Source organism: Xyrauchen texanus, chromosome 6 (genome assembly GCF_025860055.1).
Source record: "Xyrauchen texanus isolate HMW12.3.18 chromosome 6, RBS_HiC_50CHRs, whole genome shotgun sequence".
Classification (NCBI taxonomy): domain Eukaryota; kingdom Metazoa; phylum Chordata; class Actinopteri; order Cypriniformes; family Catostomidae; genus Xyrauchen; species Xyrauchen texanus.
The window spans coordinates 40,602,583-40,674,671 of record NC_068281.1 but is presented as its reverse complement, the minus strand read 5'-3'; the positions used below and the strand labels follow the sequence as shown (position 1 = coordinate 40,674,671).

Here is a 72,089-nt window from a genome sequence, read left to right as displayed (position 1 = left end):
TCTGTCAGTTGAGAAAATTATCCTTAAAACAAATTCTTAACATTCTCTTTAAATGCCTGTTCTCTTTCACCAATCGTTTCCCTGGGCACACAATGTGCTTGCTAAATATTATTCATGAAGTATAAGAAAATATATCATGGCATTGGTATGTCTAACGAGCCATTGAGCAATTCTGTTGGGTGGAAGAGCTCAGGTTTTGACAGTTTGACACATGCAATAATTTGTCTTCGACTAATTGGAGATTGATTTGCAACATGGCATATTCTCTCACAAAATATGGCCTTAAAGTAAAGCCACTTAAAGCCGATGAAGTCAAACAAGAAATCAAGAAATACAGAATTAGTCAACTGGGTTGGGAATAGTATTTCATGATTAATTTAAAGGTGAATTGCGTTATTACACTAGAGGCTCCAAATGGAATTGAAAATGTACTTATTTTATCCAAAGAGGTCTCCTGAATACTGAATACAACTGCCCACTTTGCCCCACCCATTATGTTCAACTAGGCGAGCCAGATGTTGCACCACTCAAACAAACAGAGCAAAACAGCATTGTCAGCATGTCAAGACGTAACGTCTAGGTTACTGTTGTAACCTCCGTTCCCTGATGGAGGGAACGAGACGGTGTGTTGATTGAAGTGACACTACAGGACTTTCTTGTAGGCCTCGGTTACCTCTGAACTTGAGAATTTGGCAGACAGAATTTGCATGTCCCTCCTTATATAGGTTTTGCACTGAGAGCCGAGAATAAGGTTCGGCCAATGCAGTGGCTCAGTTCAGCGTCATGGCCACGGGGACACAACGTCTCGTACCCTCCATCAGGGAGTGTTCTTTTCTCCTATTTTCTTCAACTGCTATTCTTTCAGGGGGAAAAGAACCCGTGGAGACCACCACCTGCCCAGGCTGGGGGGAGGTAAAGAGTGGCAAAATACGTCACATGGGTTTTCAGTCTGCATGTAGAAATGGCGTGGTAATAGATCTGCTGAGAGGGAGGAGTGCTAAATTATGTAAAACCTTCAACAGGAATGCATACTTTATTAACTCTACCCCTTAACCCAAACCCCAACATTAAACCTAACTGTCAGTGGAGTAAAAATATATTTTTAGAGCGAAACTGCAACTTCTGAATCACACTTATCATTGTTCATGTGAATGCTATTACTTTATGGTTCCCATGGGACTAGAACCCATGTCTTAGATATTGCTTGCACAAGACACTATCAATAGTGCTAGTATTCACTCTTGAATTGTTGAGAAAAATGTCTGATCAGTGGGCAGCACTTGTCAGTAATTCAGCTGAATGGGATTGATTTCAAAGTATGTTAACTTTCGGAAGCAACATGTCGATTTCCTGTGTGATCACATGTACGTTTTGATGAGAGATTACGAAGACAACAATTTTACTTTGAATGAATTGTTCAAAATAAGACCAGGAATATTTAATAAAAATAAATAGTTTATTTTTATTTTGATTTCATGTTGACTGTAATTGTGTGTTTTGAAACCACTACATTATATTAATAAAGAGTGCATCAGACAGAATGAGTGCTAAACACCAGAACAAGTGTCTGCAGTCATATGAGGTGCAAGACATGAGACAGTTCTGATCCAAGGATGCACTGTCAGCCTCCAAATCCCAAGCCACTAATGATTGCTAAGCATCTTAAAGATACCACAGTTCCCAAAGAAGGTGTGCAGGGGAGCCCAGATGTGAAATTAATGGATGGGATGTGCATGTTGTTCACAAAGAGTTTGTTGTTTAGTCACCATATAAGAACTACATTATAAGACAAAAACCCAGTGCCCATCCCAACTCTTATGTCATTTATTAAAGCTGGTATACACAAAGATAAGTAAAAGATGGCAGAAAGGTAACAGTTATCTAGTCTGCTTCAGCTGTTATGGAGAGAATGGGTGGCAATTGGGTTTGAGCTCAGATTGAGTGAATCCACATGGGGTGTGGAAAGAGACTCTTATGCCATATGATCTATATACTGTATAAGGAATGGTGATATTGACATTATAGTTTATGTTGGATGATATCCAAAATATTCACCAGAGTTTCCCTTGTCAGGTTCAATTAAATCAAAGCTTAAATCTGTGGAACTAAAGATGCTAGTTTGACACAACTTTTCATTCCTATAATAAATGTAATAGTGGTGCTTACCAAACATCACTATAAAGGCCTTTTCACACCAAGACTGGATTTTCGGTGTGAATCTTCACTATGAAAGAGCTTTTAAACAGGAACAATGGATTCATATGCTGCTATTCACACCAGCTTCGACAAATCGACCACGGACAACCCAACCAATATTTATTTTATTTTTTTAAAGAAGGGCAATCCATTTTTTTTTCTCTTCGGAATGCAAAAAAAATTAACAACCAATGAGATAAGTGCTTTTAGTCATGTGGCCCAAGCTGATGCAGCTACAAAATCCAAAAAAGGCATTAAATGCAAAGAAGAACAACTAGTAGCCAGTGTTGAAGATGGATGTGGAAATGCTTTTGTTTTTGGTATCCAAGCACAAGTTATTACAGTATTTGATAAATGCAACAATGGCAACAGGAAGAAGTGAGTATTAATTAAATGTATTTTATAAAGCTTTACATGTACTTGATAGCAGGCTTTATACTTACATTAACGTTTCATTTTGTTGTGCTGTGTAGAGTATGAAATTAGAGAAAATTTGACTGAACTGGAATAAAATAGCTTTTCATTAAGCCACTGGCCTTGGTGTGAATAGACCTTTCGTCACCAGTTTGTCTCGCAAATTCATCTCAGATTTGCTGTGAATAGGCTTTGTTTCCATGCATAGCGTTAGGGATTTAAACAAACCCCTAACCCTAAGTGTTAAACTTTGATGTGTGACACTATTTGTGCTTCAGACAGTTGTGTCACTATTTTTATATGATATTGGACAAGCTATTTTCACCTGATGGGCAATAATATTAACACAATATTTCTTAGACTTACATTTTACTGAGCAAGTAAGTTGCTATACACCTAGCAACACCCTAGCAACCCCCACAAAATACAGTGCAACAAATTGCAACACAACATCTTAGCACACAAAGCAGCTGTGGTGGACATGCGTCGAACACATTTGTATTTTCTTGCGGTCAGAAGAGTATACTTTGAAAACAATGCACTCAAGTGGGTTGTAACCTTCTTTGACATGCTAAAGACCTATTAAATAACTTTATTAACCGGTAACCCATTGGAAAGGAGGCAGTGGAATGTTGGAACCAGAACAAAAAAATGCTTTGTCTTTTCAGAACGAACCAAACAATTTAGTCTGTATAATCTGAGCACAAAGACATAAACCCCTTTTAAAGTGACAACACAAAATGAAAATGCACTTTTGCATTTTAAGTTGACCACTCCTGTGCACAAGCCCAAAACTGCCACCTTTCTGATCATCTACAGATGAATGTTTGGGCATGTCTTAGATAACCTACAATGTCAAAATCCATAGACATGGATGCACTGTGTATGTGGGATTGAGTTTATCCTACACACCCAACTATAAAAGCCTATAAGATAACAGGTGTGATAATTCACCAACCATGACATGGCTTTACACATCAGTGCAAATGGTCAAATATCTTCCCCAGATTTCAAAGTTCTGTAAATCTCCACCCAATTCTTTATTATATATACTGTACATGCATGCATAATCTGCCAGATTCCAGCCTTGTTGAAGCAACCCTTGAAAATCACACATGAAATCTGTGATTGAAAATGAGTGTTGTTAATCCAAACATTAGTATTGTGTTGTTTAAAAATGAATATGAACTTGTTTTCTTTGCATTATTCGAAGTCTGAAAACACTGCATCTTTTTTTGTTATTTTGACCAGTTGTAAATTACAATATTTTTATTTGGAATATGGGAGAAATGTTGTCAGTACTTTATAGCATAAAACAAAAATGTTTACATTTACATACCTATAAATAGTAAATCCCGAGAAACTGATACTTTTGCAGTGTTGTCTTAATTTTTTTCCAGAGCTGTATGTTTTATCACTTGTAGAGGCATGTTTGATGACTTGTTTAATTTAAATAAAGGTCGTTCAGAAAAATTCTGAAAAAATAATTTAAATGTAGACCCGATTACCTAACAGCCATTGTAAACCATTACAAAATAAACAGTGAGATTTTATACACTAAAACACAGAAATACAATCACATCATTTTGGATTTGTACGTTACTAAGCATTTGATAATTGAATAAATGTCGGAATAGCCTAGCCTATATTTCACCCAGAGGGGCACCTCAGCCCATGTGGGCAAAGGGCAGTTGCTCGGGCCAATGTAGCCACCCCACTGTCTGTATCGAAAACTTAGGCAGCAGACTTGCTTCAACACCTGATGATAATGATAGACTTTCTGATGGATTGAGTGCTTAAATCACATATTGTTGTTGAGTCTCTTAACAGACCTCAAATTAATATTGCACATATTAATAGTGGCAATACTGTAGCTGGCTAAACAAAAACTGAAATACAGTTTACATACTTTTGGCATGTGGAAATAAAGTTTGTATCATTTTGTCTGTAATCGCACACCTATATGATGATTATATTGACTGTGTACTGAAAACAATTATTATATTTACCGTGTATTTTACCATGTATTGAAAGCATTACAGGTTAAGTTTGAAGCTGCATACTACCATACCACTTTTTGCCATAGATTGATAAGGTAGAAGCAGTAAGTAGTATGTATGGTATGCCATTGTGAAGACATCCGCAGGCAATACAAACTTGAGGTACCACGCCCCCAAAGCGGAAGCGTTGTAGCATTGTGAGCGACCGTTAATTCTTCCATGCCAGTGGACACATTCACTTGGAGCGTTCGATTGGGCCATGAGCTGCATGGAGCGAGTTACGCTTCACTCACATGCTCTGGAATGGGGGCCAATTGTTTTTTTTACATTCAAATACTCACTTTTTCAAAAGTATAGCCACAAGACATAAACAATATGCATGTAAACATGATTTTAGTGTGATAAAATCAATTACTGGTACTAACCTAACCTGTAAAGTTATAACCAATTTTACTACATCGTTGCCATGACGATGTAATGTCAACAAACCCTAAAACCCTAAAATAACTGTCAAATTAACAATTTAAACAACTTTGCAGCTCAAATAATTCATGTGTTTTAACTGAAGAATTAATGTTAGTGCTTTTGTAAAATTATAAGCTTCAGATTTCTGCCTTTAAACCCTCCAAAAACTGGCCACATTCACTTTCATTGTAAGTGCCTCACTGTAACCTTGATTTTTGCTTATATTAAAGAAAAAGGAAGGATGGAATCAACATTACGCCATAAAGCTGTCGATTGAACTTAACTTGTATTCAACCCGTAATATTCCTTAAATAAAGAGTTCTTGAATCTGGTAATAATGTAGACATAAACAGTGTAATGGTGAAGTTAAAAAAATGGCTAAAAAATAAAATAAAAGTATTAATAAATAAAAAAGGATATTGAATGCTTGCCATTGCAAAAGTTGACTACACATTTCAAGTGGTCTCTTGATGTCTCAAAAAGCAGACAATGTTAGAATAATAAGTACAGAATAAGGTTGATGTAACAAACTGTAGATGTAAGACTGATCTCACAACTAAGACCATACCTACGTTCTGTAATGGTGATGCCATGCTGATATTCCCTGTGAAATCCCACATACTGGAAAAATCTAGAAAAATAAAAACACAGACAGTTACTATCATTACCTTCTTTCATTTATAATTTGCGACTGGCCATGCCAACAGTTTGCTCGTACAAACATACAAAACACAGTGACAAATGCGTTATTTGACTTACACGCACTTCAACTGTGAAATCCACATTTGGCGCTGAACTTCACAATGGCTAGCTGAGGTGAAATGCCTTGCACCCAATTGTAATTCCACCTGTGTTCCAGCTGTGAGAGATTTGAGAATTTTTCTGAAAAGACCTTGCAGCTTAATTTAACAATTGTACCTTTTACAGCCAAGCATTTACTTTGGTTTGAAAATACAGACATATGGATTCAGCGCTCAAGTATTTATATAATGGATCATTGTTGCTGTTTATTGTTGCAGTACCACAACAGCCTGTATGGATCTTGTTCTTCAAAGTTTCATGATAACATGGCTTAACCTGTGATTTTCCATTCTTCAAACTACGTCATTGCAAATTGTTCTACCTATGTTATCAGAATAACATTTCCAGCTTCTCAAACTTGCTCACTGGCAGGATACTGTAACTATTCCAGCATAGGTTACAGCTTTATGCCAAGATATCTTGAAACTTATCCAACAAACTAAAAGTAAAACCAAGTAAAAAATAAAACAGTATACAGATTTAATTTTCATATTGTAATGTAATTTTAAAAAGTAAGAGGGATTTGTGACATCAACGGAAAAGGAAAGTGATTACAGAGGTAGCTGCAACACAATCACACAGCAAATGTACTTCTATCGGGAAGACACGGAGGCTTGAGTGAGGTTTAAGATGCCATTTATTTGATGAATGTAAAACAGAAATGTAATGTCTCTCTCTTTGGCGTAGGCCCCGTCCGGCGGTCCGAGGGAGTTGTACTCTGAACTGTCATATCCTGCCGGAGATAGGAGGCAGGGGCGAGGAGCCTACCCCCCGTGCGGGACGGGGCTCAACTGGTGGTGGTGGGGAGGTTGTCGTGTTAGCACACTGAAACAGCAACGTGATAGATTGTGAGCGGACTTATAAAGCAATGGCTTACATGCAATTGGCTGGGAATTACCCAGCTAATGGTGCGATGATGTACAGCTGCTAGTCTTCCCGCTAGAACAATGCTGCACTTCCATTTATTGCTCCTGAAAGTTCATGTACCCTGAAATCAAACCCATTCAGCAGATTTACTTAGTGCCATCCAACATCAGACATTTTTGCATCAATTCGACTGTGATTACATCTCCATCCAGCTCTACTGAGTGCACACTGCACAAGCAGTAAGTAATTGCGATCATGTTAACAATGGTGCGTGCAAGGGTTGGGTTAGGATATAGAGTTAATAAAATACACTCAGTGACCACTTTATTAGGTTCACCTGTATACCTACTTATTTGTGTGATTATTTAAGCAGCCAATCATGTGGCAGCAGTACAATGCATAAAATCAGGCAGATACAGGTCAGGAGCTTCAGTTAATGTTCACATCAACCATCAGAATGGGGAAAAATGTGATCTCTGTGATTTTGAGCATGGCATGATTGTTGGTGACAGACGGGCTGGTTTGAGTATTTCTGCAACTGCTGATCTCCTGGGATTTTCACACACATCAGTTTCTTGAATTTACTCAGAATGATGGCAAAACCAAAAAACATTCAGTGAGCCGCAGTTCTGTGGACGGAAACGCCTTGTTGATGAGGGATTCAACAGAGAATGGCCAAACTAGTTCGAGCTGACAGAAAGGCTACAGTAACTCAGATAACCGCTCTGTACAATTGTAGTGAGCAGAATAGCATCTCAGAATGCACAATATGTCAGACCTTGAGGCAGATGGGCTACAACAGCAGAAGACGATGTCAGACACTTTATTAGGTCCATTGTGTTCCTAATAAAGTACTTGGTGAGTGTCTGCAGTCCTGTTGACTGTATTACATAATTTACAACTCAAACTACAACTCCTTTTGGCACCACTCTGTGGACACTTGTGAAACTGGAGCTCACACATGCCCAAACATATGTTCAAAAACACTACCATCTTCGGACACATTCAAAGATGTGATTCAAATTTCAATAAGCACAGGCCATTTTCAGCAGGAAATCTTTCATTCAACTGTTGCTGAATTCACAGTGTGATCAGTCTACAACATACATCAATGAGACCAGGAATGTGCATTATGTGAATTAATATTGATTTCATGTTGAATTTAAGAGACTCAAACATGAAGGAATCATGTAATCTGTTTTCCTCTGACCAACTACTGCACAGTCCTTCAAATCCAGCTCTTTAATTTGTATGATTGAATACCTCTTCACCTGATGTCAACAAAGCAGACGTCATTACCTCATGGTTGCTCAGGTAGATCCTCACTAATGCCATTTAACTCTGGGCCTTATCCTTTACCAGTGTCATGATCCAGCAGAACAGGCTGCTTAGCAAACAGAAACTTGGCAAGTAGCCCACCTGTTGTTGCTACTGTGATCTTTTCTATGAAATTGTTGCAACGTTCTGGAGGGGATGAATAGACTTCATCCCTGATCCTGGCATGGGATCCTTCCAGGTGTACCCAAGAGTAAGCTGGATTCGGCCCAACATAGATCCCTATCTCACTAACCTTTTGCTGCCAGAACAAAAATGTCTAAGTTGTGGATAACAGTGATTTGAGCTTCATCTGTGATTTCAATGCTAACTTGGGTTTATTTTATTTTTTTAGGGCTGTCGAATAAACATATTAATCTATTTAAATTAATTATATAAAAAAGAGTAAAAAAACAACAACAATGCAATTAATCATGCTACCTATATGAATTCTAAAAAGTTGAAGTTTATAAAAGTTCATATATGAACTTTTATAAATGGATGGATGGATAATAGATGGATATTGAATTAGCTTTTTTAAGGGTCCTATTGATTTGATTATCTTAATTAATAAATCTGTGTAATGTAATTATTTCAATAAAATAATTATCAATATACAGCCCTAGTTTGTATACAGTGTATAGTCACGACATTAATAATGTGAAAAATTACTATTACAATTTGAAAAAAAAAAAACTACTTCAAAGAGTTCTCATCAAAAAATCCTCAATGTGCAGCAATGACAGCTTTGCAGATCTTTGGCATTCTAGCTGTCAGTTTGTCCAGATACTCAGGAGACATTTTACACCACAGCTGATCCCACAAAAGCTCAATGAGTTTAAGATCCATAACACTCTTTTCCAACTATCTGTTGTCCAATGTCTGTTTCTTTGCCCACTCAAACGATTTGTTTTTGTTTTTCGGTTTCAAAAGTGGCTTTTTCTTTGCCATTCTTCCCATAAGGCCTGCACCCCTGAGTCTTCTCTTTACTGTTGTACATGATACTGGTGTTGAGTGGGTAGAATTCAATGAAGCTGTCAGCTGAAGACATGTGAGACATCTATTTCTCAAACTAGAGACTCTGATGTATTTATCCCCTTGTTTAGTTGATCTGGCCTTCCATATATCTTTCTGTCCTTGTTAGAGCCAGTTGTCCTTTCCAATCTTCAGTTATTTGGCAGTTGAAAGCATTTTACAGCCATCATTCCTCAAAACAACAATTGACTGATGAGTTTCTAGAGAAAGCCGTTTCTTTTTTGCAGTTTTTGTTCTAATATTGGCCTTAAGACATGAAAGTCTATTGCATACTATGGCAACACAAACACAAAGACAATGTTAAGCTTCATTTAACCAACCAAATATCTTTCAACTCTGTTTGATATAATGGAAAGTGATTTTCTAGTACCAAATTATCAATTTAGCATGATTACTCAAGGATAAGGTGTTGGGGTGATGGCTGCTGGAAATGCGGTCTGTTTAGATTTGATCAAAAATGACTTGTTTCAAATAGTGATGGTGCTGTTTTTTACATCAGGAATGTCCTGACTATACTTTGTAATCAGAGAAATGCCACTTTGGCAGAATAAAGTACCGACTTCCTTCTGAAACAGCTAAATCTGTACATTATTCCAAACTTTTGGCTGCCAGTGATATATATTATAAGTATATATATATATATATATATATATATATATATATATATATATATATATATATATATATATATATATATATATATACTTTATATGGACATTATCTTAATTACATATCATTATTTGTGCATTGATAGTCTCCTACATTGCAGATCAGATTAGCTCTTGTAGGGGTGTACTGTACACTGTCTTCTTTGCTCATCAATAAAAAAAAATATTCAGGCAGGACTAGACAACCTTTTCTCCTCTGCTCTTGCCAAAACAAATCTGTCATCGTGATTTATAACTTTCAATAAGTCATTATGCTTGCTTATTAAAATGTTTCATCAAGATCTTGCGAAACACATAAAGACAACAAAAATAATGGCCTGTAATTGTTCACTGCAACTGAACTTGTGCCAGTATGTCCTCTCTGAAATGTAAGAAAGAAATACTTATACGGTTTCTCTGCAGACATGAGTCGATCTTTGACTCTACTGGGCAATCGTTAACTAAAAGGAACATGAATAATGGTAAAAATATGCATATGCTTTATGATATCCACAATTTCTTTCTTCAGATAGAGAGATGTTGTCTGAAGTTCAAAAGGCCATAATGAATTCTTGTATTACAGTATATCAGAAAACTGGAATATTTATTACATGACAGAAGGGTCTAATTGGTGTCAAGCATCAGTTCCAGTATTGCTCACACTTACGGTTAGGGATTTTAATTTTGATGCGTGACACATTTGTGCTACAGACATGAATGATACCTCAAATTCTGTGGCTTATTGAGCAGTGGCGTGCTTTTACGTTTCTGAAAGATCAGACTTGTGACCTGATTGATGATAAAATTGCCAAAAAATAAAACAAATATAAAAATTAAAATGGACCTAAATTGAAAAATTGTCTATAGTCTATGAACCAGAATATTATAAAGACTTGGTGATGGGCTTGTTTGACCAGTGAGCAACCACCCAAAACACCTCAATAACCATAGAGTAATGCACTGAAAACCACGCAGAATACCTTAGCAACCACTTAGCAACAGTCTGGCAACCACTCAGGCCAGAGCAAACTAGAATTTTCAGAAAATGTTTATGCACAGCCTAGCACCACTCACACTTCAGAACAATCTAGACATGTTGGATTAAGCAGTGATGCTGGCAAATAGGAACCTGATCCTGGAGTGATACGGCCATTAATGGATTTATGCAGGGGTCTTCAACCTTTTTAGGCCAAAGACCCCCTTGCTGGACAGTCAAATAGAGCAATTGGACCCCATGTTATATATATTATATTTATTTAGCTAATTGAAAAACATGACATTATTGTGGCCGACGAGTAAATCTTTGATTAGACAATACAAACACTGGATTTAGAACTCAATATAAGCCTTTTGGTTGGTTTATTTCCATATCATTGAACATAAGCTTTGCAGTCTGTTTGATGTAGACTTAAGAGATGTTACCAGAAGAAAAGTCTGTACACATGCTTCAGATGGTCACTTTAGCTGCATTCAAACTATGGTTGCGTCGTGTTTCCCTTAGTTTTCTATCCTCTTTAGCAGTAAACGCTGCATTTTTAGAATGCTATGTCAAGATAAATGTAGTATGAAATGTAAAAATAAGCTTCTCAATACCCCTGCTCTTTTCCATCCAGCTGCGTTTGTTCAACTGTTGGTTTGTTATCTGTATAGTTGCGTGTTGTGTGTACAGCTGGATCTGCACTTACTGCCCCCTGCTGCGGAGACTTCCAATTGGTAGGAAAATTCCTTATCACAGTAGCATGAATAATAGCATTATTTTTTTCTATGCATTATTTATAATGTAATAAATAAAAATGAATTAATAAGAGAATTCCACACACTCACTTTTACATACATTTTAATGTGGAAGGGACAATTAAAAATTTATCTGAATTTTTTAATGCTTCATTTTATTTTGGTTGAAGTTAAATCTACATTGAATTTTTGTTAATTGCTAATTTTCATTTTTCAAAAATCATACAATTACTGGCAGACCCAATGCAATATTGTGTTTAAGATCCTTGCTGGACTAATGAGAAGCTATGAACATCCAAGTTCAAATATAATCAAATTAATATGTAAAGAGAATAACGATTTTAGTAAACATTTGATTTAATTTATTAAAGATACCTGATCCTATGCTGGTACTTCACAGAATGAAAATAAAAAAATAAATAAATTAAAACATTGCCAAAGTCCATTATTTTACTTAAAGTTAAAAACAGGATGAAAAATGTTTGGTCAAACCAGCGCATTCTTTATCCTATACATTTAGAATAAGAGTAAAGTCATCAAAACTAAATTAACCCAAATGAAAATATTGAATTAAAGAGTGATGGAAACATTTTAAACAAACCAAAACTATTTTATATTTTAGTAGCCTTTGTTTACCAAGATAGCACCTTAAACTTCATGAAGTGCATATTTTCTTCTTTTTTTAACAGTTGTGAAGTATGCAAGATAATTGTTGCCTGCTTTTTGTTCACTTACAACTCATTCATCAAACATCCATTCATCCAGCCATCCATCTGCCTGTCCATCCATCCATACATTCATCCAGCCATCCATCTGCCTGTCCATCCATCCATCCATACATTCATCCAGCCATCCATCTGCCTGTCCATCCATCCATCCATACATTCATCCAGCCATCCATCTGCCTGTCCATCCATCCATCCATACATTCATCCAGCCATCCATCTGCCTGTCCATCCATCCATTCATCCAGCCATCATCTGCCTGTCCAGCCATCCATCTGCCTGTCATCCATCCATCCATTCATCCAGCCATCCATCTGCCTGTCCATCCATCCATTCATCCATCCATCTGCCTGTCCATCCATCCATCCATTCATCCAGCCATCCATCTGCCTGTCCATCCATCCATTCATCCAGCCATCCATCTGCCTGTCCATCCATCCATACATTCATCCAGCCATCCATCTGCCTGTCCATCCATCCATCCATCCATACATTCATCCAGCCATCCATCTGCCTGTCCATCCATCCATCCATACATTCATCCAGCCATCCATCTGCCTGTCCATCCATCCATCCATACATTCATCCAGCCATCCATCTGCCTGTCCATCCATCCATTCATCCAGCCATCATCTGCCTGTCCAGCCATCCATCTGCCTGTCATCCATCCATCCATTCATCCAGCCATCCATCTGCCTGTCCATCCATCCATTCATCCATTCATCTAGCCATCCATCCATTCATCCAGCCATCCATCTGCCTGTCCATCCATCCATTCATCCAGCCATCCATCTGCCTGTCCATCCATCCATTCATCTATCCATCTGCCTGTCCATCCATCCATCCATACATTCATCCAGCCATACATAAATGTACATTTATGTTTATTCATACAGCAGACACTTTTATCCAAAGCAATTTTACAAATGAGGGACATACTGTACTGTGTAAAAGTCTTAGGCACATTAAATTTGGCACAAAAACATTAAAACGGTGTATCAGTAGAAAATATACATATTGGATTTTACATTCCCTTTGCCAATCGAAATGAATAGAACAACAAGGAGCCTTACAACAGATGGTGTGGCCCCCACAGAGCCCGGATCTCAACATCATTGAGTCAGTCTGGGATTACATAAAGAAACAGAAGCAACTGAGAGCCTAAATATATAGAAGAACTGTGGCAAGAAGCTTGGAACATCCTATCTGCCAACAACCAAGAAAAACTGTGTCCAGGTGTACCTGTGAAATTTTGCTGTTTTAAAGGCAAAGGTGGTCACACAGAGTATTGATTTAGTTTTTTTTTATGTTCACTGGACTTTGTATGATGCTATTTGATAAATGGAAACAATTTCTTGCATTATTTTTGAAGACATCCTCACTATGCAACATTTTTCACAAGTGCCTAAAACTTTTACATAGTACTGTATGCAATTTGTACTGTATGCAAAACACAACAACATCAACAATCTCTACAGTATCACACTGCCAAGTTCCAATATAGCTAGAGTAGTATAGAAGCTAGAGCAGAAGAAACAGACACAGAGATAATTATTTGTTATTATTATAAATTAATTAAATAATTTACACTTAGCCAGTGTAGAACCGGCTCCCCCGGCTGAGCCTGGTTTCTGCGCAAATTTTCTCTCTACTGACTAACACACTTTGAAATCCTTTTTCCCCTTGCCACAGTTGTTTTTCAATTAAACTCTTAACTGGGGACTTTATGACAAGACATACAGTACAATTGTCTGTTAAGCTGCTTTAAAACGATTGGTATTGTGAAAATTGCTTTACAAATAAAAAAGACTTGACTTGATTTATATTTATATATAATAAATGCATGTACTTATACAATTAAATATAAATAAAAATATATGGAATATAAAAATATTTATTTGTAACTTATTTATTCATATTATAATTAAATAATTAAGTAAATACATTTCGCAATGAAATTCATACGTTGGTATTTATAGCCTTATGTCCATTTATACTTTTATCAGTCCAATTACATATGTGTTCAATTCTGTAAATGTTATGGAAATATGGTTACGGATTCTCGTGGGAATTCTTAAATGACAATATATTTCTGTATTTATAATTGTTTGGGTGTCTATTCCAGCAAACGTCAATAATTAAGCCGGACGAGTTTTCAAACTCCAGCTGCTCAGTCAGGTCTCTCTCTCTCTCTCTCTCTCTCTCTCTCTCTCTCTCTCTCTCTCTCTCTCTCTCTCTCTCTCTCTCTCTCTCTCTCTCTCTCTCTCTCTCTCTCTCTCTCTCTCTCTCTCTCTCTCTCTCTCTCTTACTCTCCTCAATGGGAGGGGCGCAGAAATCCTCACAGCGTATAAGAAGTGCCGTTCTCACCAGCAGGAATTTTACACAGCAACTCAGGACGAACGAGATGAGCTGCCCCAGAGCCGCTACAAAATGCTGGATGGACACCTACTCCTGGGATGGTTATCATTCACCATTATAGTGCATCTCATCAGCTTGACTGGACCGAGCGCAGCTTACTTCGGGTAGGTAAAAGAACTATTCTCCTTTTACTTATCTTGCTTTTAAATGTGTTAATGGAGACAGATGTGAAGTGATGGATCAAAGACCATACATTCAAAAGAAAACGCAATCTAGGGGAATAGCGTAGCCTAATATGTTACTAGAACTCACCTGTGAAGTTCTCTCCATAACAGCCTGTAGAGTGATGATCGCATTACAACGAGCTGATGTTTGCATGCAGTATTCAGCGGACTAAGATGCCACCTGCTTTGGTTTACCTGTTCTTATTTACAAATCTACTAAATAATGCATCATCATTTATTAGGCTATATTAAATACGTAATTTAATAATAGGCGTGTTAGGTGCCTTTTAAATTGTAATTAATAATGCATTACTTCTTAATTTAGTAGCGTTTTAAATGGTAGTACAAGCCTATCAGTTTTTCTTTTTTAAGAGATGCTTCTACATGATCAGAAATAGACACGAGCAGCTCTCAGCAGCTGGTAACAATAAAGCCGCGAAGAACCTGGTCTAACCTGGTGGCCGAAACGTCTGTTCATATCGCAGATAATATTTCTTCGTCCAGTATAAACACTCTTGTTGGCTCTCTCACTAGGATTAATAAGCGCAAGTTCAACAATGTGTGTTGAATTTACAGTTTCCCCAGCTCCCCCTATAAACATTCTCCTAGCATAATTTTAATTGAGGTAATTGTGGACACTGGCGATGTGAAACCGCGGGAACGCCTCTGGAATTTATTCCTCTCTGACGCTGACATTTCTGCGCATTTATTTATTTTATTTATTTATTTGATAGTTTTTCGCGTCTTTCAGCGGTCACACCATAACTTCACGTTTTCAGAAACATGTGTTTAACTTTTAATCATTGTCTTTGAGCCACTGACACTTGTTTCAACAAGTTGGAAACCAGATTTGGAGAGAGGCTGGGTAGTGAGGTAGACTTGTCTTGCACTGCATTCAAATTTGAACTATTTCATCTTTGAAACATTAAATATATAGGACAAGTCTCAAAAATGACTTTGTAATAATCAATTTCCCCCCCTGACACAATCCATGAATAAGCAGGTATCTGATATTGTATTCTAACCCAGTCAGGTTGGGTCTGTGTTCTGAAAAAGTGATCTAAGGTACAAGAGTTCAATTACTGCTTCATGGATTTCAATTATTATTTTTCTTGGCTGGTGGTGAGCCTTGATGAAAGATTTTATCTATAAAGGTGTTGTAAGTAGAAGATATTGTTTTGGCAAATCAAGGGCCAAGGTAGGAGTGGCTCCCTAAGGCCCCATTGAACATTATGAAGCAGTAAACCGGTTTGTTGGGCCGTAGTGGTTGTAGATTGGGTCTAAACCTTTCCTTCTACCCCCTATTAGGAAGTCAATAATTTTCAGAAATGCTGGCCTGCTTTAACATGGGTGGGATAGTGCTCTATACGAAGATTTATAGTTGCTGTTATTTGATCTCGAAGATCACTATCAATTGCAATAGCCTCTTAAGAATATTTTTCCTTTAATTTCTGGCACGTCACTTGGAAAACGCTAAACTCCAATGTCTGATAATGAACAAATATGCAGTGTCAAGAGACTGTGTGCAATAAATGTCGCAATATTTTTAGCATTCAATCTGTCATGTTTATGTTAGGGTAATCAGCCATTGTTTAAAGGGATTCAGAGTTTGCCAATTTCAGCACTTTGTCTCTTTGACGGAAATTGCTTGTACTTCCATGTTATCAGGTCATGAAAACAAACTATAGGAAACTCATTAGTGATATTTCACTTTGGCATTATGTTTTTTTCTTTTCTTATCTCTCACAATGAGCGTTCATATTTTAAATGCTGATATATAGCATTTTCTCGAAATAGCACAAACGCTTTCATTGAACTCAGTGAAGGGGGCAACTTTTCAAATGCAGATGGATTGTTCTAGACGGTTTGGTATATCAAGTTGAAAAGCTTTTCCCGTGACCTGGACTTGGCATAGAGGAACAGAGTGAATTACAGTTCATACCTGGTTAGACACAATTATAAATCATGTAATTTTAACCTTGGACTCTCGGTGCCAGAGACGGCATGAAGCCACTGTCAAACTTGCGTCTACTAACATGTGCAAATAAATACCTTCCATGAAGCGCATGCTGCATCCTCTGGGTACTGATTTACTTAAAATAGAGGGTCAATGTTGCATACTCAATTTCCCCAGTGCGGTGGAGCATATGTAACCTAAACACATCTCTGTTTGCCCACGGCCCCGTGTCTCTCAGGGTTGGGTGGGATTCCGTGCCTAGTTGAGCCATTGCTGAAATTGTCATCCTGGCCACAAGAATGCAAGCCTTCAGTTTTTACCACACAGTCCCCTCCAGCCCGTTGCGGCAGGTGCGCCATGTCAATTTCAGCTGGTCTCGTTCAGCAGCAGCAGCAGACCTGGAGAGACCAGGTTTGTTTGGGTGAGTACGAAGTGGTGGTGGAATTATTGACATGTTTCTGGAACTAGGAAAGGAGGCAATGCAGGGGCTGCATGCTTTTTATCTAGGTGTTTAGCTCACCTCAAACAGCCTAAAGGGAGAAGAGGAAGAGGTGACATGCTGAGAAAACATGGGGGAAATAAGCCCTGAATATCCATGGAATGAGGTTCTTTTGTGCCTGGCTCTGACAAGTTCATACAGATCTCCTGTGGAGGCCAGCCTGGGGTCAAACGTGGGGATCTGCTCTGTATTACTGCCCTAAGAGTCAACCTGAGTTAAGAAATGGGGTAAAGATTTATGACTTTTATGAGAGATGTTGGTTAATTCCACTTAAGTTGTTATTCTAAATATAAAGAGAGGTGTAAATCACTTCTGTTGTGTACAAATCTTCTGCAATTTCTAAGTGAAATGAAAAGCCCAAAGCTCCTGCCTTTTTATCTCAGTCATAGTTAAAATTGATCCCATGGCTTCTATTCTTTGAAATCTAAAAGTCTACTTAATTTTTTCCTTCAACACTAGTGTATGCCTACTGTCGATCGCTCTAGGCTTTCAAAGTATACTATATTTGGCTGTGCATAAATACACAGGTGATAATGAGATACTCAACTCTATTTTTTCAGGAGTTTAGAAGCATAAAGATGTCTTTATAGTCTTTCAGGCTATACGAATGCATGTATCTCCCTACCTCCACACAAATGCACTTGACGTACACATTCACTGTTGTTGTTGTTTCCACCATTGTGTCCCATCGTCTTCTTGCTCTACTTTGTGAAAGCAACAGCACAACTGTGAGTGCTGCCACCTTGTAGACCCACTTTTTAGTGTAAATAATTACATTTGCATGTGCAGCCTACTGAGGACGTGCGGTAGTTGAAAAATCAGGCTGTTTTCAACTACTGTTGACAAAAATATATGATGCTTGAGATGAGACCCTAAAGATCAGTTCTGGAGTAGTCTCTGATAGGGGATCACTCAAACTCTAGCTTATGTAGACCATTCTCAATGGGTCTTTTTAGTTGTCTGTTGGGGTCTTCTGATGCTCATTGCATCTATACTAAGACTGTACTGATATCAGGGTTGTGGAACACTCCTCAGAAGTTATCTGTTATTTATTCTGGAGCAGTTCAAGAGTGAATAATGAGTCATGTTCTCCGGTTTTATCAGAATCTGTAGACATATGGAGAAGTACCTGCATCCCCTAAAGCTTCCACCAGAGAGTGCAGTCACTACTGTAAAAACCCTCTGCTCTTCAATCAGCATCAGTTCCTGTATGAAACCTTAGCACAGTGGGAAATGAGTGGCAAAAACAGATATGAGAACAGAACTCCGTATGAAGAGGATACAGGGAGAAGGTAAAAAGAGCAACAGTTCAAAGGTAGTTGTGGTCAAAACAGCGTTTCATCTGTTTGCAGTGGCACTTTGGCAGTTTTTTGGCCGCAGCTCTTAGGAAAACCCCTGTACAGAAGCAGCTTGATGTAGAGGACTTTCAGATTTAATCTCCTGACTAGACTTATGCTTGGGAAAGTTGATGAGAGCTGCTGCTTGAGCTGTGGTGGATCGCATTTCAGTGTTAGAGAATAGCAGTATAGCAGTATCTACGGTCAACTGTACAGAATTTTATTGAATCATACAGACATACTTAATCATAAAACTTTAAATCGCAAAATTACATTTACTGTTAACCTTTCAACAGACGTGGAGTAGTGTGTTGTAAAGGAATAGTCTCAGTTTTACAATGCCCACACTGACGTCTTATGTAGTGCTGTCAAATAATATTCGAAACTCAAATATTTGTCAAATTTGTTAAAAAAAAAAACGCATAAAAAAAGCTAAAACTGTGCATTCTAATTCTAATTCTTGCACAATAAAAGGCTATATACAGTGCAACAAATACAGTTTAACAGAAAGCTGTTGTCTTGAGATGCTTCTTAAAGGTTGAGATTCTTATTAACTTGACACAGCATCTAAAAAACACGTGCTCCTGCACGCGATGCTGAATATACAACAAAACATGCCGTAACAATAGAAAATGCCCGTCTAGCACGTGTTTAAATAGAACAAGAAATGGTAAACTGGATGTTTGCAAAATTGTTTGGCGTGAACAACCGCTTAGGTGGAGATCTTTGGCCATTGCGTCTAGCTCTCTTATCAGCATTATCTCAGATTAAGCAATGTGTTTTGAGATCCTTGCGTTCTGTTTCATTCTGTTGTGCTCCGTCTGTTTGAACAGCCCCTGGGCTGATAGTCTGAGCCACTTCACCACTGTGTTTAGCCAAATAGCATTGCTATCTGGTAATATTACTAAGATGCATTCAACTGTAAGTAATGAAAAACTTAATGCACATTAGTTTATAATGGAATGGAACTTTTAACAGCCAGGAATGTTCTTTGCAATAATTTAACATGGCGCTGTATGGTTTAAATGTATTCAATACTCTTGTGGACTAAGGAAACAACGACAGACTTCAAAATACAAATTTAATTCAAATTTTGGTAATATTTAATTTTTAAATGACAGCCCCACACAGCACTGTAAGATTTTTTTTATCTGGGAGCCAAATCATTTAAGTGAATTGGTTGTTTGTCGCAGTCTGACTACAAAAGACAGTTCGGTCTGCTGAGAGGATTATTGGCCCCCTGCCCCTCTTCAAGAACTATACACTTCCAGAGTGAGGAAAAAGGCTGGAAAAATCACTCTGGACCCCACTCACCCAGCCCACTAACTTTTTGAACTGTTGCCTTCTGGCCGACGCTTCAGAGCACTGAGCACCAGATCCGTCAGGCACAGGAACAGTTTTTTCCCCCAGGCTATCCATCTCATGAACAGTTAAAACTGCCCCATTGAGAATAATGATGTGCAATACACAGTTTAGTCTTATTTATATTTATCCAACACATCTACCTCTTCTGCCATTTCATTCCTCAGAAACAAAAAAAATTGCACTGTAGATAACAGATTTGTGTTTTGCACTGTACATAACAGATAATAGATTTGTATTTGAATTGCACTATTCAATTGTGTATCTATGTATGTATGTATGTGTATTATTATATTTTTATTATTATCTATGTCTTGCTGCTGTTTTTGTATTGTTTTTGTATTGTTGTGCACTGGAAGCTCCTGTCACCAAGACAAATTCCTTGTATTTGTAAGCATACTTGGCAATAAAGCTGATTCTGATATTGTGTAAATGAGCTGGATAAAATAAGTGATTCACTTATATTTATCATCGGGTCTCTAACAGTAATTAATACATCATGACCGTAGTAACCATGTTTTGTTTCGGTGGAAACCATGGTTTTGATACAGTCAACCAAGGTTTTACTACAGTAATGCTTGACTGTAGTTTAGCTAAGTTATGAGCAGCTTATAGTTTGGAAAGCAGTCTCAAAGTAACTTCCCCAACACTGGGTATTTCAGATAAAGAAAACAAACTATGGTTGGTTGCTTTACATATCAGTCAGATGGTCTTTTTCTACCAAAGTGGGTGGTTCTTTTACAGAATAAATCTGCAATGTAGGCCAGACATTATGCCGGAGTGACAAGTCTAGCTATGCGAGACTAGTACAGGAAGAACCCAATGCAAAAACCTACCTACTCTGTTTCCAATGGGTATCAAAGTTTGACAGCTTTACTTTTCCTCTTTAAACACACTTTAGATTATAATTATCTCATTGGCTTTTCATGAGATTTTCAGTAACCGCTTGAAAAACATAAATCCGTGTCTCTACATTTCTACTGGTTTGTTTTTCCTCAATGGACAAGCTGTGAGAATGGCTTCTCCCGCAGGAGTCATCCCAACCCCATCCTGATTATATGGTATTATTGCTCTGGGGAATGTCTTTAAATGTGTTTGGCACACTTGCATCCAAAGGGCTCAATATTCTGGTAGCATGGCTCCAACAACAGTTTGGAGGTCTGCCTGGATTTTTTAAGAGAGGGCGGCTCCGTTCCTACCATACCTCAATCAGATGTGCATTTAGTAGATATGTAGACCATTGTCGGAAATGCAATGATGGGCATTGCAGATGTGAGGACAGGGCTAGGCAAAACCATAAAGCCAATATAGAATCTGAATAGTTTTTGGTGGTCATGGATTGATGAGATGACGTTAATTAGTGGCACTACCATGGTGTGTTTTCCGTCTCCCACCACAGGCTGTTCCTTCACAAAAGGGCTTTGGGTGGACTGTGGTCCTAAATGATCAGTGACTACAGCCAAGATTTGATGACTGCAAAACCATAAGATGACTGTAAAAGAAAACCTGAGCTATGAACCATTCATGTGCATGGACTGGGAGTTGTTCATCTGCTTTTAAGCATAACAAATCTCAAACAGTAGCCTTCGTTACAGACATGACAAGCCTATAATCTACTTTGATTAAGTTCATTCAACTTCATTCCATAAAACGTTTTTTTCTATTTTGTTTGATGCAATTAGGAATTGTTTTGCTATCATTGTTGTAACCCTTGTTACATTATTGTTAGCCTACATTAAAAAACATTAAATTAAATATAAAATATTGGCAAGATATTACAGCAAGATATAACCTACAGCAGTAGTATTTACCACTGGTTAACATTAACCGGCCCAATTGACGTCTGCTAAATGTAAAATTGCTTTCAAAGTGGCGCATGTCATAACATTTTGATGAGAGATTGCGAAGACAAACATTCTATTTTTCCATAGACAATGTGAACTGATTGGTGTGCACAATAAGACTAGGGCTGTATATTAAGAAAGTTAATATGCTAACCCTGACATAACCCATGTCATGTCAACAATGCATGGCTCTTATATGTGCAAAATTCGGCTCTGCATGTAGTAATCTGTGAAGACCCAAACTCATAATGACAAATCTTGCCCTTCTTTGAGAGATGCCAATCATCAGTTAAAAGCAAGAAGGGAGAATGGATTAGACGTTTTGACAAAAACTTGCTTTATTAAAAGTATTGATTAACTGAATGTCTGAATGGATGTTTTGATTAGGGAAGGTTAAATTAATATCAATCACCAGCTCTACAGTCTGAACTGGGCCAATTCTCAATGGTAATTGTTAGCCAATAATATGGCAACCAGACAGTTGAGGTTGGTCCCTATAATAAACATACTATAAACAAACAATGAGGTACATCAAGGGACTGTCTGATAGGTCAGTGTATAATTTTATGTTTCTTTTAGCTGAAACCTAAATGGATATGAATAGTTACTCTATTCTATAGCTACAAGTAATGATTTTTTGAACAAATCTTTTAGGTGAATGTATCGCTCTTGTTCACTTTCATTTACTGACTCATATGCCTCATGAAATGATCGTATCGAATCTATACAGAACCGATTTGTCCCATAAGATGGCCAGATGGCCATGGTGAAATAGTTCCAGATCGTTAATTTAACATTGCTATAAGTTGGACATTTTTCAGTATGGTGGGTTAGGGGTCGTCTGAAAAGTCCACACATTGTGCTAAAACTGTGGATTTTGTAATGCATTTTTTATTGAAAAACCAAAGATTCAATAGAAAAATAAGTCAACTTCGTTTCCATGATGATGTAATGTCAACAAACCCTAAAATGTAACAACTTTACAGTCCAAGTAATACATGAGTTGTATCAGAAGAATTTTTAACAGAAATGCTTTTATAAAATTGTAAGCTTCACATTTCTGCCTTTAAGCCCCATTCACTTCCATTGTAAGTGCCTCACTGAAACCTCGATTTTTGCTCGAGTCGAAATACATTAATCAACATTATGCCACATGTGCTGTCGATTGAGCTTAATTTGTATTGAACCCAGAATATTCCTTTAAAGTTAACCTTGATTGATAAAAAGCATGACAAACATTTTATGGGGTTGGGGGTTAATTGGGTCTTTAAGACTGAGGTACATGAGAAAAGTTCCAGGTATGCCTAACTGAAGAAATATGTGAACGCATTTTAAATATTGTACTGCATTTTGCATTACGGTTCCTCTAAGCACTTTGAGTAGAGGCTTAAATAAACTGACTTCACAAGAGTCTCCAATATGTAGGAAATACTCGATAATCTCCGTCAGTAGTAACTGTAAATAACTGTAACTAATATAGCTGCTTATGTTTAGTGAGATTGATTGGGTGGGTAAAAGGCATTTTACCCTCTTTATTTTAAGAGTTGTAAGTATTGCACATTGAGAAATTGATCGATGTATCAGCATTCCTGTAGAATCACTGTCACGGATGATATGTCATCATACTGTCATACAGTTAACATATAAACCATAAATGCTATGTTACTGACCCCCACTATCAAAACATACTAGAAGTCCCATCTTTTATGCCTGCTTGGTCAAGGCAAACAAATTATTAAGGTTTACGTTTGCATGCTTTTATTAAAGGCTTTTAGTGAGAGCCCAGAGGAGAGAGTGAAGCTCTGAGCAGCTCTCGTACTTGTCACTGGGTGCTGGGGTTTTCAGTGGCATGGTGTGAGGTCGATAGGTAGAGTCATGCGGAGCTCCCTGGTGCACCCACGCTGTGCCAGTCACACAGTCACCATCGCTTAGCAGCTGACCCGTGCACAGCCCTGTGGTTAAACCTCTTACTAACGCTAACCACACACACACATAGTACTGTATGCACCAACCTACTGTGTGTGTCTTAACTGAGAAACATTAGCCAATACCTACATTTTTATTTATTATTTTCTGATGTCGTGGCCCAAGAAAAATTACAAATGATATCTTAATTGTTTCTCCTGCTTCTTAGATTTTTCTCAATGAAGAAATATCATAGATGTCTCCTCTATTGATTTTAATATGAACTCAAAGACTAAACTATATTAGCTATGCACATTAATTTTATTAAACTGCACATTTTATTTTTATTACTGGTGCTTGCTAAGGTAATTTATGCTGCGTTCCAGACGAAGTCGGAGGTGGGAATATCCAAATTTAAATTTCCCAGTTCCGATCTCATTGTGTTCCAGTCAGTCACTTTTTCTGTGATAATACTTAAAGTTTGTTTTATGTTTCACAAATCCCAGCTCTGGTTTCTGCTCATTGGTCACCGCCATCTTGGAAATGATGTCAAATTATGCTTCTCACTGAAGTTGAGGTTGTTCGATCTGCCCTGAGTTCACAAGTTGGATGTCCGACTTCGTTATTTTTTATTAGGAGTTGGGAAAATTCCGAGCTGTCTGGAAAGCAGCATTAGCCTAGTTACAATTACCAGAGACAGTTTAGCTGAGATGGACCACTTGTATAAAAATGAATTGGAGAAATTGGAATGCCCAATATGGCAAATTTAGAAACGGAATTCCCACCTTAAAAATAAAAGAGCAATTTACTTTTTAATATAGATTTCGCCTGTCAATTAACTTGAGAATGCATACAGTATTAGCTGAACCAGCCTGAAAAATAGTGTTGTTTTTTTTTGCATGATCGGAGCTAAAAAAGCAAAGGTTATGATACTATTGTTCTCAGATTTTACTACTGATTTAACTTTTTTTTTTTATTGTACTCTTGACCAACCATTTTGGAGATACCAGTATTTCCCCAGTCAGGTAAACTGGAGCTGAACTTTTATGCCATAGAAAATAGCTGCCCGAGAGAATTCCCAAGATGGTCACAGAGTGGTGTGTAACTCATCCTGCACTGTTTGTGCTAAAGCAATGAATGTTAGCTTAAATCGTGGCCAGCTTGTTTAGAAGAGGTTTGCTTTCTCTTTTCTAAGTGATCAGACTTATGAGTTTTGCATGGCAGACAGTAAAACAGGTGAAAAATGATCCTAGTCTTACATTGAAAGTATGACCCAAGTCAAATCTAGGGATCAGAATATCAGTAGAAATACAAGGATTGACTTGGGCCAGTAATTAACTACCTAAAACCCCTAGCAACCTCACAGAGGACTCCTGCAACTACTTTGCAAGGTGCTAAAAACACTCAGAACACCTTGTTACCTCAAGTGTAGCAATGCTATTGCAATCACAAATGCTTTTGGTTAAAATAACACTCACATTTTCTTCAGAAAATGTAAACATCTGTAAACATTGCTCCCAAGGTTTTTAAGAAGAAACATCTGGGACAAAGTTGTTATTGAAATAAAACAAAACTGAGAACTCCATTACGTCATTGAATAATACAGTTTTCCTCTTGGATGTGCTAGGTGTTGTACATTAACCATTTCTTTGGATATTACACCTGATTACAGCTGTAGTGTACCGGCTACTGCAAGCACATGGCTCGCCTGCTTTGTTAATGATTTTAAGTTCAGTCTCATGTGACCTTGCCAAACAAAATATTAGTGCCGAGTGAATAAACAACACTTCCTCGTCCATCTGGCCCAACACGGATGATGCTTTTCCTTGTGAAATCTTTCTTACATTCTGGAATGTCTATCCATATCCAATCGATTTTTAACCATTCTGTCTGTGTTCAATCTGTAATTTTCATGTTATGTGTTTTGGTGAATTCAGTTGAGTCTTGAACAAACCAGTCCATTTTTTAACATGATATTTCTCAACCTCTCTGACATTGCATAAGTTCACTTGTGTTGGAATTCCAGAGAACATGTGCCATTAAACAGAGCCACAGTCCAGAGTGACTCTAAAGTTCATAATGACTTGTTCACATCCTGTGTGTGTCACTCAACTGTTGCCATCATGTGACTCTTCCCTTCCAGACTGTAAAAGAGTTTGTCAATGATAGACAATCTCTTATTCATATTCTTGCTATTTGGGAGTGCTTTTTCTAGTAAGGCAGACAATTTTCTTGTGATCTCATAGACTATTGTAGGGGTTAGGGAAAAGAGAACTTTATAGGGGTCTCAAATTACTGGCCCATGAGATTATATAGTGAGTGGTAGCCACCTTTTCACATGACCCCTTCGAGTTCTAATATTTAATATTTGAGCATATATTTAGCATTTGAGTTTGGCCTTTAATCTTTAAAATAATTATTATACTTAACCCCCCCCCAAAGTTGCATTCAGTTTATCACAAATTATAGTCAGGACATTACTGATGTAAAAAACAGCACCGTCACTTTTTGAAATCTAGACAGGCCCCATTTCCAGCAGCCATCACCGCAACACCTTATCCTTGAGTAATCATGCTAAATTGATAATTTGGTACTAGAGAATGACGTGTCATTATAACAAACACAGTTGAAAGATATTTGGTTGGTTAAATGAAGCTTAACATCGTCTTTGTGTTTGTTTTTGAGTTGCCACAGTATGCAATTGTAACGAATGAGCAGCGAGGCAGACGAGGAGATGCGGATCCAAATGCAGTTAGACTTTATTAAATAAACAAGCAAGTAAACACAAAGGAACAACCCTCAATGGGGAAATAAAACATAAAACTGAAAACTAAACACAATGAAACCAAACAGAGAACTCAGGCAACAAATCAGAGAACTCAGGCAGGGAACACATACCAGGCTAACAACAAACAACGATAGACAAGGACTGAACAAAGATCCGGGGTATAAATACATGAGCAAGGGAAAAAGGGGCCAATGAACAAAACAGAACTCAAACAAGATAACAAGGTGATAAACAGAAGCAAAATGGCAAATTAACGAGGGCAGGTGCAAACAATGAACGGTGAACACGAAAGCTAACAAAGAGACTATGGAGCTACACAAGGGACAAAAGTGAAAACTAAGGAATGCAAAAGTGACAAAAATGGCAAACAAAAGGGCAACAGTGAAACAAGACAAGGTATACATAACAACAATAGACTGGCATGTCTTAAGGCCAATATTAGGTCAAAAATAGCTTTCTCTAGAAACTCATCAGTCAATCATTGTTTTGAGTAATGAAGGCTATACAATGCTTGAAATTGCCAAAAAAAACTGAAGATTTCATACAAAGGTGTACTGTACACTACAGTCTTGTAAGACAAAGGACTCTAACAAGGACAGAAAGAGATCAACTAAACAAGAGGATAAATACATCAGAGTCTCTAGTTTGAGAAATAGACGCCTCACAGGTCCTCAGCTGACCGCTTCATTGAATTCTACCCGCTCAACACCAGTATCATGTACAACAGTAAAGAGAAGACTCAGGGGTGCAGGACTTATTGCAAAGAAAAAGACACTTTTGAAACAGAAAAACAAAAAAAAAGTAAAAAAAAAAAAATGTGTGTGTGTGTGTGTGTATATATATATATATATATATATATATATATGTTGTATACATATTAGGGCTGTGAATTGATACATTTTTTTAAACTAATTGATTGCACATTTTTCTGTGAATAACCCAATAATGACATGTTTGATGGCTCCTGTCTCACTCTCTGTTCAAGCTTAAAAGCCAAAAAAATTATGGTATGTAAGTTTCAAATGTTTATAGCGACATCTAGTGGTTATTTGTGAAAAAAGTGGGTTCAGTGTTTATATCGATATATCGATTTATATAAAATGGCGGCGGTCTTGCTTGAAAAGTGACTCTTATGTTGGGATAAATTACAGCTTATTTTAATAAAGTAAAAGTAACAGAAATTATTACATTGTTACTGATATTTTAAAATGTGGATTTGCTGAATATAAGCAACTTGTGCTGCTTTAAAATTTTGTATATTATTATGAAAGAGCCAGATTAAATTACATGTATCAAATATGACACAACAGGCTTTTGAGGTATCTCTCAATCACAATGACATTCCATATATGTATACTTTTATAAGATATATTTAAAGTGTGAACTAATATTTCTGTTAATTTTCATACATGCAGCCTGCTCTGTCATTACAAAGATCTCATTTTACATTACAAGCTATGGTGATGTCATCTTACCATTAGTTCCTGAGACCCAGCGAAAAAAGTTTTACAATTTCCATTTATTTAAATGTTAATGTTGTGTTTAGTGGATAAAATACATATGATAAAAATTGTTTATTGAATTTTTTTTGTTAATATTGTATTTAATGTGCTGAATTGAACTGATACATTTCAATCAATATTTATAGACAAATGAGAGGAAGTTGTCATGGCCCTCTCAAAAATATATATCTTTGAAAAGACCAGGGAGTCCTCTGATAATGCCCTAAGATTTACCACCGTAGCATGTATGGGCTAAGAATAAAAAATGTCCTACACAAAAATAGCTGGGGATAATGATCTTTAAAGCCTAATGTATCAAATATGATACATTAAAAAATCTATTTATCTGTTTTACGATTAAAATCTGTTTTACGATTCTATGACAACTTTCTTTTCTAGTTTGTCTAATGCTACTAAAAACAGTTTAATGTCAAAATATTTTATTTTCTGACAATTCTTTCATGTACAGGGTTAATCGCGATTAAATTATGGTACATGATACATTAAAACAAACATTAAAAATCATAAATATATTTACTTTAAAGTTTGTCTTAAAGAACTTGCAAGAAATTGGTTAGTCATAATTTATTTTCATTATTTAAATGTACATGTTAAAATTTTAGTTTTTTTTGTTTGTTTTTTTGCAGATAGAGTTAAACACATTTTTACTGGTATTAAACTTTGATAGAAGTATATGTATACATGCCATAAAATCTGTGTAAATGCTGTAATTACAATTTGGGCAAAATCTTCTGTCGTTTTCTAGGTGACTTTTTTTTTAATAATAGGATTAAATGGGCAGATTCAACTCATATAAAATTTTATTGGCAAGAGAAACTTAAGGGTACTTGCCAATGCATTATTAGACTCTATATACAAATATAAAAAACAGGGACATTTTATCAGAATGTAACCGAAAAGTCAGTTGTTCAGGAGTGAAAAAGTTATTTTTAAATGCTGGTCACTGGTTATAACTGGTTAATTTTTTTACAATTTTACTGTACAAGCAAGGCTAATTCAGATACAAGGAAAACATTATTAAAGGTAAAAGGTACATTTCTCAGTTGTTTCCAAGTCTTCACTGAATTATTGTTAGATATGATGCATTAATACAGATTTGATGCTGCTGGATTTTGTTTAATGCTGCAGTATAATTTGCTGAATTTTAAAATCTCAAAACTATTATTTTCTCTGGTTGCCATTCAGTCTCTACAAGTATACCTGTCTGCAGCTTGCTGAATGGCTACATCCATCTCAGTCTCTATTACACACACGCTTGGTCACACTCGGCCAGTTTCGCTTTTGAAACTGGTTCAAGTGAGTGTTTTAGCGCTATGCGAAGAGATACAGCAGCTTGCAGGTATCACTCACCCGCTTGCGGGTGGCCTTCATTCTCCGTATAGAATCCGCTGTCACTCTCTTAGCAGCTGTAATTGAAACAATTGTGATGAGAAGAATATCATCTCAGAAAGCTTTTTTGAGATGTGGGTTGGTGTTGTTTGGTGGCACGAGGGGGACCTACACAATATTAGGCAGGTGGCTTTAATGTTGTGGCTGATCGGTGTGTAATGCACAGACGTTTATAGTAAGTGTAAATAAGGTGTCTGAATACATTGGGGCAACTGTTTATGTTTTACCATATGGCTTTCAACATGAATTAAAACTTGAATGTAGAGCACAATTGTAGCCTAGTTGATGATAACAAGCCTATGTACTCAAATCCACCAAAAGTTGAAAGCTAACTCTGCCAATATCTGTAAATAGTTCAAATTCATGGTTGTTTAAACCATTAAACCTTTGTTGCATCTGTTTAACTGTACCCTGATGGAGAACACCATCAATATAGTGGCCCTAAGGTCATTTGAGTTTGAGATCCTTGCTGTGCATGAATTGACTACAAATTTGTCCTTTGACTTGTACTGAGTTGTCATGACAGATTAAAATAAAAATATGCTTTTCTTGGAACTTCTGCAGTGTGTTTGCTGCTTTGTGTCGAATTTGTTTCTCAAATTTTAGTGAAAGATGAATGAAGTCATGAGTGATTAAGCACAGAATCCCAGGTCTCAGTCAGTCACTTTCTCAGACATATAATTGATCTAGCCATTAAAGTAATTTGTGACTTTTGGTTAAGTTATTAGAACACATAGTCATAGTCATTTAAGGGTTCTGTGTTTCTTTTATCACTTTTCCATGTGTTTTATACTTACAACCTTTCAGAGAAGAAAAATGTTTTAGGATGCTGTTTAAAGCTTGTAGCATATTCATTGAACGTAATATTGTTTTTCTTTGAAACTTTCATGGATGTAGTTTAACTGCAAGCTATTTGCAGGATACACATTTTTGAAACTTCTTGAATTGGACCTTGAATTTTCATCCCTGTGTGCTCATAGTGTAAATGATATCTACTAGTAAATAACCAATACAATTTCTGTTTGGCACGTGTTATATATACACATAAAGCAATTACTGCTCTCTTGACATAATAAACTGCACCCGTTCACTTAGCCATTTAATAGTGTCTGCTACACAACCACCGCCAATTCAAAACCTCATAAACAAATAAACACAGGTCTTTACGATATACCCTGTCAAACTCTAATCAGCAGTAATCACTGACCTGCTATGCTAACTGCACCCCACAGGTAAACATTTGCTCTAGCATTTTTATTATAAAGCCAGTCATTAGGATTATTTGGCTGTAGCGTTGGGGGTCAGAAAGATGTAAAACAGGCTAACACTGCTGCTTGGCTGCATCTGCCGCTCTTGCATTCCTGCTGTGCCAAGCCAGCCAAAATCTAGATTTTTCTAGAATCTAAACATTTAGATTCTTCTACCACCGAAGAAGGTGAAATTTTCCCCCTGGAGGAGGTGTCCCTCTGCCCCTAGAGGAGGAGTTGCTCTTCTGTACCTGGAGAAGGAGGTGTTCTTATGCCCCTGGAAGAGGGCAGGATCTTTTACCCTGGAGGATGGAGGGATCACCTGGCCATGGAGGAGGAGGTGGTGTTCTTCTTCCACTGGAGGAGGGGTTCCTCTGGTCCTGGAGGAGGATTTGTTCTTCTGTCCCTGAAAGCGGACTCGCTCTTCTGTCCCTGGAGGGGGAGGTGCTGTTCTGCTCTTGGAGGAGGATTTGTTCTTCTGTCCCTGAAAGCGGACTCGCTCTTCTGTCCCTGGAGGAGGTGCTGTTTTGCTCTTGGAGGAGGAGGAGGTGTTCTTCTTCCACTGGAAGAGGTGTTCCTCTGCCCCTAGAAGAGAAGGTACTTCTCTACCACTGTAAGAGAAAGGGTTCTTCTGCCCCTGGAGAAGAAGGTATTCTTCTGCCCCTGGAGGAGTTGATCTTCTGCCACTAGTGAATGTGTTCCTCTGCCCCTGGAGGAGGAGGTTCTTTTATGTCTCTGGAGGAGGAGGTGATCTTTTCCCCTTGGAAGAGGAGGTGTTCTTCTACTCCTAGAACAGGAGGTGTTTTTCTGCCCTCAGTGGAGGAGGTATCCCTATACCCCTGGAGGGGAATGTTTCAAACCAGGAAGGGGGGCCAACAAATCCACAGATTAATTAGGCTGATACTGAGCATGCTTTTGGGTGTTTAACTCTCGCTTGTTATTTTAACGATTTCTTTAACATACCTGGGTCATATTCCTAGTGGTGTGTAAATTGTAATTGAAGCATCTTGAAACACTCCAGTTGAACCATCATCATGAACTAACGTTAAATCTGTGTTGCCGACACATCTGCTGAGATTCAGCTATGGTTGCCATGTTTTTGTCCAGAGAATTAAAGATGTGCATTCCATGCCAAGACAGAAACACGAATTGACTCCTCAAAGGTTTTTGTTTGGCTTGCGGGAGTAACTTGCACTTTTCTCCACATCTGTTTTTGTTTTGGGTTACTGTGGTAGACAACTGGGGGGTGGTGGTTGTCTGAGTAAAGGCTTTGTTTGGGGTCAACAGCTGGGGGAATGATTGGCATGCATTTGGAGTAATTGCCCTGTTGGGGACCCTGACCTGCTAGCTGGGAGACTACACAACGTATGGGAAGGGAGTTCACTTAGTCTAGAAGTGTCTACTGTCTCCCTTCGCTACTTCAGCTCAGCATGTGTAGTGTGGTGTGTGTGTGTCTGCATGCATGTTTTTGTGCACATCAAGCACATCTTTTTGTGGTGCAACCACAGCAGTGACGTTTTGTATGGCTGTGTTGTGGTTTCAAACCTACTTAAGTGCTCACATAAAGAGAAAATCCATATTTAATAGTGGCAATTAATTTGCTTAACAAGCATTTTTTCCATTCAGTGTAAGTGGAGCTGGGCGATATAGTTAAACAAATTAAATCAATATAATATAGCAGTCTCTCAATATTCATTCAATATTCAACAGTCATTGCTGTAGACCTGCAGAGATTTCTGTTATAATTTTTCAGCAATGATACAAATGAAGCATTGAATCAGATATTTGGAATTGATTCATTAAAATGAATGTTCCCTCATGTTGTTACAAACCTGTATGACTTTCTTACATGGAAAGGCATAAGGCAGAATGTTAGGCACTGACTACCTCAGTCCCCATTCACTTTAATTGTATAGAAAAAGAGCCTTTGTTAACAATTTCTTCTCTTTGTTCCAGGGAAAAAAATAATTAATTTCAGTTTGGAATGACATGAGGACAGAATTATAATCTTTTTCGTTAACTAACCCATTAATGGCCAAATAAAAATCACATTACACTAATTGCGATTTTCATTATGTTGCTTAATTTTCATTAGATTAATAAAAGAAAATCACTGTGGATTCATTGTGAATATTTGATAAACCTCCCAGATTAAACCTCATGGATATACTCTATTCTCCAATGCTGTCTCTGGGTGATGTTCTGTAAAACTGAGAGGGATTTTAGTGTGATTAGTTATACTGTATATAGGTCTGCAATCCGACCCAGGCCCAATGGGTTTCGTGCCAGATTCGGGTCCGATTTTCAAGTAGGACTTTGTGTTCAGGTCGGGTTTGTAATAAATGGGAAAATAAACAGGCTTACCGAACTTGTTTTGCGCACGTGCACTTGCTCACACCGACCATATTATTGTGTGTGTCTGTTCTGTTTTCCCATTGTTTAAACACATGCTGCACAAATGTCTTTGACATTTGCACAACATCTAATTTTTTCTTAAAAAAATTTCTTAACATTTTCAAAAACACATGTTGAGACATCTGCGCTCTGTTTCATTCGTATTGCTGCATCTAGATTGTTTTAGTACAGTTGTCACAAAGATTCAACAATCTGAACAAGTTCAGGCTGCATAGAGTGAACTGTTGCATTGTTTCATATTATTCCAGATTGTTCTGCACCAAGTGAAGTTTCAGCAAATAAACGGTAAGGCAGTGTTTATTTCCCTTCTGCTCTAGTGTACTAAGGGGCTGCTGTGTCTTGTTAAAACTGTGTATGTTTACTGTTTCAGTACTGTTATGAATGTTGCCTGTATGTTTGCATAAATACAGCCTATTGCAACAGTACTTGCTAGGAGAAGGAATTAGATAGTAAACGATTTCGGGTTTGGGCTTAAAATCTGACGGTATCCTTCAGGCCAGTTAGGGTCGGGCCACACGGTCTCGGGTACAGGCCGGGTTTCAATTTAAGGACCCTGCAGACCTCTAATACATTATCACTTCACATCTGTTTTTTATAATCTCTCTCCCATACTCAGAGCAACATCAGGTTTAAATGTTATCCACTGACCTTTCCTCTTCTAGAAGATCCTTCTCTTTTCCCAAGCGATCTCTTCACTTCTGACATCATGTTGCACATGAGCCAAAAAATGTCATACCTCACATGCAACACTTACTGTTATGGTATATGTAAAGAGCTGTTTGAAAGAAAGGTCATGACCTTAAGCTTGTGAATGGACTGTCACTCATTTGTCATGAGCTGTTGATGTGAAAAGCTTAGGCTGGTCCTAGTAAATGCTTAGGATTCTTATTAGACAGGGACAAAAAATGCTTGTTCAAGTAAACATAAAGTCAAAATTGAACCTATTTACTTTCCTAACTTATCGATTATGAAAAATCTAGTGTAAATGCCCTCCAAGATGCATTTGAGACTGATAGCTTTCCGATCACTCAATCCTCTGGTGGTTTGAGAAACACACAAGACATGACCCAGTGCAATATAAGTCAAGTCAAGTCAAGTCAAGTGGTTTTTATTGTCGTTTCAACCATATACAGTTAGTACAGTACACAGCAAAACGAGACAACGTTCCTCCAGGACCATGGTGCTACATAAAAACAACAAAGGACCAACACAGGACCACATGAGACAACACAACGAAATAAAATACCTATATAAAAAACCTATATATACCTATATAAAGTGCACGTGCAAACGTGCAAAAATACGGGACAGTACAACAAATTACTGACAATGAACAGGACAATAGACAGTGCAGCGCCGACCAGTACTCAGTAGTGCAAAAAGATGACAGTTTCTAAAAATTGAAACATAACATACTATGAGATAATGTTCTATGCACATAGCAGTTATTGAGGTAGCAGACAGTAATAAAGTGACAGTTATTAAAGTGCAACTCAGGACACGTGTGTGTCAAACCAGTCTCTGAGTATTGAGGAGTCTGATGGCTTGGGGGAAGAAGCTGTTACACAGTCTGGCCGTGAGGGCCCGAATGCTTCGGTACCTCTTGCCAGATGGGAGGAGGGTAAAGAGTTTGTGTGAGGGGTGTGTGGGGTCGTCCACAATGCTGGTTGCTTTGCGGATACAGTGTTTTTTGTAAATGTCTTTGATGGAGGGAAGAGAGACCCCAATGATCTTCTCAGCTGTCCTTACTATCCTCTGCAGGGCTTTGCGGTCCGAAACGGTGCAAGTCCCATACCAGGCAGTGATGCAGCTGCTCAGGATGCTCTCAATAGTCCCTCTATAGAATGTAGTGAGGATGGGGGTTGGGTGATGTGCTTTCCTCAGCCTTCGAAGAAAGTAGAGACGCTGCTGGGCTTTCTTGGTGATAGAGCTGGTGTTGAGGGACCAGGTGAGGTTTTCCGCCAAGTGAACACCAAGGAATTTGGTGCTTTTGACGATCTCCGAATATAAGGCGACAAATGACTCTCTCAAACGAATCCTATATAGAAACTATATTATCTGTGAAATATAGCTAAATTGAGTTGCCTTGCTTTAAGAATGTCACAGAAATAAATGTTACAGTATATTTGCATATAATGCAGTATAAGTAGATCAGATTTATATCCATTTTGCAGAGAAACTTTTACTGTAGGTGGCCAAGTGTAAATGTAATGTATCATATAGCAATCTGATCAATCAAAACACATGAAGTGACTAAGTGTAAATTGGCCCAGTAAAGTAATTAGAGTTGCGAAAGCCATTTAATTAGACTTGAATGATTATCAAATAGAATTGTGTACACATAAGTGAATTCAGTCTTTTGTGCAGTACACTGTATGTTGCTTTTCTTGTTTCACCATTTCATCCTTGAAGTCTACAGTGGTTGCTCACCCATTACTTAATAGTAACTCTAACGACATTTTAAAAGTCATAAACGCTTTATCACAAGGTCAGAACTAAGCTCCCTAAATAAGTTGAAAAGACAGACAACATACTTTTGAATAAAAAACAACTATAAGGAACCTGGCAAGGACCTCTAGAGTGTGTAATGGACCATTTTAGTTCAGCCCTCACCATGGAAAATGCATATGACTGTAATGTCACGGGTAATATGAAGTGCTGACAGTAATAAAAAAGGGGCAAACAAGCCCCATAGCGCTGAATGAGAGCATTGCAAAAAGACTCTGGTGAGGATATGGCAAAGAGAGCTTGATGGAAAAAGTGGTAAGTATAACACAACACAAAAGATAAAACAACAGTGCTTTCAGAATCTCTTGCTGCAAATGAACACCTGAAATAAAAAGTACTGTATAAATCAGTGAATAAATGTCCAGAGGAAAAGGTTATCGCTCAAAGATTGCACTTTCAAAGTTCTAGAGACCCAGTGTACTTCTCAACTATGCCTCAATGGAGTATAAATGTAGTTTCAGAACGAAAGTGCAACCTCCAAATCACACTCACCATTTATTCTGTAAACATGATTACTTTCTGGTTTCCACGAGACCAGAACCTGTGTCTTGGAGGTTGCTCACACGACACAATATTACTAGCATTGGAAGGAAATGTGTAATAGGAGATAACACTTGTCAGTAATTTGGATGAATGGGCTTGATTTCAGGATTTTTTAACTTTTAGAAGCAACATGTTGATTTTCTATGTTATCATTTTGAAATCTGCTTTCCATTTAATCTCAATGCAGTCTAGGAGAAACATTGAGATAATAAAGAGATCTCATTTGCGATTTATCTTGCTAAGGGGTGTGTTCAGTTGCACGAATTCAGGCTCGCCCCCACCATACGGCTCAAAATTAGTAACTAGTTGCAGCATAAGTTTATCAATTGTTCATTTAACGTAATTGGGAGGAGCATAGGTGTGTTGAAGTACAGGTGAGGAAACTCCAATTGTTTAGACAGAGAATAGTTATATAATATTAGATATAATATATAATATTAGATATAATATTATATATTATATATTTTGAAGTCTGCAGCTGTTTCTAACACATTTGTTACTCAATAGTTTAATTTACCAGAGATGTGTTATGGCTGAAGTGTGAGAAGCCTCACCAAACAAAATTGCAAAAACAAACAAACAAACAAACAAACAAACAAAAAAGTTTTCAAACAGCTTTCCTAAATACTCCTGAACACTGCCCAAACTCACAGCATTGGGCTGGATTGGCCACTCAATGACTACAGTTTTTGAGGAAATTAGCCTGCAAATGACTTACTTATAGTTGTCTCTCTCTGCACATTAAGGAGAAGGAGAAAGTAATTTTAACATAATAAAGTTACAGATTTCCACATGATATCCCTTGTTCTGCAAAAGGTCTTGCAAGATTCACATGTGATTCATACACTGTCTATATTTATTGTCCCTCACCCAACCCTAAATTGCCAGGATCCTACCCTAACCTTGATAACAACCAAATGTGAATCTCAAGAGAGTTTAGTAGAACAAGGTTGGGCAGAACAAGGTTAACCCTATCCTAACCTAGCCTTAACCCTACTTTCCTGAATTGTGCCAATTAATCAAACACACCTGAACTAGCTAGTCAAGGTCTTCAAGTTTCCCGGCAATGACAGGGAGGTGTGTTGGAGCAGGGTTAAACTAGAAAGGTATATCACCGGGAGTTGCATTGAGCATTTCTGGTTTAGAAGAATTTGAGACCTCATCATTTACTCTTCCTTATTGTTGTCATGCTAAAAATGTGCTGCCAGCTCAGCTTCAAGGCCTCAAGACTAGAATATACTTTACCTATTTTGAAGAAAAGAAGACCTTAATGTAGCCCATGGGCATGAGTATAGATGAATGAAATCAGCCTTGACAGCAATGACGGCCTGATGGTAATTGACAAATGGCATCAATCACTGCAATGTCCACACGATGATTTATATTATTCGATGATTTATATTATGTTTGCCATTCGATATTGTACTACAATGTCTGTTATGAGAAACACACCAGTTAAATGAATGATTCAGCAAAACAGCAAAAGGCAAGTGTTACAGATAATATATGTTTGAACTCTGCAAACAGAAAATTCACAGAATTAATTTATATCAGGTATTAGGATGCAGTCTTTGGGGGGTCATGGTTTTAATGAGATCAACGTGAATGAACGTGTTATTTAAACACTTAACCTTTAAGCCTTCTAAATTGGCTCCATTGGTAAATAAATAGTTAACTTAAAAATGTAAGGGGGAAAACAGTATTCAGATTTGGGATGACATGAGTGAATAAATACAGAATTACAAATTTTGGGTTAACTATTCCTTGAAATCTAGAGTCTCGAAACGTAAATGTAAGATTTATCGCTAGTCTCCATTGATGTAGACACTGTAAGCAATAGGGCTGTCTGTCAAATCTATTTAGTTTTGGAAAAAGAGTGCAAATAAAAGCTCACACATAGCTGTGGTGACTTCATCTTTCAAAAGCCTGAATATTTGACTGCTCTCCATTCTCACACATACAGGCTTGCCCTCCAGCACTCTGGGTAAAAGGCTAAAAATACTGGGCTGTAAGCCATCACCAGTAGCCGAGGGATTAGTGGAGCTCAGTATCTCTGGCAGCTCTCCAGGTCCATAGTTGCTTTTGAGTTGCAGATACAAGCACGACTCAAAGCCTTCTTAAAGACCTGATATGAAATTTCCCTGTTTGTTTCTGTGAGGCCTGTCGGTATGTCCTCAGTTCCTAGAGTTCTTACAGCCCAACATGTCTCAGGTCGGTATTTTATTGGCTGATAATGATTCTAAAGGGGGTTTAAAGGATTGAGGGGTGATTGCTGTTAATTCCTGAGTTTTACTAAGGCTTTTAGAGCAAAATGATTGAGTCTGTGAATAATAATAAGTAATCTGTGATGTGCATTAGGCCAAAAACATACTTTTCCCAAGTACGCAAAACAAAAACGAATGCTTTGCCAATGCATTACAAGTGTGCGATCCAGTTGAACATGCTTCAGGTTTATGTTTGCATTGCTCTGGTTGTAACAAACCTTAGTACCTTAGAGTTGCCTTTGTGCCATGAAACCACATATTTGCATTGCATTGTGAATGCCATTCGGATACATTTTAGAACACAGCAACACATCAAAAAAATATCTATTTTGCGTAACTAGAAGCATTTGTGTCTCATTGTGACTCATACAAAGATGTTTACTTTCATTTGGAAAAATCAATCCAATCATGATAAAAAAATCTATTTTAAAGGTAGCAGCTTCACTTTGTTTAATCTCATTGCACCTTTTATAGTAATTGGTGAAATCTAGAGGGATGCTTAAAGTAATTTAAATTTACATAAACAATTGAATATGTTGGTGTTAAGAATCAAATTGAGGCTATATTACATAGATAACCTAATTAATTACATTTGTAACGTTAAACGTGGCTGTGTTTCAAGGGGATAAACTCTCATAATAAAATAAGCTATGGACGTGGGTGTTGTAAAGAAGTTTTGACAAGTCTTTGCTTGCCTAGTTTCTGTTTCACAGTTTGTCAATAGATGTCAAAGTACCAGAGCTAACAGATTCCTTACACCTAGCTTTAGCTCACAAAGATTGTGATTGTGTTCACTTAAACATGCTGACTAGTTGCATGAACTCATGCCTTGTCGGGGCTCCCGAGGGAAATGTCTTGCAGACATTTGCAGCCACCTGTTTAAATCGGTGTTATGTCTTCAGAATTCCCCTTTAGAACATGGAATGAAATCTGTAGACTATGTACACTTGGCTCCTATAACCACTTGCATCATTTTTTTTCTTCTTGGTAAACTGCTGTAAAATGGGCCTTGCACTTGAATGCTTTGCTGAGGTTTCATTTGTAGCGTGCCGTCAGTCCTGTTTTATCTATAAGCTGTACTTGAATTTGAAAGTTCAACACACGACCAGACCAGACAAGGATGTAGGCAGGGGCGCCGTATAGGGGGGAAAGTTAGGACCATTCCAAAGGCCCCTGAATGACAGGGGGCCCCAACAAATAGGTAAAAACTAATTTAATAATTTTTGTTTTTTTTTATTATATTATACACTATATAAACCATCATCATTGTGTATATTTCAAATAATAATAAAATTAATTATGTCTTTGATTTTACTTATTTTGGCAATAAAAGTTAAATATTCCCATTGACCAAAAAGTAAACATTCATATTGACCGACCACCCCCCTGTATCTGCATGTAATGGTTTGGTCCTGCCTTAGCGCGCTCATCAGTGAGTGAATGACGGTGTTTAGTTGCAGACAGTTAGTCGATGCGCCAGAAACACAGATTACAATGTTGAGTAGTATAAGAAAATCTGGTTTTCAAAAAAGGAAAGAGAGAAAAGACAGAGAGGAAAGACAAAGGAAAGGTTGTCAATCTGTAACCCAGTTTTTCACCAAGAAAGGTGGGTAGCCTTTAGTCTGTGAGTGGTATTAACCTGTTGTCCATAGAGACAGAGTGTATTTAGGCCACGGAACAATCCAACCGTCTCCATTGACTTTGCATTGCGAGAGACTGCCTCCTTGTCATTTATGACTTATAACAAAAAAACAAAACAATGTCTAAAAGCTGCTGTGTGACAAGGTATACAGCAAACAAGCTAAATAACCCAGAAATAATTTTTTATAAGCTATCGACAACCAAAAACAGGACATAAAAGGAGACTACTACCCAAACTACTCTGAGAACTACGCCCACTGGAACGCGACATGATATTGTAAAAAGAAAAAAAACATTAATAATTTTAACCATGTCGTTTGCTTATTTCACCACCCTATGTGAACCTGAGAGGAGGAGATATATTCAATTTACCCATTCTTCCTTCTGATGCTTCACGTCTTATTGCCTGTATCTACTTTTGTCTCCTTAAAGGCTGGCTTTTATGGTTCTGAAGCTTATAAAAATGTATTTCTGGGTTTAGTTAGGCATTTTCTGTCTTTTGTTATGTCATAAATGACAAGGAGGCAGCCTCTCGCAATGCAAAGTCAACGGAGACGGTTGGATTGTCTTCCCTCCCGGTGGGGGTGGTCTTCAGATTATGACGCGTTGCGCTCAGTCTCTAGTGAAATAAGCTAGCTAGCTAAAAAAATAAATAAAAATAAGTTAGCTAGCTGCAGGTGTTAACCTACATTTCATCAACATTTAATCAGTGCAGGGAAACTTTTAGCAAGATATTCATATTAAATCATTGTCCATGCCCCTTTTAGCAGACTTAACAACAGATGAGTCAGCAGCACCCCAGTCTCCCCATAACTGCACCCCTCCCTGTCCCTGTGAAGAAGGTGAGCAACATCGTGTAAATGACTTAGCATCATTCCAGGGAGTCTGTGTGGGGTTCTCTGTCTCTCTTGCTCTTTTTACCATAACAAAAAAGAAAATGAAATATATATTAATGACAGAAATCAAACACAAATTATTTTCTCACATAATGACCATTATTGGCTAGAAAACTAGACTTCAAAGACTTGATCAATGACTTTGCTAGCAAGAAGGCTCGGCGCTGGGCTCTTGGTGAGTCAGGCTGAGCAAGGTCTAGTGATAGCTCTCAAATGGTGTGGCTATGGCTATTAACTTACCTTTTAATTTGATATCACTGTTAGTGTTAGTTTATGACCATATTCCAAACCTCAAAACCTATTGATTTAGTGATCACTTGATCTGTTTTGTAGCACTATAATAACCCTGATGTGAAAATTCCATTTTACACGTCAACTTTATTTTGTTGTTGGCATATATGTGCAGTTAAGTTAAAAAATCTGCTGTTTTCATTGTTTTGAGATGATGATGTTAATTTACTTTGAATAAAAAGTTAATATATATTTAGTTTTTTTCTTTTTTTTATAATCTGTCATTAATTTTACAATAAAAATACATTGAGACTGTAAAGGATTGCCTTTTTTATGGTGACACTCAAAGAGTGAACTGCATACTGTACGCAGACTTGCATTTACAAATCACCAGCAGTAAATATTGTGCTAGTTCTAGTATTGAACTACAAGAAACAAGACAGTTGCAAGCCTTTGATTAGAGTTATGTAAAGCTTTTGATGGCAAAGTTAGGCCCAAGAGATGTGGTGACAACAGCTGCTCAGAAGGGGCCCAATTATATTTTTTTGTCATGGGGCCCAAAATTCCTGGCGGCACCCCTGGATGTAGGTAGAGTGGAAAAATACACTTTGCTTGAGAATTGTACATTCCTTTTTACCATTTCCAGAGAACCCTAGAGTGTGATACATGTTGAGGGAGGTCTTGCTGTGAGCCAGCACATTACAGGATCACAGTGCAGCCACAAGCATGTCTAATATCATAATTGGATAATGTAGTTACGGTTTAATGACAGCAAATTATTTAAACAACCAAATTGCCTCCTTTTTTGAGAGGTCTTTGCTCCAGCAATGGTGACAAATAAAGATAGTGTTTTGGCGTAGGCCTCAGAAGAATCAAATAACTCTCCTTATTAGGTGGTACAGAGAATGACTGTGGTGACCATGAAGTAAGTGTCAGGGAGTATCGAACTGAAAGAAGCGACGCTACTAACTTAAATACATTTTCAGTAACATTACAGTAGGTCAGCTTTTTTAATATAGTGTAGCTTTTCAAGGAACAAACGTCTTTTTCCAACAAGTAGTGGTGAAGTGTGATGTAACACTACATTGGTTTTTATGTTTTAATTACAGCCTGATCTCATCAAAATGACCTTGGTGACATTTTTGCTAAATAATAATACACTGTTCCTTACATGCATTACGGCAGTTCTGAGGGGAACTTTTTACTGTGTGGTACTAAAAGCTAGTTACATTATCTGCCATACAGATGAGGTTTTTAAAGATAATGCTCTATCGAGTTTTAAACCTGCAATACGACCTCCCTACCTCAACATAACTGATAGTGTGATTGGTTTAAAATGGAATAAAAGTCATCGTTGAATCAACTCTAATTTTTGTTTCAACAGGAAACTACCACGGTATGTACAACAAGCCACATAAATATAATTTTGCTAACATGTAGGTATATTAATGTCATTCTATACACCAGTATTGCACACATAACTTAACAGTCAAGCAAGCTGAGGCAATCATATAAGCCCTCATAAACAGTAGTAGTGATAAAAAGTTCTATTCATTGTAGTAAATTAAGTTTGTTTGGACAGTTCGTGTCAATGAACCAATAAGATGCAGTTCACCTGTTTGGGTCACTGTGATGCACTACATAGTCTTCTGTTGTATAACAAAATATTTATTGACTGTTAGATTACTGTCTGAGAAAAAAAAAACGCGGTTAACCGGTTTTACGATTTTGTGCACATTTTATTTTATGCAACAGAACTGGCAAAAAAAGGAATATCAATCATATCACAATTGAACATGTTAGTGGATGCGTTTAGCACAACCATATAATAGGAAAACTAAATAAATACACAAAATATAAATAGGAGGTAAAAAGAGATGCTCCAACATAGGGCACAACACCTCTTATCTACATCCCAGGTGCAGAATATAACTGTAAAATTATTGTGGGTGTGCAACATGTAGTTCACGGCAACAATTTATTAAAGCAATCCGTTGCCTGTCAGACACCCCACCATAAAGAATCAGCAACAGCTCCTTATAAATCTGGCCACAACAACTCACAAATTAACCTGTGGACTATGCATAATAAAAGGAACATAAATGTACTGTTCAATACTGTTAATTTGTACACAAACAATTCTTTAAATAATGAGGATAAGTTAAGGCGTAACTTCTCAAAGTTTACCATGCTGATAGCAACTATATGCAAATGCATGTGCACCGTGAGCATGCTTGAACATTACAAAAGGTTTCATCTCTCAATTCATCCCTTTAATAAAACCACAGCAAAAAATATTAAACACACTAATTTGCGCTGGCTAACAAGCCTGGAGTTGGCTAGTTGGAATCCCAGGGCGTGCTGAGTGACTCCAGCCAGGTCTCCTAAGCAACCAAATTGGCTCGGTTGCTAGGAAGGTTAGAGTCACATGGGGTAACCTCCTCGTGGTCGCTGTAATGTGGTTCGTTTTCGGTGGGGCACGTGGTGAGTTGAGCGTGGATGTCGCAGTGGATGGCGTGAAGTTTCCACACTTGCTATGTCTCCTTGGCAACGCGCTCAACAAGCCACGTGATAAGATGCGTGGGTTGAAGATCTCAAACGGGGAGGCAGCTGAGATTCATCCTCTACCAACCGGATTTAGGCAAGTCACTACGCAACCACAAGGACTTAAAAATTTGTGGATGGATGACTTGTGGAACATCCTGTCTCAGTTGAAGGATGTGTATGTTTATATGACTTCTGTCATCTGACTACTTTATATCCATCTTCTTCAGAAACTCTCAGTCATTCAAATGCTCACAAACAGATGATTAAAGTTGCTTTTTTGGTGGATATGAGTCTGGAAGATCGAATTCCTCTGTTATATTTTGGAGTTCATATGTAGTCCCAGTTTCACATGAATTGAAAGTTCACGTTCAGTCTATAACACCCAACAACCAACCAGGCACAAGTGCAAGAGTTATTGACATTTAGGCTTACACTGAAAAACTATTTTATTATCCACGGTTTTCCTGAGCAACCACAGGTCAATGCATGATCAATCAAATTGTCTGTTTTTTCTGTTTCTGGTCACAAGATACAATGGAATAACTACTACAAAAGTGAGATGCTCAAAAAGCATCCATCTCACACAGGTGTTCATTGACGGGTCCTTAGATAAGCCCTCATAATAAATGTCTGACAGATTGATAAATTAACTTGCAAAATGGATTGCTGTGAACTCTATGCCAATGATTGACTTATGTTCAATAATATTGTTGGGCCTCATGTATTCAGATACAAGACAAAGGCAGGCTTAACACAGTCATAAAGCCTTACTGAGGCCCACAAACACAAAGTCATAAATCTTACTGCGCCAAAATCAAACAGAGTACAAAACAGACTACATTTCCCATGAAGCTTTGCTCACTTTACAACTATGTGTAAAATTCCAGGATCGAACTCTCAACTCCTGCCGTACGTAGACGCAGCTCATCGCTGCTCTTAGGTGTAGCCTCGTTGCACAAGGAAGTAACATACAACATGAAACTGTGGCCATACAAACTCCATCTTGCCTGGGCGAGTTGAGATTTCTCTGTGTTCCACCGAACACTAATGGATCCGAAGGAGACAGCCGAGCAATCTGCATCTTCATCCGTTTGCCTGCAGAAGTGAAGAATGATTTTTCTTCCATCTTCAAACGAGTCGACGTCGCTGATTTCTCCACCAGCCCGCCGAGAATCAGCAGCCGTACCGCCCGCCGACAGAGCAAGGAAACGGCCTCCCGTCATCACTCGAGCCTCGAGGAACTGAGTCTGAATCAAACGACGGATGAACACACATTCTACCTGCATCCTCGCGTGGTTCAAGTAAGAGGTTATGTCTGGGCAGAAAACAAAAAATAAAACATCCAGTGAGCCGCAGTTCTGTGGATGGAAATGCCTTGTTGATGAGAGAGGTCAACAGAGAATGGCCAGAATGGTTCAAACTGACAAAGGCTACGGTAACTCAGATAACCGCTCTGAACAATTGTGGTGAGCAGAATATAATCTCAGAATGTACAACATGTTATACCTTGAGGCAGATGGGCCACAACAGCAGAAGATTCATAAAACAAGGAGAGGATGGCACACTGTTATAAATGCTCCCAGGTAACTTAATAGATATAGTCATGTAGTGTTGCTTAAATATCATGAATCTATTTATAATGTTAATTATAAAGTTTAATTTCCCTTTGATGATGCTGTGATATTAGCTTTTTAGGATAATTGGTGGTGTTGTTTGATCTTATTGGATAATTGGAGATGTGGGTAGAGTAGTCTAAAACTCAAGTAAAAGTACAATTACTTAAAAAAAATTATCAATTAGAATTAAAAGTAATAATGTTAAAGAGTAAGAGTAAGAAAGTATTCAATAAAAATAATAATCAAATAGTGTGTAACTAGTTACTTTTACATAAAATTTAATGGATGTTTACTCTCCTATATTCCAGTACACGATATTCATTGAACATGCATTACAGAATTATTATTATTATTATTATTATTATTATTAATAATGTATTAATAATGAAAATTGTCATCATGCACCACCATGTTGTTCCAATCTTAAATGACTTCTTTCTGCAGAAGTCATTTGAATGCCTTTAATGTTGCCTTTTATGTGCTTTCTGAGCTTATGAACATAGCCATTCACTCATGAAGCAACAGATCTGTTGGTCTATGAACCAACAGTGCTGAGATATTCTTCTAAAAATGAGTTCAGCTGAAGAAAAAAGAAAGAACCTTAATCATCATTTACTTTTACGGCATGTTTTTTCTCCCTCCATATTTTGAAAGGGAATGGTGACTGAGACTGTCATTCCATAACATTGTGTCTAACATCTTTTGGGTTCCACAGAATACAGAAAGTTTCACGGGGTTGGAAGAACATGATGATGATATAATATTAATTAAAGGCTGAACTATCACTTTAAGGACACTTCTCAGATTTTGATGAGTGAAGTTTGGAATAGGGTGTCCAGATGTCCCCGTTTTGCTGGGATAGTCCCGGTTTTTGACGGTCTGCCCATGACTGGAGCTGTCCCCGGAAATGCCCCTGTTTTTACTGCGTGTTCAAAACAGTCAGCTAAGTGAAAATACATGGCAAAAAGCCCGTATTGAAGCCTTCCGGCAAAAATGTTAACCGTGTGTGGTTTATTTTGACCAACAGAGGGGGCTTGTCGCTATAGCAGGGTAAAGTTGAAGGAAAAGAGGAGAAGAGAAGAGATTTTAGAAGAGAGTAAGAATAGTGATGTAAAGAGTGTGACCAAGGGCAGGTGTCCCTGTGCTGTGGAGTCAGCTGCAATAGTTCCTTTATTCAATTATTAATTATACATTTTTAAGTTCACCTTTATGCCACAATGTCATCTACTGTATACAGTGTAGAAAAGAATGAACTCATATGTAACAAAAAAATATTACTGCATTACATCATTGGGACATATTCCATATTAACCTACAGAGTATGATATACTATAGTTCATGACATTACTACATTCAACATAGACATACATACATAACAATCCGAATTGTCCCCCTTTTATAAATAATAGATAAGTAACGTGACATTTCAATAACATATTTACCACTAATAGTTATTAGTCCACGTTTTTTTATTTAATTTTGTTCACCTTGGTTTGGAAATCTTTTTCTAGTAGCCTAATTATTATTGTGAAAAATGTCACACAATACCAAATTATATATAATGTTTAATTATACACTGAAGCATTCATGTCTTCTGTCGACATTTCACAGCTTTTAATGTCCTACTTGAATTTAGTTCAGTGTAGTTCCAGCATTTTCAGAGTCGAAAGAATTTAGATAATTAGTTCTTTTCATGAAGGGTAAATTGGACCTTATCTCTTAGAAACTGAGGTCAGAAGAGCCCACAGTTACAGATTCATGCTGAAAATGACTGAGTATTAACATGACAGACCACATGATCACAATCTCTAAAACTTACCTCATGTGTTTTCTTAAGTTGGAGCTGCCATTTTAATCTTAAAATATATCCTTGTCTTGTTGTAAAATGAAGGCATTTTGTAGAGTAAAGTAATTTTTGTTTTGCGTGCTTGCTGTTGTAGTTGAACGTGGCTCGAGAAACTGTGTGCAGCTGTGAAGTTCTGATGTCATGAGAGTCCCGTTCTATAATCTCAATAAATTACGCATTTATTAACACTTATTCAAATAAAACAGCGACCCATTGTAACTAAGTAAAAGTAAAAACTTAAGTGAAAAGTACCCAGCATAAAACATATAATAATTATATAAATTAAACCCCTCCAACCGAACATTTCCCCACACCCCCCACCAGACACAAACATGCTCTACAGTAGTCACCAACAATTAGAACAATTTATATATTTATATATAAAGAATTAAATAAATAAAACATAAAAAATATATATACTTTCAAACACCATCATCTATTCTAGAATACATCTTATGGACGGATGAAAATAATTAATAGTCCCTCCCAGATGGGTTCAAAAGTCTCCAAATATCTGTTTTTACACATCCTGTGAAGTGTCATCGTTGCTCTGGGGGCTTGCACACTTTGCTTCACTATGATCAAGGACTGAGACCATTAAAAGATTAAAGTCTCCTCCCAATATTATATCATGAGGGGTGCCAGCGGCTTGCAACATCCCTTCAAGATCTATAAAAAAGCCCTGATCATCAACATTAGGTGCATAAATATCAGCCAAAATAAGACTTGGTCCCTGAATTCCTGCTAAAACAATAATGACTCTTCCTAATTTATCTTTAATCTGTTTGAGACATTTTAATTGTAGATGTTTACTTATCAGTGTAATGACTCCCCTGCTCTTACTTGAGCCAGCACTAAAGAAAACATGTCCACCCCATATCTTCCCTTTTTTTTAATTTTCCTGCAGGGAGAGATGCGTTTCTTGAAGAAACACTTTAATTTCTTATGTTTAAAAATAAATAACCTTATTTCTTTTTATGGGGTGCCCCAACCCATTCACATTCCACTCATATTAACATCTGACATTTTGACATAATAGAAAAAATAGATTTTCTATCTAAAATAAAATTATAACGACCACATTCCAACATTAGAGCAACAATCAAACCTCGAACTTCCCCATGAACCAAACAAACAGAATTTGGTGGGCCTGTTTCCCTCCGTGGATCCCTGAGCTGGTCTCTGTGAGCTTGCTCGATTTCCAGCCTATGGCCTGTTATGTCAAACAGACTCGGAAAGCGCTTGTCTAGGAATTTCACCATATCTCACCTTCCTCATGCTCAGGAATTCCAACAATTTGGACGTTGTTTCGCCGACTACAATTCTCCAAATCCTCCAGTTTTGCCCAGACGCACTGTAAATCTGTCTTGTCGCTAGCAGATTAGCAGCTAATTCCCTCTCTGATGACTCCAGATAATCAATCCGTATCTCGAGATACGACAATCTTGTTACCAACTCAGAGAATTTCGCCTCCATGGAAGTGATTTATCGACGTATTACAGCAAAATCCTCCAAGTCTTCAACAACCTTCGTCAGCATTGCCATTCATTCATCAATTCACGCCGGATTTCTTTCAGTTCACCATCTGAATTAAGTCCGGGGCTTCCGGCCTGCCACTGAGGGGAATCAGCCCGAGCACATAAGTGTCATTTAATATCTCCAGAGCCAGAGGATTTTGAATTACTTGACATATTATCTTCCCAAAACAATTAAGAATCAGGGTGTATTGAATCTCACTGGTTTGTGACACAAATATTAGTAAAACTATCAAAGTGTGCAGAGCTCGCTGTTCACATGTCCAACCCTCGCATGGTGCCATCTTACTGTCCCATTTTTCCATTCTTTAACTGCCTGGTTTTGGTGAGCCTTTGCCCACTGCAGCCTCAGTTTCCTGTTCTTGACTGACAAAAGTGGAAACTGTTGTGGTCTTATGCTGTATTTGTATCAGCCAATTAACAAGGACAATTGCATCTATGTGAACTTCTGCAATTAATCAAGATGGACTTCAAAGACTTTGGTCATTAATCTTACAGTTCAAACACAATCGATGTTTAATCACTGACCCTTAACACTTAGTTTAATAATTTTAAACCATGATTTTACCTATACATAATTAATATTTACATTACATTCATAATGTTAGCAAGAGGGGAACTGGCCCCCACAGTGAGTCTGGTTTCTCCCAAGGTTATTTTTCTCCATTAATCTACATCTTATGGAGTTTTGTGTTCCTTGCCACAGTCTCCTACAGCTTGCTCACTGGGGTTATTAATACAATTATCATTTAATTATTTTTAAACACTATTAAAAATCGTATTTTATCGAAATTACACTGATGATTAATCGACTTTATAGACATTACAGTTTTATCGTCTGTTAATGCTGATATTCTGTAAAGCTGCTTTGAAACGATGTGTGTTGTGAAAGGCGCTATACAAATAAAATTGACTTGACTTGATACGTACTGTTTCCATCGCTTTGCGATTGTCCAAGGGAGAGATGGATTACATCGACGCTCGTTTGCTCTTCCTTGTATTCCCGAATGTCATCCTCAAATTTTGCCACCTGAATTTCTCAACTCGTATTCAACAACCTGAATATTGAGACCTGAATTTCATGACCTGAAATCCACGACTTGAATAATAAAAACTTGAATTTCACAACATGAATTTTTGAGGTGAATTCACACAAAATATTTTCAAATATTTAAAATGAACTGCAAAACCTTTTTAAAACATCAATTTACACCCAGTCTTTTTTGAAGATCATGAATTCTGAGGCTATTTTCAAATATAAAAATTACCCCATAGACAATCTTGTGGTCTTGCTGAATACCTTACAAATTCTCTTGATGAATTTACTGGGAAAAGGGATCATTAGCAGGGAATAGAACCTGAAATTAATTCTGAAATCCTCCACTTTGTCAAGCAGATCTCATAACAAGCCAGATGGGAATACCTGAATAAAAACACAACAGGACCCCTTTTTACTCTTGCATGAAGTCAGATTTGAGCTACTGAATAAAATCAGATTTCATGTGTCATGATTTCCTAATGAGGAAGCTCTTTTTCAACCTCTGGATATATTGCATGAACATTTGGAAATTTAGCAGCATGACAAGAGTCCACGTGCATTGCCAAGAACTGGTCTCTCGACATGGCTTTCCTCAGCAAAAATTACTTTAAAGTGATCAGGGCAGAATGGTTCTGGAAACCTCCAGAGCTGTCAATAATGTCAACGTCTACTGCTCTGTTGGTATATGTTGTCTGGACAACCCCTAGGTTGTGCTTAATAATAGAAAGCAACTATATTACAAGACTAATGTGGCAGATTTAAAGGCATAAACTTCACAGCAATAACATATGTGCTGTAGGAACTGTGTTCGTGAGTTTTGAAAATACATTTTGCTCTGTCTCTCAATGGATGTGTGAAAGGAACCCAGTAATTATACATTGTGAGCTACTACCCTGCCAGTGTTGTCAATTGGTGTGACCAATATAGTCATTAGCTGACAGTCTTGTCCCCTGTGTGCTATGAAAGTAACACTCGGCTCTCCTCGTCACAAACCACAGAATGCTGGTTAGATGTTCACCAGCTATGCAGTAGACCCAGTGAGTGTGTTTGCATGTTTGCATGCTCTAAAATATCTGGCAAAAGAGGTGCTGGTCCATCATATGCTGCTTAAAACATACATGTTTTAGATATTGACTGAAATGCGCTAATTGCAAAAGTACCTGCTGGGTATATGTGTGGTTCTTTGTTAGTTTGCTTGTTGATATTTGTAAAAAACATATTGATATAGGCAAAGACATTACATAGACTAACATTGAAGGAACAAATAATATCTAGGGACCAGAATATCCTGTAATTAGAGACTTTGGGTTGGGCATTTTTTACTTGAGCCAGAATCACTTTACACTAGCAACCACTAAGAACAACTCAGCAACCGCATATCAAAATGCTAAAAAACATTCAGAACAACTAAGCAACCACTGAATCCGCCTTAGCATTGTGGAGGTGAAGCATGTAGCTGGAGAGTAAAAACATCTAGGTTCATACAAACATTAACTTCTGAACTATAATTGTGTTTTCCATGGGGCATCGGACATTAGAGAATATTAACCACATTAGCATTCATTCAGGCTACCAAGCTGACAGGACACACATTAAAAATGTTATGCCCGAAGCGCCATCATTCATTTTTCCTTGCTGGAATTGTCCCATATAATGTTCACCCAGGTGAAACCAGGCTTGTGCTTTCATTCATTCCATTATTTAATTTTAAAGCAGGAAGTCCAATGTACGATATTTTGGACTGTGAGGGTATCATATCACATTTACAGACACCTACCTGAAAGTGCATTGGTTTATTAATCCATAATATATATTATAAGTATTGGACCCAAATAATTTCAGAATAGTTAACTGTGATATGATATTCTACACAATCAGTGTTATCGTGTATCTGTTTGGAAGTTTGCCACTACAAACTTTTCAAACTGCTGGTCAACCTGTGTCATTTATCAGCTCTTCAGAGTATGAATTACCCATACTTGGTTAAGAAGAGTTCTATTATTTCAAAGAACACGTCTCAAGAAAATTCCTGAGGAACCAGAATGGTCTGCATATGACATCCTCTCCAGTGCATATTATTGATTTGTGCTGTGCACTGTTTTGTCTTATGAACACACAGTGGTGAAATAAAGAAACTAGTCTTTGTGTAGCGTCATAGCTTGCACATCCAGGAGTCATGGCCTAGTGGCATTGAGTTGAGATGTGGTGCTAATGCAGGGTGTCAATTTGGAAACCAGCTCATAAACTGACAAATCAAATCTCCTCTTGTTCTCTTGTTTTGCCTTCCTTGTTCTTTATTAGACTGCCTTCAAAGAGAGACAGAAGCCTTTCTCCATATTTGGCTTTTTTTTTGCCACATTTAGTAGTTATAACAGTTATATGTACATAAAAGGCAGAAAATGCTGGGGAAATGACAGAGAAACAGGGTCAGAAAATGTGGCAACTTGAACTTGCCTTTGCCGCATAAACACCTCTGAACATTGTCTTGGATTTGTGCAAACCACTAGGCTAGGGGTGGGTGGTATGACCAAAATCTTAAGGCATGGTCACTTTTACCTTTGCATGACAAAATTCTGTGAACAACATCCCCATCTCAATAGAAATCTGCACAATCAGGAATTTCACCTGATGTTCTTCTGGTGACAAAGAATTACTCCGCACAAATTTCGTTGACCAATGAATTCACTGCCATGTTTCTTGGCTCGGCAGTGACCTGAGTAGGCAATACTTTGTACACTACACTGAATATTCAAAGGAAAATAATTTAAGTGGTGAGTTACTTTATTAATTCACTTTCTGCAATCAGTTCAAATAGAGCTTAACATAACTTAACATGTGTCTTGAGTTAAACAATGCATTCAAGTAGATAGGAGCTGTTCTCTTATGCTGCTTGTATCCATAGAAATTGCTTCCCAGGAGCATTCCAAAGATGGCATCCAAGTGGACTGACTTGCCTTGAAAGGAACTTTTCCGCAGTCAAGTTCTATATTAACGATGCAAGTTGTGACGTTGCTTGTATGCTGCCAGATACATCTTAACTCTGGTTTACATTGTGTCTATAGGCCTTCACACACCAAAGGCGTCACCTATGATAAGATCAGTGGATGCAAAGCAGTGATACAGCAATATCATTGACATGTTAAGAGAACCCAAATGAGAAACTTTGTTTCCATTTTTACAATATTTGATGCAAATGAAATACATCCTCAAAGCTGGTTTAGGATTTCTCTCTCAAGTTACTTCAGCATGTCGGTGGTCAATACAGCTTTCTGTGCTTTAGTGCCACCTGTTGCATTGGTTTTGGTAACTGCAAAGACTACTGGCATGTGATCCAAAGATCATGTTTTATTGGTCAGGACATTTCATCACGGGCGAAGGAAACAAAATTGACACACTCACCAAAAAAAAAAGCTTTGCTTTGTCTGCCTGGGATTCATTGTGAATGCTTGCTCTAGGTGTGAATGGTTCATTATGAATCAATTGTTTTCATTCAAACTGTAGTTCACGGTGAAAATTCGTGGTTGGTGTGCAAAGGCCTTTACACCCCTTTATAACAAGCTATTCCTCGTCTTGAATATTAAGGACACGTTGCTCTGCATTTTTGCATTGCTTCATGTTTCTTCATCGCTTTCATGTGTATGTAATATAATGCTAGCCCTACACAAGGCCACAGCAACAACAAGAGATTTCCTTTAACATATGTGCATAATAATTCCTGGGTGGCATTGACCGCATTTGTCCTCTTGTTTTCTCTCTTGTAGGCTGACAGGTAATGAACCCCTGTCCATTCTGCCCTTAAGCTCACAGCCAGACGAGAGGGCGGGCAAGGCGCACTACAAGCTCTGTGATCGACTCAAGCTGGAAAAGAAACAACGCAGAATGTGCAGACGGGACCCTGGTGTGGCAGAGACTCTGATGGAGGCCATCAGCATGAGTGCCTTAGAGTGCCAGTACCAGTTCCGTTTTGAGAGGTGGAACTGCACCTTAGAGGGTCGCTACAGGGCGAACATTTTAAAAAGAGGTAAGCAACAGGGTTGAAATGATTAGTCGCCGTTATCGACAACACAACAACGAAAAAATTGTTGAGTAATTGTTTGAGCTCATTTATTGTACACTTGAGATAATGATGGCGTGCGAAAGAAGCACTTCAGCTCACACCTGATTGAGGAGAGGAAGAAGCTCATAGTCCAGATGCACTCCAATGTTTCCAAACAGCTTAAGGTGATGTAGATCGGAAAGTATGAGGAAATTATACAAAATAAGAAAAATAAAGAAGCACTCTCGTTGTGAAATAAAGCGGAGCCGGAGCTGTGTTGCGCTTAAGCAAAACTTGCATGTCAAAGTGTCTTTAAAGGAAGCACCATGGCATTATATCTTAATAATGTATCCTTTATAAAGTTAAAATAATAAGGAAACAGGTCATGTAAATGAGTACAAACTCCAAAACTCCGGTTAGCGCCTCTTCTAAGAGTCACATGAAGTCATCCGATCTAAGGGCGAGAGATTGAAACTGCACCCGGCTGATGCAGAGTCTGGCGCGAGAACGCTCATCGTCGTCGTGCTTGCCGCAGCAAAATTATTATGTGATATGTAGTGAATCAAAACTTATATGTTGCAGTGTGTATCTTATCATGAAGAAAATCAGCGATATACAACTCTTTTAAGAATAGACAGTTTGTTTTTTGTAAGTTAAAGATTGATCGAAGTGAACAAAAAGGTGAGAGAGGACAGTCTTGCCCTATTATATACACTGCAACAAAATATGTATTTGATTTGTTGTTGCTTTGGCTTGTTTTCCCATATAAATATCTAAATCTCCTTTAAAACAACATGCATTTACTTTAGGAGTTACACTGCAGAAGAAAAATTTGTTATTAGAGAATGTTGAATATAATTTTAATCCATCCATCCATCTTCAACCGCTTATCCAAAGTCGGGTCGTGGCTAAATTTTTATAATATGAAATATTTTAATATTTTAAAATATCTAAAAATACTAAAAACAAGATACATTGTCATGAGAAGCAGCATATGATATCTTTAGACTTGATTCAGAGAATGTATCTTGAATATAAGTATATTTTGACTTTAATGGACTGGCAGAAATATGAACAAGTGAAAAATACACTTATATACAAAATACACTAATATTCAAGATACTAATATTCAATATACATTCTCTGAAAACAAGTCTGAATATCTTATATGTTGCTTCTCAAGTACTTTGTATCTTGTTTTAAGGATTTTTAGACATTTTTAAATGGAAATAACAATATAATTTTTTCTCAGTGGATTTTTTTATGGAATTAAAATATTTTTTTTCCTTTAATTCAGTGAATGTCATTTCAAGGAATTTTTAAAAGATGATTTTGTCCTCTTTATTGTTAGTAAGCATGCATAATACAACCTTTTAATTCAGGGCACAATCTGAATAGTTGGTGAAGACCTAATGATAAATCGTTGCAATAATCACCCGAATAGTCGAATAATCATTCATAATTCATCACCCCCACCTTTTGTTCTGGTATGCAAAGGTGCCTGACCCACACAAATCCTCCAGTGTTTCACACCCTAGAGGTACATGTAAGTATGAGAGGGGTTTGGTGCTGTTTCTGGCATTCCTGTAGGAGAAATCCAACCCTTAAAATAGCAGAAAAATCACTGGATTATAAGACAGAAATTAACTGCTGGCTCCCTTGTAATCTTCATGTTCTTCACAGGCTTCAAGGAGACAGCGTTCCTCTATGCCATCTCTTCAGCTGGCCTGACCCACGCCATGGCCAAAGCCTGCAGCGCCGGCCGCATGGAGCGCTGCACCTGTGACGAGGCTCCAGACCTGGAGAACCGCAAGGCCTGGCAGTGGGGTGGCTGTGGAGACAACCTCAAGTACAGCAACAAATTCGTCAAAGACTTCCTGGGTAAGAGGTCCAACAAGGATCTCCGTGCCTGGATAGACATGCACAACAGCAACGTGGGAATAAAGGTAGGCTGCTTAAATATGTTAAACAATAAAATTATTGTTTTGTAGTGCAAATTTTACATGTATATTACACTGAAAAAAAAAAAAAATTTCACCTTGTTTAATATAAAATAGTGTTAACACAACTTTAAATTTAATAAATGTATTAGTATATATTAATATTATTGTTATTTTAATCTAATAATGTTAATGAAAGTTAACAAATACAACAATTATGAAGTGTTCCCAAATATTGGGTAAGACCATTGTTTTTTTTTTTTGTTGTTTTAAGAATAAATGTTAGACATTTATGCTTAACATTATTAAATACATTTGTAAATAGGGTACACATGTATAATACACTATATATATAAAATGCCCTTAATGTAATTTTGCTTACTTAAATTTATCTTGAGGATTAGATATTTTTTACTGGAGAACAAGAGAAAATTATAGATTAGAAAAATGACTTTTTGCAGTGTGTGATCCTGAATATCAATAGCAAAACTGTCTTTTAAGCTGGGGATCATAAATAGTGTGGAAGAGTTATGGGTTTGAGAAGTACGCACGAGTAAACTGAATATAGAATGAAGCAGTTGATTTGCATTCTTTCTTTCTGTTCTTTCTTTCTTTCTTTCTTTCTTTCTTTCTTTCTTTCTTTCTTTCTTTCTTTCTTTCTTTCTTTCTCTCTGTTTTTGCTGTGGTGGTTAAACAAATCGCTCCATACATTTTTTAAGGTCACTTAAATAGTCTGTAAAATACCCAGCTTAAATCACTTTAATTGACTATTTAATTCAGTAATTTATAATAAGTGCCCATTAATCAAGGCTCGGCATCCCCTTAAGTCTAAAGAGCTATAGGTTTGTCCCAAATGTAAGTCTTCCATCTTCCAAGGAGGCAAGGTAATATGGAGTCCCTTGTAAGAATAAAAACAACAAAGAAGGAAAAGAAAAAAAGCCCATAACACAGAGCCAAAGTAAACTACAGGTCTGGCACCAAAAGATTGTCTCATATTGTTCGTTTTAGTTTTAGTATGGATATAAATTACAGCATGGCTCAGCACAGACTTGTCCTCTTTGCTCGGTCCATCTGAAGTAGTCCTCAGGCCATTTTGACTGCGATAAGAGATTTACAGCACTGCATTTTATGTTTTTGTCCATCTGCACATGTAAGGAGGTGTACAGTCTTTGGGGTCAAATCCCATATGGAGAGCAAACATGGAATGTGCTAGCCTCGGCATCCCCTCCGCTTTAAAGCTGACATTTCACATTTTCCTCTGCTTGCATTGTGGTGGATTTGCAGTTTCTGTTGAACGAGTTCACCACTTGTTTAACAGAAATTGTCCAGACAGCACCTCATATATTCTTATCTTAAAGTTCACTTTCTTACAGAAATGTTAAATGGGTCAAACATTGTGGTTGGTAATGCTCACTGAAAAACATGGCGTTAAGGTAATGTACAGTGTGAATAGTTTTAAAGGTGCACTCATTTTTTCCCCATTAAAAAGTTTTACTCCTAAATAAATTAATTGTGTTTTTTTAAACATATGTATAAAATCATGACCACTCACATGAGAGGAGGACTCTAGTCATATAAGTAACCTTATAAAAGCTGTTTTATTCCACACTGGGCAGGGGTGCCTTCATGGGGGCTGCCATTTTAGAATCACATGACCAGCTGAATACTAGGCGCTTAATCTCAGTAACTGCCCTGTTATTGGAAACTTTCACTCTTGGATTAAATTAATCATGGCTGATTGTGAAAAGTGAATTTCTACAATGGCATCTGAAACTGAAAACTGTTGATTTTAAATGATGCTGCATCCACACCAATAGGCATCACTGTAGGTCCAAGATGACACTAGCAAAAAGTTACTGAGTGCACCTTTAATGTGTGAGATCTGTTACACCATGTCCTTATCAGATGCTACACGATAAAGCAACTAGCAATTTAATCTCTTACCTGTAAACCACGAGTTCTTGCTGTGACTGAAACAAGTGGCAGGACATTATATGTTTTTCAATGTGGTGCAGGGTGCAAAATCATTGGTCCAAAATCTTGTTCTACATAATTGTATGGTGTATTCACCAAATATGTTCTTATTGGAGGTAACTGGGCGCAAATCAAATTTGATGCCTCAAATTTGGCTGTTAGTTGAGAAGATGTGTTTGATTATTTTGAGTGATCTGACTTCTAATTTGGAAATCTAGTTTATATTTATTGGATAATTTTGACAGACAGAGAATATTGTATTCGAAACCTTTACTGGAAAAGCACAAAAATGCGTAGAGCTCTCCTGACTTGTTTGCATGTAGACTTCTGTGTGACTTGAGTTCCTTAAAAACCTCTAATGACTAAAATTAACTTTAAGGTTGCCATTATAATAATATCTTTCTTGGTGATCCCTACACATAATTGACATTTTAAAGCAGAGCTTTTTTGACTAGAGCCATAATTATGGCGATTAGGAAGGAATGAGGATAATACTGTACACCTCAATGGGCTGTTGGGCAGGGTTAAAGCAATCAAAATATGAGGGAGCATCAAAGTTATTGCTTCAATGTGCTTTTGAAATACTTGTTTTGTAAACAATCATGCCCATATGTTCAACTGACCTTTCAATATGAAGGGTAACATAAGGGTTTGGTAAACATGGCACTCGCTGAGTCTTTGATGTGTGGCAGCTGAGCTCTGTGCTGTGTCTGTAGAGATAATAGGAGACATAAATGTTGATGTTTGGTCAAATTCTTCACTGTGATGCCTTTGATGTGTGTCGTCTCACCACTTTCAACATTTGTCCTGCCCAGGTGATCAAGGCTGGGGTGGAGACCACCTGTAAGTGTCACGGAGTTTCAGGCTCCTGCACTGTGCAGACTTGCTGGAGACAACTGGCACCTTTCCACGAGATCGGCAAGCAGCTTAAACAACGCTACGAGACTTCAGTTAAAATGGCCAGCTCCACCAATGAAGCTACCGGAGAGGGGGAAATCTCGCAGACGAGATCCCAGGGGCAACAGCCCCCACCGGGCCCACGGCCAGACCCCATTCCCCGCACCACCGATCTTCTGCACATCGAGGACTCGCCTAGCTTTTGCCGGCCCAGCAAGTATTCGGCAGGCACGTTGGCGCGCAAGTGCTACAAGGATAAAAACTGTGAGGCAATTTGCTGTGGCAGGGGCCACAACACTCAGAGCCGAGTGGTGACTCGGCCGTGCCAGTGCCAAGTACGCTGGTGCTGCTATGTTGAATGCAAACAGTGTACTCAAAGAGAAGAGGTTTACACCTGCAAAGGGTAAAAATCATGACAACCATGCAGAATATCTCTGACCAGAACAGTGAAGAGAGACAAATGAGAGTAAGTGGAAAACAAACAAAAAAAAAGGGACCAGAAGTAACGTGTTGGAATAGGTGGATTCCCTTGTCCTGATTTGGAGAAAGTTAAAAAAGATAAAAAGCACTTTTGAAGAGGTTTTGCAAGGCATTTATTTTCCAAGTGGAGTGGTGTGAAGGCTGTATAATATACCCAGCCTAAGGGAATTGTCCACAAATTTGAGAGACATCTTGGAACTAGACAAAACACTGTGCTGAGTTACTCGTATGCCAAGATATCAATCAGTGGTAAAATCGAGTCTTGGACAGACAATTGTTTGTTCAGTGATCTGACAGTCTCTGAATAATAGCTTGAAAATGTTCAAGCTGTGTGTGTAAGAGTATGTGTTTATATGTGAGTTGAATCGATGGCGTCAGATTTATTCTACATGCACATATATTCTACACCCACACAAGAGTGTGTGTATGCATATGTACATAGATACAATTATATTATAATTCTATTATATACACCACTTATCTGAGTATGTTGAATAACCACTAACCACACAAAAGTTTTAATGTTTGTGTGCTTGCGTTCACTTTGTGTTGTAATTCTCTTTGATAAGCCCCTTCGTAAAGCAATACTTTTTTGATTTGTGTCTTTCTGTGGATATAATTTATGGAACTTTGGCGGACAATTCCTTTGCAAGGGACAAAAATTATTAGCTTTTCCTCTTGATATCCTTTTTTTTATTGTTTGCTTGACAGTGAAAATCTTTGCCAGTCCATTTAAGATTTTTCTCTGCCTTAAATGAACTCTACAGATGACTGTTCAGGGAACAAGTGAAACCACTATGAGCAGTTGGATGGTAAAGAAAACTTTGAGATATTGCAAGCAGGAGTGTTAATCTCCATTATTTAGGCCTCCACCTGATGACAGATCCATCCATCCTCATTAAAAGCTGCTGATTCATTGCCGTAGTCGCTGCAACAGTGCTTTTCAGGTGTTGTTGTTTTAGGATGCCATGGTTCATGGTCACTTTATGTTCAGTGAGTTTTACAGACAGCTTGAGGGTGTAACGAAGAGACGAGAGTAAACATGACAGCAAATGTGAGCCACAAGAGTCTGCACTGAAAGAGCTAAATTATTCCCCTTTCTGAATTTGATTTCTAGGAACAAGTATAGTTAATCTCAAAGCTAATACAGGATTTGATGTTGGAAATTATGGTGGACGATTTTAACACCTGCTAGATTTCAGTTGGGAATGGCGGTCAAAGTGCGTTGGGCCACATACACACTGCATCTAGATGATTCTAAGTTCAGTCATGAAGCTCTACATGGCACATGCTGATAGGTTCTTTGAACATGTAACCTGTTAGCCAGTGAATTTGCGTACTCTCTTTTTGTCTCACATTTAAATTGCATCAGATGTTTGCATGTAAGCCGATTTTACTGCAGAGTGCTATGAAAGTTTTCTTTCTGAAACCCTCCTCCCCAGCAACACATGTCTAGATCTGCTTCAAGGGGATTGTATGTATGTTAAATTGTGCAGCAGCAGCATTGTACACAGTCTTCATGCTCAACACAGCATGTGTGTGTCCTTGCTGTATCAAGACTTAATACTTGCTCTGCAGTGGCAGCAACGTAGCAGACCTAGTCCGCAAAGACCAAAAACAGAAATCTGTTATTTGTGAGAGTGACAACAGAATTCACTCTCAAAAGGTCAGGAAGTCACAACCTAATTTTCGTTAAATCCACAGTGTGTACAGAACCGAATTGAACAATGATTTGTTAATGCAGTAGCACCACTCTCTTTTGGCCACTGAGGTGCTACAAAAATAACAGAGCAAATTTGGGAGTGACTCCGGCATTCTGTACTGGTACAGAGCGATAGTTTGGGGAATTCATTCACATATTTTAGATGCAAACATTTGGAGTGTGCACGTGGCCAAAGTGAACTGCTTGAACGTGGTTCTCCTATCACATTGTTAATCAGCAGCAACTTTATCTAACTTTCTTTAGAAAATATACTTCTAAAGTTTCATTGAACCTATTCTCAATTCTCAAAACAATCTTTGGTTACAATTAATTTACTATATCCTCCTGTCAACTCCATTATTATAGATTGACATATTTATTTATGTCCATATGGACATGGATGTCATACATATTGTTAAATAGAACACTGAAATTGCATTAATTTTTTTTTATTATTTAAAATGACCAAATGACAGGATCTAAGTTTCTGATCAGACTTTTAGTCACTTAAAAACAGACTCTGTCAACTTAGTGGCGGCACCAATTTTGACAATGTATGACTTTGGATCCAGACCACCAGACTCTCTTGAGATAAACATAGTGTAAATACAAATCTATATATAAGTATATGAATTAATTATATATGCTTTTTTATTGTTTTAGTTGAGTGTGAATGAACTACTGAGTGAGGGACTGACAAAAAGTAAAATGGCACCATTCACGCACTGAAGCTTGGAAGCTCTTCTATTAAGTATTTAAAGACGTATAAATGATATATATATATATATATATATATATATATATATATATATATATATATATATATATATATCATAAAATTAAAAAAAAGTTTATGTTATACAGACATAAGTGAGGCACATGCAAACCGCTCAAAGGCATTTGGACAGAAGTTTCCAGAATTGCTGTTTAGATGTAGCCCAAGCTATCCAAGTAGAGGTACGCTGTTAATGTAAGTTCAAATAAAAATCAAATACATATTGCATGAATTTCAAGCGCCAATTTCAGTGCTTTTTACATTGATAAGATGTTACCAAATAATCCCCAGTAAGCACAAGTACATCACCAAGATATTAGTCGCTCTTTGCAATCTATGATTCAGTGCCTTATTTTTGTATAAAAATCTTAACATGAGCATATTCATGTTGCAAGAACATCTGCTAAATGTTGTTCCATGCATCCGACAGGACAATGTGACAACTCGGTGATGTAAGTGTTTAATCAGTCAGAGGGTAAAGGATAACCACATTACCCATAAGAATACCCCTGCAAATGACAACACTGCCAAAAATGTTTTTTTCAATCAGTATATTGTCTTGCTCTCTAGTAAAAATATCTTAAAGGGATCATGACATGAGAAATCTAATTTTCATTGATCTTTTGACATATAAGAGGTTATTGTGCTATAAAAACATACTTTAAGTTTCAGAACTCAAAACCTCCTTCTCACTGCTAAAAGAGCATATGTTGAAAACTAAGTTGCCAAAATGACACGTTCCCTACTTTCTCCACATTATGATGTCCTCCAATAGGGTGAGGAAAATTAAAAACTTAATTCAGTATGTATTTTCTGCAAACAAGTCTTATCTTACACCAATTTTCTTCTCAAGTAAATTGATTTTGTTTAATGGATATTTTGTTAGTTTTACTGGAAAATACTGAAATATATTTCATTAGAAACAAATACATAGCAATATTTCTGGCTGAGAAGGGATTTTTAAATTTTTTTTAACCTTATGAGCTGAATTCCAAACAGTAATGTGATGGGCGACATGCCAGTTAAATAACGCTTGTAAACATATACATAGACCTTTGCACGCTACATGGAAACCATAATGGCAATGCAGAGTCTCTCATCAGTCATGCCCTCTGCCCACAGCAGAAGTGAGCAGAAAACAGCATGGACATACGTACTCTCCTCAGATGCCTGCTCACATCTGTTCTAGCTTAGTAAATATGTTCTGTTGACAAACAGTATAGATACCATATATATCTTTCACATTTTTGGCATGTTGCATGTTCTCAGTAATCAGTCATATTTTCTTAGTGACAGAACGCAGCGTGAGATGACGTTATCCGTTTTTGTCTTTGATACTTGTTCTTACTTTCCAATGCAACCTATAAAATCTATTGGGTAGGATCAAAGGAAACAGAGAAGAAATATAAATTATTTTGAAATGTTTTATGAGCATGTGTTAAGTGTACATTTTGTAAAGTTGGTTTTATATTCCTTTTTTTTTTGTACTCTAGCTTCCAATGTCCTGTTTTGGTATTTGCTTTTTGGGGGTTGAGATAGTATGTTTTAATTCAATATAATTGCTCCTGATGGCTAAAATAAATCATACCCCCCTACCCCCAATGTAAAGCACAATCCAAATCCTCTCAAATTAAGCCTTGCTCCTATGTATGTTTGCTAATCTCAAGAGCAATGTAACTATGTCCCTGTTTGATTATAAGGAATGTAGATCAAAGAGTGCCATTACGTAGTATGTAACCATCACACTACCAACCTCACCCACAGTACAATTATGTCCCAGTAAGTTGTAGCAATCTCACAATGCAAATGTTGTTTTCCAGTAAAAAATTCTAAACATATTGATTAAAACAATTACAAAAAAAATTAAAAATCTGACAATTCTATATATACAGATTAAGATATATTCTCTGAAACAAGTGCCAATATTTTATGCAATATTACATTTATCTTTAAGAATGTTTGGATATTTTTTACTGGAAAACAAGAAAAAAAATAAAGGTATTTTTTTAAATGAATTATTTGGGCATAAAGCCTAATACATTTTTCTACTTCTATATTGATTATGGAATCAAATAAGCATAAATTTCATGAAGAGCAAGTCAGTTGATCGGATCAAGGACACTTAACATTGGACAATAAAATGTTGTTGTCAATTTCAAAGGCTCTGTCACTATTCTGATTTTTGTCAGGGTTTGTGCAATGCTTTAACTGTTCATAGGCACTCTTTTTCTTTAGGTTAGAGTTTTGTCAGTTGGTTGTCTTTGTCCACTTTTTCTTGTCTTATGGGAAGCTATTTTCTGCTAAATTATTTTCCTCTACCTCATGTGTATAGCTTGTAGGTATAAACTGATCATGAATGACTGGTAAGAATGTATTTAAGTTATTTAACATCTTTGTATAACAAAGGCAGGACAATCTGAATATAATAAAATAATAATACAAAAAATGTCAGAATTTTGTGTTTCTGATTTTGCAAGAAAGCTTTCTTCAGGTTTGGCTCATGTATTTCAATGGAAAGAGATCAAATAAATATAGAAATAAGACCAAATCAAAAGAAAAAAACAACAACTTGTCACAGGAAACATAATATGCTTTTCATATTTTTAGATTTGTTTGGAGTTTAAATTCTGGAAAATTACCATATTGCATAGCAAAGAATAGGCCTTCGCATTGACATAAAATGGAGTTATTGTAAATGGATAGTTGATTGCATGGCCATGGACGTTTTATTTTTTATATTTTTTAACTACAAGATTTTAGTCATTTATAATTAAAGTGTACCTATAATTTAAGTTCTATCAGGAAGACTTGAGTGAAATTTAAGATGACATTTATTTGATGAATATAAAACGGAAATTAATCTTTGGCGTAAGCCCAGTCTGGTGGTCCGAAGTAGTTGTACTCAGAACCATCATATCCTGCCGGAGATAGGAGGCAGGGGCGAGGAACCTACCCCTGTGCAGGACGGGACTCAACTGGTGGTGGTGGGGTGGTGGAGGTTGCCATGTTAGCACATTGAAACAGCATTGTGATAGATAGTGAGCAGACTTATAAAGCAATGGCTTACATGTGATTGGCTGGGAATTAACCAGCTAATGGTGCGATGATGTACAGCTGCTAGTCTTCCTGCTAGAACTACGCTGCGCTTACATTTCTGTGATGTTTTTCACAATTTTAAATCACCTTTTTGGACCTGTGTCCTGACAAATGCATTTTTAAAAGTACTAATATCCCATTTAGTCTCTAAATTATAGGCATACTAAGAAGCAGGCATAGTAAGAGCAAAATTATGTTTAAAATAGATTTAGATGGAGTATAACATGTCAACTTCTCAAAAGTATTTCATGTCAACAACCAAAAAAACAGCAACCCTCTAAACGAATGTAAGTTTCATTTTATTTCACTAGCTTGGAAAGTAAGCTGATTATATTAATTAAAACTGTCATGTTTAAAGAAATAATGAGATCTCATTCAAATTAATTCTATTTTCATTTTTAAAATGACTTATACTGTAACTTATGCTGGCAAGTTCATAAGTAATATGATCATGCAACCCATTTTAGGTACTACTATACAGCCCTGTGAGGATCCTACACAATCAAGTGCAAAGAAAGACATGTCATTAAGGAACATAGGAACATTAAAATGGTCAACAGGGTGTCTGCACAGCTTCCTGTTCTTTTCTTTATCCTGTTTTGGTGGCATGGCGATCCATTACGAATAGGAAAAAGCTGTCTAGAAATGCCATGTAAGAGCTTTTTGCCTGATGACAGTCAATCTCTGTAATGACAGACACTTGATTCAACTGGAAAGGAAAATTAAATATGAGATCTCTTTAATTGCTTCTCATAAAGAGCAATGAAATTAAATGAAAAGTAAATTAAGATTTTATTTATTTCACCTGTGAATATAGACCATGTTCAGATTTGTCTGCAAACAGAATTCAGATCACAGTTATATGAATTCACAATCAAAATCAGAATAAGCTTTATTGCCAAGTATGCTTACACACACACACACACACACACACACACACACACAAATACACGCACAAAAAATAAATTTGTCATGGTGACAGAAGCTTCCATTTTTATTATAAATAATAAAAATATAATAAATATAAATTAATATGCATTGACACAATGAGAGACTTTGGTGGCAGTTTTAACTGCTCATGAGGTGGATAGCCTGAGGGAAGAAACTGTTCTTGTGCCTGGCGTTTCTGGTGCTCAGTACTCTGTAGCGCTGGCCAGAGGGCAAAAGTTCAAAGAGGCAGTGGGGTGAGTGGGATCCAGAGGGATTTTGGTGGTGTACAGTTCTTGGAGGTAGGGCAGGGGGCAACCAGTAATCCTTTCAGCAGTCTTAACTGTCCTTTGTAGTCTTCTGATGTCCGATTTGGTAGCTGAACCAAGCCAGACAGTTATTGAAGAGCAGAGGACAGACACTACACAGGTACACTCTCTGAGTGATGATCGATCATTAGTGATGACACCTGCTGTTAACAAGCAAAGTCTAATGAAGAGAAATAACAAGAACAAGAAAACAAGAAAACAAACCAGCAGATACCACAACAATTGAATCTGTCTTACTGAGATTTACCTCAACTGCAAATAAAATAGATTATTGGACAAAAATCTCTTAATATTTTTACTGCTACCTGTACAAACACATTTTAAATAACATTTGTTTGCACATTATTGTATAACAATTCTACATTCATAAATGATTCATTCATATACTGGAAGCTTCTATTCAGAGGCCAAATTATTTGTGTGTATGAGCACTGATAACAAAAACACTGATATCTGATGGTATCAGATGGAAATATCAAGGAACTTTGATATACAACTACCATATTTATTCATCATTGTATATTTACGTGGTTCATCAAAGTACTTCAAAGAATATCATGGTACTACCATGATTACCTGAATGATGCTCTGAGTCATTCAGATTGAATCGCAAACCGTTTCAGACCACTTTGCCATCACATGTGACCATTTCAATGTAAAGAACCGACTCAAATGAGTGATTCATTTGTGAATCAAACATCTTTACTTCTGATTCAAAACTAATCCAAAAAATATTTTCAGTTCAAGACATCCATTCCAAACACCCTCTGGAATAGCATCTTCCTATGGCCAGCTCTAATCGGATATGGGACTGAGTTTTCTGCCACCAGAGATGTAATAAGTGAGAACTGGTAAACTGAAAGGGGGATACACAGCTGGGCAGATGGACAGGAGCTGGAGGGAGGGATGGGGGTGTAAACAAGTATACAGTTTCATAATTTATAACATTGTTTTGATATATCCCACAATGATTTATACAAAAATAAGAAGCAGTGTGATATGTACCTCTCTGATTATGCTTCATTGCAAACCCATTCCACATCATGCTAACGTATCAGCTCAAGAATCTCTGTGTTAAATCAAAAGTCGAGCAACCAGATTATGATACTAACTCCCCACTGAGAATCTTTTATTCGTTCAACAACCTCAAGTTCTTCACCAGTGTAGGGTTGCACAAGCTGTGCATAAGTTCTCACTTAAGTTGAGACGTAAAGTTCACACTAAGGGATTAGTACCTATTAGTTAGTTTGTATCTAAGTCAGAGCTTAATTTGGTTGCACCACCTGTTCTTAAAGCAAGACTTAACTAGTAGTTCGTAAGCTCTCCGTAAAGTTATGCGTAGTCACATAATATGATGTTTACCTGTATTTATTCAATAAGCAGCCTTCAAATTTGATACAGAAGTGTTACAAAGCCATGCATTTTAGCTCACGTAAGTAATAAATTATATCTCCATTAAAAAACGATATGTAATAAAAGTAGATTTGATAAATAGTATATTTGCCCTCTGTAAATAACAATATATATGAACTGTAACTAAAATAAATGAGTGGTGATAAATAAATACTAATACAACAGGCTGGGAAAATATACATTTATTAATTTTAATATCCTACATATATTTTTAAAGTGTTGAAACTTGACACTGGGCGACGCACCCTGAAAGCTGCACCATTAGAATGGTTTCATGCTGAAGAGCATCATAAAAGTATGTTTTTTTTCTCTCTCTCGTAAATGTAAATGGGTGTACATGTCAACATCATACTGTATGTCGAAAGGATTGAAGCCAATCACGCACAACATGAGCTCACTGATGTCATAAAATATCAGTCGGAGGCTTCCGTAAATATTTAGTTTATACGTAGGGTTATGTTCCACCTGTTCTAAGTTTAATGGTGCAATGCTCAAATATTTAGAAGTGTGTAAATTGTGACTTAGTGCCCATTTAAACCACAACTAGTCTAAGTTGTAACGTACATATAGCTGGAGCAACCGGTCCCAGCTATATAAAGCCTTAATGAAAGAACTGTTGGGAAACCTCCAATATTCCCAACAGCATTCTTGTTCTAAGAAGGTCTTTGAATCTTTCTTTAGAGAGATTTGGTATTAGCAAAATCTACTGCAGCCTTTCACCTATTTTACCTAAATAGTAAAGGTTAGTACACCCAAAAACAAAAATCATTCACTCACCTTCACATTGTTCAAAACCCATACACTACTTCTGTTAACCACAAACAACATTTTGAAGAATATTGATGCAATTATTTTCCATAAAATTTATCTATACAGTGACCATGCTGTCAAACTCCATAAAAAGCATCATAAAAGAACCATTAAAGTAGTCGATGCAAGTTGTGCACAATATTGTGTAACTGGGTGCACACATTTTGTAAATAAGAGTCCCCTGTGTTCAGAATTTTGTATGGTTAAAAGTCCCTCGTTATGCATTAAATCGTATTTTTCTATTCGTTATGAGATGTATATAATTCGATATAATTCATCCATGAACTCATTTAGTGAAAAAGTGTAAGCAGAAACATGTCTTTAATAATTTATACTCGCAGTAAACCTGTTTTGCTGATAAGCAGTGTTAAGGCCTTGTTGAGTGTCTGTGTGGTATGGACATACAGTATTAATTTCATTTGTTGAGTTCTTAAAACGTTTTTTTGTTTTAAATTACCAGAGCAACCCTGAATTGGTTCTTGTGTGTCATTTGAATTATTATGGTTTGCGTCAAAAGTCTTGGTATATAGCACAAAGTTGTATGGATTACTTTTATGGTGCATTTTTCCCATTTTGGTCAATGGCTGTTTTTATTGTATGGAAAAGTGCAGCGTAAACATCATCTTTTGTGTTCCAAAAGAAATACATGCAGGTGAGTAAATGACAACAGAATTTTCATTTTTATTTGAAGTATTACCTCAAAGAGTTCTTACTTGAACCATTGCTTTTTTCATGGCAATGGAACATTTGGCTCTCAACTCAGGCTGAGATCTTAAGACTTTCTCTCTCTTAATTTTTGGTAGCTAGATCATAAGAGCATAAACAGTGCGATACATCTGACATGTGTTAGATAATTACCAGCATTAGCGTTGCTGCTCTGGCTGTATTAGCTTTTCCTCCCTCTGGCTGCTCTCACCTTGCCCTGAGGAACCGCACGGCCATAGTATTCAGCACGACTCACACTGTCTAGCTTCCTGCCTTATGCCAGTATCTAATATGCTGTTATCCTGCAACATTTTGACAGCTGTTAACATTGAGGAAGTGGGTGCAACAAGAGCATAGACTGGAGAAAAACCCCGGCAAGAACTGTGGTAGATGTGGTAGAGAGCTGCACCACTGGAACAAATCACAAGCCCCTGTCCTTTAGACTTGGTGTGCATAGACTTTTTGTCCATTGTCAGATCAAAAAGCCTTGACAGTTGCAAATGTCCTGTTTGAAAAGTTCTTTGTTCATTATGGATTGCCATCTCGAATCCATTCCGACCAAGGGTGCGACTTCGAAAGTCAAGTCATCAAAGAGTTTCTCGGAATACTTAGTGTCCGAAAGTCAAGAACATCCCCCTACCACCCTCAAGGAGATGCACAGCCCGAAAGATTTAATCGCACATTGTTGTCAATGCTTGGAACTCTCGATCCAGATAAGAATTCAAGATGGAGCCAGCACATAAGGCAGCTTGTGCATGCATATAACTGCACTAAAATTGGTGCCACTAGTTTTTGTTCATATTTCTTAATGCTTGGTAGAGAGGCAAGACTGCCCATTGATCTGTGCTTCGGAATATCTCCTGACGGTGAAGATGAAATAAAGTCCCATCAATATGTGGACAAGATGAGGAGAACCTTCCAGAAGAACAACCATCTCTGCAGCACTCCACCAATCTGGCCTGTATGGTAAAGTGGCCAGACGGAAGCCACGCCTCAGTAAAAGGCACATGATAGCCTTGCCTGGTCTGATGAAACAAAGATTGATCTCTTTGGTCTGGAGGAAAAGCATCATGCTGTGGGGATGTTTTTCAGCGGCAGGAACTGGGAGACTAGTCAGGATCGAGGGAAAGATGAATGCAGCAATGTACAGAGACATCCTTGATGAAAACCTGCTCCAGAGCGCTCTGGACCTCAGACTGGGGCGAAGGTTCATCTTCCAACAGGACAACAACCCTAAGCACACAGCCAAGATAACAAAGGAGTGGCTACGGGACAACTCTGTGAATGTCCTTGAGTGGCCCAGCCAGAGCCGAAACTTGAACCCCATTGAACATCTCTGGAGAGATTTGAAAATGGCTGTGCACCGACACTCCCCATTCAACCTGATTGAGCTTGAGAGGTCCTGCAAAGAAAAATGGGAGAAACTGCCCAAAACTAAGTGTGCCAAGCTTGTAGCATCACACTCAAAAAGACTTGAGGCTGTAATTGGTGCCAAAGGTGCTTCAACAAAGTATTGAGCAAAGGCTGTGAATACTTATGTACATGTGATTTGTTTTGTTTTTTATTTGTAATAAATTTGCAAAGATTTCAAATAAACTTCTTTCACGTTGACATTATGGGGTATTGTGTGTAGAATTTTGAGGAAAATAATTAATTGAATCCATTTTGTAATAAGGCTGTAACATAACAAAATGTGGAAAAAGTGAAGCGCTGTGAATACTTTCCGGATGCACTGTAACAATTTGCCTTGCCTTATCGTGATACTTACCAGTTTCCCTATTTGCCTTTGCAAATGTGAAACATGTCCAGTTTGAGTCTGATGGGGATATGCAAACCCTCTAGGAGGGGGAGGATGTAGCTCTTGCTTTAAAAAAAAAAAAAATCTTTAGCAAGACACATTCATTTGAATGTTCACATTTTTATTTTCATTAATATGTATTTTTGCTTTATAACACTTGACGATATGCACATGTAGCATTCAAGTGTACATAAAACATGACTCATACTAACTTTATGTCTGCAATGTATTTATTTAAAGCCTGTATTTATAGTGTCAGTTTTGTTTTGGAAAAACTTGATTGGTTAGGAGGCGGGACTTAGGTCAGGTATTGTGTGTGTGAGATCAGCTGAAAGAAGATGAGAACTTCTTAGACAGGCAGAGTGTTGCTCATTAATGTGTATCTCGTGCTTTTGAGGAAATTGTGATTTCTCTTTTCTTTCATAATTTCTGAGAGAAACAGAAGTGTTGAAAGTCCACTGCTTGTTTAGATTGTGTATTTCTAGTTCGTTAGGCACAAGGGGGGATTGGAGCAACCAGAGACTGAGCTCCTCTGGCCTCATTGGAGATCGTTAACCAGGTAGCGCTCTGGGTAACCGGGAATACCCGCGAGTTCCCCCTGGCAGTGATGGATTTTCTTCTCCAGATAGAGCTCCGGGCTACCGGGTATGTCTGTGAGTTCTTTAAATTGGTTACTTGATTCTTTTGAACGATTTGACTCCCTGTTCAATTTCTATTAGATTTTTTTAACTTTATATCATAATTTGGAAACAGTGAATATCGGTGTATACCAAAGAAAATAGTATTTAAGAGTGTATACCTTTAAATTTGCTTGACAAATGTGTTTATATATGTATTTTAATATTGAAAAACTGTGTGTTTTGAACTAAAGGTCCTTTTGAGTATTTGATTCGCTGTTCTAATCTTTAGATTGGTTACTTGATTCTTTTGAATTATCTGACTCCCTATTTGAACCATTCAATTCCCCATTCAGTTCCTTGAGGTATTTGACTTTATATCTAAAGTATAAAGTAATTATTTTGAGTGAACTTTTGAATCTTTACTCTCTATTTCTTGTGTAACCACCAATACATAGTATTGTTCATTGAGAACTGTATTGATTGGAAGTGATTGTGAATCTTTATTGATTCATTTTTCTTAAACACAAAAAAAAAAACTAAAAAACAAAACCAGACCCATTCCTATTTTATATATATTTTTTCAGAGAAATAAAATATTTAAATACAATTTTTGTTCATATTTAGTCTATATAGAGTGAATACCCATTAGTAAATATAACTCTTAATACTTTAACAAACTCAAGAGCACTTCACTTCAAAGGAGTGAAGGAAGTGCTACATACAACCATCTAAAAGTAAAAACCTGTCTGATCTGCAGAAGGGCAAATATAAAAGAGAAGACAATTATATATTGATGCTTTGGTTTTCACCATATCCTAATCAGGCTCATAATATAGTTTCCCATGAGATTTGTTTTGTCAGTATACATTAAAAGA

General features: G+C 37.3%; 1 protein-coding gene across 1 annotated transcript; it reads left to right on the top strand.

Annotated features, from left to right (window-relative positions):
• The first annotated feature begins 14,515 nt into the window (after positions 1-14,515).
• wnt9a (wingless-type MMTV integration site family, member 9A) lies at positions 14,516-63,937 on the top strand. Its single transcript, XM_052128788.1, is given in 5 exon segments — positions 14,516-14,539; positions 14,542-14,720; positions 53,474-53,733; positions 55,432-55,694; positions 58,478-63,937. Coding segments are annotated over 5 exon segments (1,215 nt in total). The 3' UTR covers positions 58,967-63,937.
• The last annotated feature ends 8,152 nt before the right edge of the window (positions 63,938-72,089 follow it).